Source organism: Corapipo altera, unplaced genomic scaffold (assembly GCF_003945725.1).
Source record: "Corapipo altera isolate COAL_440 unplaced genomic scaffold, ASM394572v1 24b, whole genome shotgun sequence".
In the NCBI taxonomy this organism is placed as follows: domain Eukaryota; kingdom Metazoa; phylum Chordata; class Aves; order Passeriformes; family Pipridae; genus Corapipo; species Corapipo altera.
In genome coordinates, this window is record NW_020884888.1 from 2,018,733 (window position 1) to 2,090,821 (window position 72,089).

The following is a 72,089-nucleotide window of genomic DNA, read 5'->3' on the forward strand; positions in this document are numbered from 1 at the left end:
GCTAGCTGCAGAAGCAGTTTGTCTCTCCCATTCATTGCCCATTTCGCCAACAATGCCATTGTTCCAGTGGAATGCAGCTGTCATGAGCGGCCGTGACTGCAGAAGGTGCTCCCTCGGGCAGCCTGGGCCACCGCCATCAAGCATTGTAAAGTCTAAGACCAATACCAAAACCTTGAACTTGCCTTGGTACTCAGCAGGGTTACAGTGAAATGAGCAGAGCTTCAGGGAGATATGCTTTCAGCAGCCTGTATTAGGGAGGAGATGAATTGCTCCATTTTGCGTCAGCTTTGTAAATCTATACCATATGACTGGCTACTAAAAGTCAGTAGTCAACTGGAGCACAAGGATTTGTAGTTTCAAAAGTTATTGTGAAATTATGGGGGGAGGGAGTGGTTCAGTATTTATACAAGTGAGAGGCACAATCTGAATTCAGGAAATTGTTTAAATATAAATAAATCTGTACAATTATGCATCTATGACTCTACTGAATCCCACACACTGTTCATCCAAGAATTTACTTTAGCTTAGTGCTTAACTCCTTTCTTCAGTTCAAAAAAACAATTAGAACAGTTTTCAAAAGGAAAACATCTACTGTTCACGTGAAAGTATACATCCAAGCACAAATCTTTACATCTATACAATTATTATACCAGGATGTACAAACTGATTTTAGGAGGGCAAATCAAGCATCATTCAGAAGTAATGGTTAACCATCGGGTTTTGTAAAATTTCACAAAAAACAAGCTTTAAATCAAACAAAGTCTTTATTCACGTTGTAGAACTTCAGCATGATGTTTCCCATATTTTTCTCCTGATTCTTAGAAAAAAAATAATCTCTCAATGCACATACTCCAACCTTTACAACCTGTAAGAGATCTTACCCAATATTACCAAGAGATCTTACCTGCTACTCCTCGTTTTATCACTCCTACCAAGTTCTAACAACAATGATTTCCAAATAATTTCTCTTGTTCATCCACCCTTCCCCTACCCAACCATCTCCACCAATAATTGGCAGAATGTCTGAATGATCACAGCCAAGAACAATCACTTAAATCGTCAATCACCCATTTTCTAGCTTTCCCCCCACCGCTGACTGAAGAAATTCAAGTGAAATTAAAACATACTGCAGACAGCTCACTGGTTGTTTCTACCTTCCTTTATTTTTGTAGAACTTCTTCCATAACTAAGAGTAAGCAGCTAATTAAGCACATCATGCACTTTTGACATATCAAATTAACTGTAAGAGACCAACAAACTTACCCAAGAACATTTCTGTAAACAAATTACTGAGAATACATACAATATCAAAGCACTTTGACACACAGAAATAAAGAGGTCAGCATGATAGTAACCAGTGCCCCTCACACAAAGAAAGACCACATTGCTTCTCCTCACATAGAGCAGATTAGTCTTCCTCCAAATCATCTTGGGGGAATGGGAAATGGAATGCAGTCACCAGTCCTCCATGACTACTTGCTGCTCTATGGCTCTAACAATACTAAAGAGAAGAAACACAGAGATCACATCTCAGACTTGCATCTTCTTCCCAGTGCAAAAGTCTTTGCTTTGCTATGGAAGATTGAGCAAGTTGCAGACCAAATAAGTGGAGGAGAGAAGATCTAGTCAGTAGTAGGAAAGGCCATCATAAGTAAAGACACACACAAATCTCACCATATATAAGTAGCTCTGTCTCCATTACAAGCCAGATCCCAGAGCAGAACTCCTTTCTAGTTTTGATTCATGACTGAAGTCAGTTCTCAAGAACCAAGTCAGTAGAAGAGTATGTAATGAAAGTCGAATGTAAAAAAAAGGTTAGAAAAAGGCCAAATGTAGAAAATAAAAAGCCACACATGCTTTAGACATTAACAGGTTTCATTAGCATTTCTCCCACAAGGAGACCAGCTTAGAAAAAAAAGGTAAATATCAGTGTTATTAAACCCCTAGAAAGTTAACATGAAACCACTTCTTAATTTTAATACATAAATGAACAACATTAGTCAGTTAGGGATATGTGAGCAGGAAAGTCCAGAACTGGTCTACTGTGGAAGGAAGGAGACCCAAAAAAGAGACTGGAAACTCTAGAGGTAGAAGGCAGAAGAGAGATTAGACTGAAAAGAAGAACAGAAAGCAGAGAAACTGAGAAGGGCATTTTAAAGTGTGACCACAGACGTAAGCTGAAGGCTGACATTAACAAACCACATCATCTTGTGCTCGTCTGCTTACAACATCCCACTCTATCCCACTTTTACTTCTCATTAAATGAAAAACAAGGGAACAAGGAAAACAATGTCAGTTAAAGCTTTTTTAGAACACGGAACCCTTGCACACCGTATTGTTACAATCATACTCAAGAACCGTACCAAGCCACACTTTTTAGTAATTCAAACACTAAACTGGATTTTAACACAATCATGTGCATTGTTCTATTCCATACAAACATGTTTTTCTAACTTAATTTTCTTCATTTCATCAAATGAAACATTTCTGGAAAGGAAGCAACAAGCACTTGCTCAAGATAAAAGTCAGCAAATCTGCTCCTAGACATATATCACAGAAGGAATAAAATGCTTTTCTTTTTCATTTAAAAAAATGTATCTGACACATTGAATTCTGTAAAACAGACTGGAGTGACTTCACTGACAGAAGTATCCCAGTCTACCTGAACTTAGAGAGCAAACCTTTGGAAAGAACAGATATTTAAAAAGAAAACAACAAACCATATTTCTTTTGAAGAACTCAAAGAATGCACAATGTTGTCACACTAATATCCATTTTTCTTGTGACCAAGTGTTGCCGCAAATATATTTTTACTCTTTACCATTTGCAATGACAGAAACACTATCAATTAGTCTGATCACAGACAGCATCACTGTAGAGGACGTTTACCCCCAGCACTGAAAATTAAGACGAATACAAGCCAGAGGAGACAGCTATAGAGGAGACTAGCTTTTTTGCTTTATTACCATACTCTACAAAGCCATTATAACTTTGTGTCACACTCATCTTTCTCTGCTTTCATCCAAGCTCTGCCTTTGTTCTGGTTTAATTTGTCTTCTATTCAAACAAGTCACCACACTGGTAGAATTACTGTCTATGAACGTGAACTGAAAGAGTTGCTTTTATGGTTTGGGTTGAGGCCCATCAAGATCACCTCTAACTTCCCACCTCTTTCACACTCCTTAATTCAAGGCCTGGGACCCAGCATTGAGAAATGGCATGGTTTTAGAGTCAGCTTTTCTTGGCCCAATGTCAAGTGTTCCAGCTCTAGACTTTCTGCAGGAAGAGAGTTCACTGCACACTGAAGTGCTTTTGCTACCAAGAACCTTAAAAATGGCCAACTGGTAAAACACTTGAACCTCGCAGGAGACCTTTAAGCATCAAATGGCCCAAAGCCCCTTAACAAAAAGCTTAAGATGAGTTTAATGGAAGCTTGCTAACTGTTTTTGGTCAAATACGTCTAAAAATCTCATTTCACCCACCAGTGGCACTGTACGATAGTTTTCACCAAAGTTTTCTTTGAAATATCCCAGAGCAGAGATACCAAATCAGCTTCTCCTGGAAAGGCAGTGCTGCGAATCAACTCCACCATTTTCAGAAAGGTAGGTTAGTTTGTGGGCTTGTTCATAACTAGATCCTTTCATCCTTTTCACTTGCCTCTAGACAGCTGCCAATGGCTTGGAATTTATACTCTGGGGATGAGTAGGTACAGGGAAAGACACCATCTATCCCACTGATGATGTCACAGGGGACATCTATTGCAACACCAGAGGAAATCTGTCACAGATAACTGAGCTGTTCCTACTTCCAGCTAACCTGCGCAGCCACGTGTCCAGTCTAGGAAAATTCTCCTCCTAACAAATAAAGCAACTGCAGAATCACCAAGTTTCTCTCCATGAATGCAATTACTGAAGTAAACCATTTTCCTTGAGAACTGAAGCTGACATTACCATCAAAGATGATGGCAGAAGGCTGACATAGTCTCTGCACAATGTTCCAACAGCCCATGTGCCTCAGGGAAGGGTATACATCTAAAAAAAGTGAGATTTGAAAATGTTCCAACTTCTCCAAGACATGACTATGTCCAATATGCCCTAGAAAGCTGACTAGCAATTAGAAATTACAAGTATCATTATTCAACACACTGCTAGTTGTAAAATTTTGACTTTATCTACAGACAAAAATTAATTTGTTTACTCTATCAGGGCTAGAAAACACATACAAAACTCCCCAGGTGAACAGAACTCAGTGGCTGAAGTGGTTAATCACTGAAGTGGCTAATTCTCCTAGTAGAAGTTGCTTTTCTAAACTCCATTGATATAAAAGCACAAGACGAAAAATGTAACATCAAGTACTTTGTAACATATAATTTCAGCAAACCAATCAAGTTTTAGATGGTGACCTACAAAATGAAGAACAAAAAGACTGTGCACTAGGAAACTATTAAAATGGCTTGATTTCCTGAAGCCCCAAGCACCAGAAGAGTAATATTAAGTAAATCTACTATTTACATTTCCTTTGTTAGCACTTTGCAAAGACTCTCTGGAAGAAACGCACACTGTGGTGCAATCAATAAGGGGCATGAGATAATCACTGTGACGCCTGATACCCAGAAAACTTACAGTGAAAACTAGGTAATGATTTAATTATCATGCTATTTAGTAACAGTTTGAGTATTAGAATTGGATTTTTTTTCCAGAATTGTTTTTCAATAAGTTGATCAGCCATGCTTGTCTTTGAACCTAGCCCTACAGACTTAGGATGCAAGTGAGATGCCCTGACAGGAAAGCCAAACATGCTGCCCACGCCCACACTCTCCCCCAGAGAGGTTCCCCGCCATATAGCCGTGCTGTGAACAGACACAGAGGTGCTACCAACCAAACCGACCTCAGGATTTGTCTGCCCACCCTGAATCCCAGGCATCCTACATACTCACAGGTAAGTTGTCCCAATGCCTAAAGCAACAGGCAGGTATCTTCTTTCAGATATCACTGCAATAGGTGAATGTATCATTGCCATATAACACTGCCACGACAGACAGCCATAGACAACCAAGTCCAAACCTCTGTCAGCAAAAGAAAGTGCAGAAATCCTCCCTAGGGTGCCTCATGCAATATTAGTACAGTTCATCCAGCTGCTTGCTTATCCAACATCAGCTCAAGAGCTGTGGGGGCGGTAACTCTGGCAAAGGAAAGGCAGCAAATCGCTGAGGAAAAGTTGCATCTTCAGCCAACACAGCTGCTTGCAAAATGAGCTATCTTGCTACACTCCTAGCCCCGAGGGGCCCAGTGCATGATGACACACAGAGACCAGCCACCACAGCCATTTCTATACAGCAGACCACCAGCTAGAGCACTTGCCTAGGCTGTGGGAAGACAACATCCAGTTCCCTCCTCAACCAAAAGGGATCCAAAAAAACCCATTGCCCGCCTCCTGGGAGACAGCCAGAGCTAAGCCTATGAGACACCCATTGTATGGCAGGGAATATATTATGTACTTTTATAACAACTAGCTAAAATATACATGGATTCCTTGTAACCCTACCTGGGATCTGAGACTAGAGGGAGTGCAGCAACATCATCGAAGTTACCTCTTCTGCTACATGCTCCCACCTCTGCTGCACGTGGACTTGGGCGGACTGCAGAGCAACTGCTGAATTCCTAACTCACAGCCAACACTTGGAACGCACAATGATTTGTGTGTCTACAAACACATGCTGAGAAAATTGGGGCTGTTCAGCCTGGAGAAGATAATATTGCACGGAGATCTCATAGTGGCCTTCCAGTATCCAAAAGGGGCCTACAGAGAAGCCTGAGAGGAACTCATTGAGAGCTGTAGCAATAAGACAAGGAGTAATGAGTACAAACTGGAAAAGAGGAAATCTAGGTCAGATATTGGAAAGAAATTCTTTACTGTGAGAGTGGTGAGGCACTGGAGCAGGTTGCCCAGTGAAGCTGTGGATGCCCCATCCCTGGCAGTGTTCAAAGCCGGGTCGGATGGGGCTTTGAGCATCCTGGTCTGGTGGGAGGTGTCCCTTCCCATGGCAGGCGTTTTGGGACTAGCAGATCTTTAAGGTCTCGTTAACATTCCATGATTCTGTGAATCAGAACACATGGCTGCAAGCTGCCGCCGCTCAGGACCCGCTGTGCCACCAGGCAAAGGCAGGGACAGCATCACCTGCTGCCCGAAAGCAGATGGCCCCTCCTAAGAGGGGTAAACTGCCTGCGGGGGGGAGCTGCTCTGCACCGAGCCCGAAGCGCCCTGAGGGAGCGAGGTCGCCAGCACCGATTATTCCCGGTGGAAGAGACCCCACCATCAGTAGCGTCCACGCGCACCCGCGGCTGGCACAGGCCTCCGGAAGGTTATTTATAGCTTGGCCCGGATACGCGCTGACGTCACGGAGCGCACCGCCCCCGTGCGTCAGCGTAAGGCGTACGTAATGGGAACGTGACACACGCACGGCGCGCGGGAGCTATTTATAGCCGGGAGAAGGCGGAGAGGGGAAAGGAAAAAAAACTTTAAAAAAAGAGAAAAAAAAAAACTTAAAAAAAAAAAAAAAAGGAAAAGGAAAGGGCCGTTTGTTCGCCATCCGCACGCGCTGAGGGAGGCGGGAGGGCGCGGGGGGAGCCGCGAGTGACGGGGGCGGGGAGGCGGCGGTCGCTAGCTGGCGGCGCGCGCGGGGGGATTCCCCCTCCTCCCTCTACCCCGACCCCCCGGGAAACCCCCACCCCACCCTCCGCGGAAAATAAACGGCGTAAAAGAGCCGGTCCCCGGGTTTCCGGGAAGCGGAGCTTCTCCCGCCCGGCTCTGGCGGGGCCGCTCAGCCGCCGGAGCCGCCGCTGCTCCCGCCGCCTGCGTGGGACGAGCGGCGGGACCCGGCAGTCCCACAGCAGCTCCAGAACGCCTCCCACCGCCACATCCCGGCGCGGGGGGAGCGGGACTCCGCCGCGGGGCCGGTGAGCCCCGCGTGGGAACGGTGCCGAGGAGGTGCCGTGCTGGGGGCGCGCCGCGCCCCGGAGCGGGGGCTTCTTCATCCCCCTTTCCTTCCCAGCTTCCCAAATTTGCAAAGAGGCTTCTCGGAGCTTTTCCCCGCTCCAAGAAAAGACACGAGGGCTCTGGAATATCTCTCTTACGAGGAGAAATTGAGGGAGCTGGGCCTGTTTAGTCTGGAGAAGGGCAGACTTAGAGGGGATCTCAATGCATTTAAGCATCTCCGAGGCGGGTGCCAAGAGGACGGTGCCAGGCTTTTTCCGGTGGTGCCCTGCAACAGGACGAGGAGCAATGGCCATAAACTAAAACACAGAAAGTTCCACCTCAACATGAGGAAGAACTTCTTTATGCTGAGGGTGGTAGAGTAGAGCAGTCGAACAGGCTGCCCACGGAGGTCATGGAGTCTCCGAGCTCCCTGCAGATATTCCAAGCCCACCTGGACCCGTCCCTGTGCGACCTCCCCTAGGTGACCCTGCCTTGGCAGGGATCTCCAGCGGTCCCTTCCAAGCCGGGAGGGCCCCGGGTGTCCCGGGAAGCGGCGCGGGGACACCTGTTGGCGCCGCCGCCGCCGCCGTCACGCGGCGCTCAGCCGGGCGCGCGCGTCACGGGACCGGGCGCGCGTGCCGCCGCCGCCACCGCCGTCACCTGCCCGCGGCCCGCGGGGGACGCGGCGGGGGCAAGGGGGAGAGCCCCTGAGAAAGTGGGAAATGTTCCTCCCCGAGGCGGCCCCCGGCGAACGGTGGGGAAAAGGGGTGAAAGCAAACAGTCCCAGCTGGCGCGCCCTGAGGCTGCTCTGCCCGGGAACCACTGCTTGACTTAGTCCTGAGGGGGCTTCGCCCGCGCTCGCCACGCACGGCACGGCAAAGGGGAGCGTGTGGATTTCGCCGGGTAGGTGGGGGAAGCGGCGGCGGCTCCGCCGGTGAAGTTTAAAAACAGAAAAAAATAAATCCGAAAGCAGCGCGTGAGCAGAAATGAGAGATAAACGGAGCTTAATGGAGTGTGCTGGGGCGACACTGACCCTGCAGGTAACGTGGAGCCCTGGGGAAAAGTTTGTGCCACGGCGAAGCGATTAAAGAGCCAACCGGACAGCTAAAAAGGAATGGATCGTGAAATGTCACAATTTTTAATAAAAGCCTATTTGTGATAGTGTTTCAGGTTCTTGGCATTATTAAATACCGTGCTAGGAACAGGTATAATGAATGATAAGAAGGAGAAGCTCAGTGGTGTTACCTGTCTGTTGAAAACACAATAGTACAGCTTAATTTAAGAGCAGCAGCATGGAAAATAAAGGGAATTACCTAAACTCTTAAGAGTAGAAATACTGAAAATTTAGCTTTTACTACTTCATCAGCAAGAAAAAAAAAACAATAAAGCAGGGAAATATAATAAGGAAATATATTTAATTTAGAACAGATGGCAGGAAGCTTTTTTTCCCCCTTGCATGGAACCACAACTGTGCAGAATGATCAGTGGGGAATTTTGGTAGGGTGAAAACACCAGAGTTATTCTAGGACTCAGCACATGAAAGATTTGGTGAAGGAAAGAGAAAATTGGAATGAAAATTGCTTTTTAAATTGCCCAGAACTTTTAAATAGTTTCTCTTGCCAATTTTAACTGCAATGTGACAAAGCTTTTGCCTCATCATCCCCAACAAATTTATTACAAAAATACAAAACATATCCTAGTAAAAAACTGTTCAAACATTAATTCTCTTGCTGTGTGACGTTCCATTCCCTTCATGTAAGGCACAGAATTGAGACTGGCCAAAACTATACAGGATGATGCTGACTTTAAGTAGTCTTTGCAAAGACCTTTGCTGGTGTTCTCTGTCAGAATCACAGGAATTAAAGAGAATCTATTACAACTTTGTTCCTCTGAAAACAGGGAGGTCCTTTTACTAGAGAAACACATAGAATCGTAAAACCATAGATTGGTTTGGGTTGAAAGGGACCTTAAAGATTATCCAGTTCCAACCCCCTTGCCATGGGCAGGGAGAGCTTCCACTAGACCAGGTTGCTCAGAGCCCCTCCAAGCTGGCCTTGGACACTGCCAGAGTTGGGGCATCTGTGCAGTGGTGAGCAACTCCAATGATTTTCAGTTCCACTGTAGTGCTTCCTGTTTGCCTTTGCGATACTCAAGCACTCAGAGGGTAACTTAAGCAAGCAGAAGAGGAGGCATGGAATCTCTCTTCTCTGCCATTCTCCCCCTTATGTCCATCATTGAGACACATATCCTTTCAGTAATTTTGGATCTCTGCTCAAAGTGCCCCAGAAGCAGTGATGGTTGTTTTCTAAAACTGTATTTAGATGGGTTTGACTTTCACTGCTTGGTATTTCAAACTTTTTGCTATTCAAACCACATCACTGTCTCATACAGTACTCCACCTGTAAGTTTTTGCGTAGCATGCAATTATAATGTGAGACTGTCAAGTTCCTTGCCCCCTTGAAATGGGAGGGAACGGTCAATTTTCAAGATTGACTTTCCAAGACATTTCCAAGCTCAAATGCTTTCCTGAAGAGTCTGAGGCAATAGCATCCCCTTATGCCTTCCTCACAGCTTTTTCTGCAGAAATGGCAGCAGGCTCCTGCTCTTTGGTAGAAGAGTTAAGCTTCCCTAATGACCTGGTTTTGGCTGGGAAGAAGTTAATTTTCTTCCCAGTATCTGTAATAGTGCTGTGTTTTGGATTTAGGATGAGAATAATGTTGATAACACACTGATGTTTTGGTTGTTGCTGAGCAGTGCATACACTAAGTTAAGGACTTTTCAGTTTCTCGTACAAACCCACCGGTGCACAAGAGGGTGCACAAGAAGTTGGGAGGGGACACAGCCTGTACAGCTGACCAAAGAGACATTCCATACCATATGGCATCATGCTCAGCATATAGAGCTGGGGGAAAGCTGGCTGGGGTGCGCTGCTTGGGAACGGGCTGAGCATCGGTCAGCAGGTGGTGAGCAATTGCACCGTGCATTGCTTGTTTTGTATATTCTAATTAGTGATGGTGGTAGTAGTAGTAGTAGTAGTAGTACTTTCCCTTCCATTTCTCTCGTATTAAACTGTCTTTATCTCAACACATTAATTTTACTTTTTTCCCCCCAGTTCTCTCCCCCATCCTGCTGGGGGAGGGGAGGGCGATGGGAAGTGTGAGCCAGCGGCTGTGTGGTGTTTAGCTACCTGCCAGGTTAAACCACAACACCTAAGCAGCACACCTGTGCTCAGTGCACTTTGCTCCTTTTGTTTGTAAGTTTGTTTTGGCACTCCTCACTCCCACCATCTCCAGAGGGCTGCACAGAGCAGCATGTGTAACACAGCTCCAGGGATGACATTTCCAGCCCGCAGTGGGCTGCGGCAGCCATGACTTGCCAGTTTCATTCAAGTTTGGATTTCAAGATGATTTTCACAACCCCAAATACTAGACTCTGAGCTCATCACCCTATTCCTGGAGCCAGGGCTGTAAGTTCAGGCCTAGAGTGCATACAACACGATTTGTTCTTTGGTATAAGGGCAGGGGGGAGGAAAAGGAACTGATTTCATCAGCTCACTCTAACAGCGTATCTCAGCTGATTCAGAGACGCCAGAAGGTTTATACATGATTGAAGAAAGCTGATGCTTAAACTCTCTTAACCTGTGACGTGATACTAGTGTCCACTTCTGATCTTTAAGATATGATAAGCCTGAAAGAAATAGTCCAGATCCTCTCAGGTAAATGATTCATTTCTTTATATAAGAGGAAAAAAAAGGAATCATTGCTATTGAGAGGTCTGAGGCCTGTGCATTAGTAAGACATAAACAATAATAATAATTAGCTTTCATTTATGTGCCTTTATTTCCTAAACTCCCTGTTGTAATTTTACAGATGGGGAAACAGAGCAGAGGTAAATGGAGTTCTACAAAGGCACAAGCCAGGACAGAGACGAAGCAAAAACCAAACCCAGACAGTCAGTTGCTTTGGCAGCTGAGATTTCCCACTCCTCTCCTCAAACCCCTTATCCTACGGCAGCTGAAGAAGTGCTACCCCTTGGTTCTCGGAAATGGGCAGTTCGGATAGCACAGGAGTGAGAAGGCAAAGAGACAAGCAGGGAAATAGTAGGAAAGAGAGCAAATGTATTCCAAGCAGAGGTGAGAGAGACAGTAAATGAAATGCATTGCTTGGTGACATAGGTAAATGATTTGGAGATCATTAGGAGCAAAACAAACAGGGTAACCAGAAAGACAAAGTAATAAAAAGCAGATGAAATTGAAAAGGTTCTGCTCACAGAAAGATATTAGGAAAAGTAAATAAATAACAAGTTGATGTTTTTGAGGAGCTATCCTTTGTCAGCACAAACAGAAGGTCTGCCAAAAAGGCAATGCCTGCAGAACAAGCCTAAATTATTATCTGATCTAAATTATTATTTTCTTTACAGTTGTGTTTGTGTAGTACTCCATGTGGTAAGTAAAGAGACTCCTTCTGAGGAATAAAGATTCTCAATCCAGTCAAGAATTAAATTTAGAAATTAAGGGCTCAAAAGGAAGCCATAAAAATAAATTACAAAATAATAATGATAATTGCTATTATTTTATTAATTGCCATTATTTTACTACTTAAAAGATGGAGGGGGAAATGTTAGTTTTTATTAAAAATATTAACTAATTATTAACTTATATAATTTTATGATATTTTTAAAATATTATAAACCATCCCATGGCCTTGATCCTTTTTTAAAATCCATCTCTCTGTAATAAACATTACAGTCTTTGAGATATTTGCCTAGGGTAAGATGAGCTTGAGCTTTTTTTATTTTCTTCCCCTCTCTAATTTTTCTTTAAGTGAGCACAATCAAGTAAGATTGTCCCTTTGAAAGTATCAAGGCCAATGCAAAATGCAGTTCTTTTGTATCCATTATAAATCCAGTTTAAAGCTGCTTCATTATTACATAATTAATGTACTTAATTTAAGATCCCTCTGAATGCTCCTTCATCTCCTTGTTTAAAAATCTGCTATGCTTGCATGTCTGAACCTTGTCTGGTCCTGGCTTCTCCCATTCCTAATCAGCTCTTACGTAGGCAGCAGGAATTATGCTCTCAACAGCCCCTCTGCTTAATATGATCACAGTTCAGTCTATGGGTTTGTCTAACAGGCAATTGTTCTATTTGTTCATATGTGACCTCCTTTACTTTTAATTTTGGATCTCGACAAGCAAGAAAGAATCGTCTATTGTCTTACAAGCCAGGCAAAGTGAACAGGCTGAGTCAGTCCAGGAATATTCAAGCCTCCCCATCTGTGGTATTGCAGAATTCCAGGGCAATTCCACCAGTTGGTGGAGCTTCTGTCTGGGAAAACAGAGCTATTGTGAACAAAGCATACTGTGCATATTTCTAACATTCATAAAAGACTGGGTTTGAATCATTTGAATCTTTCTCAAAATTTCTTCCTTTGAGGCAAAAATTTCCAATGCATGGCCTCAATCCAGTTATAGTCATTTGGAAAATCTGAGCGTAAACCACACGACCATTTCTTCAACTAGTTGTGAAAAGAAAAGATAAACTTTTTGACTGTAAAAGTGTGACAGCAGGCTAGATTAGATTGAGACTTAATTTAGTCAAGACTACGACTCAGTTTTGGCAAGGGGTGGGCTAAGATATACCTTCTCCTCTTCCCCATCATGACCTCTATTTGACAAGGACAACTTTCAAGCAAAGGAGGTGGAATAAGTTCCTCTTTCAGTTTGGAAACACAGCAGTGATAAACTGGGTGTCCTGACAACCTGTTGTAGCACGCTACCTCACATCTAGAAACTTGCTGGCCTAACCACGTAAGGCAGCTGAGGCAGAGCTGCTGTTCTGGGCTATCAAACTCAGCTAAGTGTCATTTTGACCAGGATCACGTCCTGTTTTCAAGACTTTAATCGCCCCGATCAGCGCCAGAAACTGTTACATTTATTTTCTGAATTTTCCTCTGAAGGGCAGGATTCTGACTCAGACCTAAATCCAATGATGTTTTAGGATGACCAGCTTAAAAACTGCAGTGTATTTTATAGTGTCCCATCCCCACAAATTCAGAAATCCAAATTAATCACCTAACTCTTCACATGCTTGCAGGGTGAGAAAAGGATACAAAACAGACTTACTGCAACAAGTTGGTACGGGCTATATCCCAAATCCCACCCTCTGGAGCAAGGATACATAGTTTAGGACTGCAGGAAATCTCAGAGTATTAGAACCCTACCTTGAAGATGCTCACCTGTGAGCTTTTTCAAAGACAGACCTGGGAGGAGGTGGGTACTATCTTCTGTTGGCTCTGTAGCTTTTTCAGTTACACCACTTCCTAGAAAACAGAAGAACTGTGATTCAGCTCCTTTCTCCCCTTTAGGAGACTCATATCCACGTTAACCTTTATGTGAGAGAATGGCCTCATCACCAAGTTATTGGTTGCCTAGGAAGGTATGGAGGGGAAAAGGAGCTTTTACATAGAAATTGTGCTCAGTCAGGCAAGAAAGTTCGCTTAAGGCCATGATAGTATTTTTATACTATAGGTGTGTAATATGAAACAACACAAGCCATACTTGGAGAAGGAATGGATAGGCAGATCTCCTCCATCCCAGCAGACAGCCTGAAGCACTAGACTACAGTGCTTGCACACAAACCTGAAAGTGGCTTCACCACTTCAAACAGGTGGGTGAGATACCACCCAGAATGATGCAGGGACTACAGCAATCTCCTGGGAGGTGGGGAATGTAGGTTGAGTTTCCCCATCCCCAACCCTCACCCCCTGCCCCAGACAAACTATGTGAATGGATGTTCTATTTTCTGTGCAAGTGCTCAAACTACTGAGCTATTGTGTAATTTGGATGCACCAACTGATTCCTCTTTTGGGTTTTTCCTAGAAGGTGGCATTTAGGCAGAGGAACGGTTGGTTTCTACATCCTGGAGGAAGATAGAAAATTTTATAAAGAAAACCCCCAGGGGATACTCTTTGCATAGGAGGTTAGACTAGGTGTTATTTTTGTGGCACTACTGAATCTATCACAGAATGATTTGGGTTGGAAGGGACCCTAAAGATCATCTAGTTCCAACCCCTGTGTCATAGGCAGGAAACCTTCCACTAGACCAGGTTGCTCAAAGCCCCATTCAGCCTAGTCTCAAATATCTTCAGGGATGGGGAGTTCACAATCTCTCTGGGCAACCTATTCCAGTGCCTTGGCATCTTCACAGTAAAGAATTTCTTCTAATCTCAACCTGCCCTTCTGCAGCTTAAGGCCATTCCCCCATGTCCTATCACTGTCCAATTTAGGGGCCTTCAGATAGACGGCAGCTGATCAGGATTTCTGGATTGCATTTTTTGACTTGGGTATCCTGTGGTAAAAGCCTAAAACCAGTGACATTTTCATTGCCTTGACCCCAGAAATTTGCAGCCTAAAGACTGGCCTGGACTGTACAAGTTCTGGTCTTGGGGAAGCCAGCTGCAAATTCTGATAAGGAGTTGTCATCAAGTTAGTTGGCCATAAATGCAAATGCATGGGTGGGCACTGAAACCCCTCAGCCTCTCCACACTGTCTGCTCCCAGTGCCCCTGTGTAACCATCAGTCTCCCCAGCTCTGGCAGCACCCACCAAATGTCACTTGACAATCTTCCCCACTTCCCGGAGCTTTATTTCTCCAAAGGCCTCCTTCACATTGCAGCAGGCTTCCCCCCCTTGTTGCAGTGCTTTGTTTTATTATCCTGAGTTATCCAGTAAGCCCCGGGAGCGACATCCGCTGGCCCTCACTCCTGCACCATCGCCTCCAGCGAATCAGCGAATCAAGCTGTGTACGCATCAGTTAGACAATTTGCCCTGTGTTGTTCCTGGCCCCTTATCTCTCCCTCCGCCTCGGTGTTTATGCTTAATAATTGGGAGTTCCTTGCATGAAGAACTTCCTCTTCGCCGCTTGGGAAGCGCACGGCATATAGTGAGTGACCTCTTGCGTCACAAACAACTGCAGGACAGCAGACCGTGCTCTCCCCAGAGGGAACTGCTGCCTGGCTGAGCGCCGCTGCCGCTGAGCACCCGGCTCCCTGCGCAACACTCGCATCTCCCCGAAGCGCGTAGCGCTCTCAACGCCACTTTCTAATCATTTTCTCCAAATATCCCGTTTCCTGTGTAGCAGTTCTTTAAATAGCGCCTCGAAGATTATTTTAAAGGCTTTCAAAACACTCTTGCCACCGGTTTTGGGTTTGGAGTGGGTTTTGTTGGCTGGGGTTTTTTTTTAGCCTTCTCGCATGACGATATTTTCACGTCGTGGGAGACAGGAACAGCTCGAGGAAGCTGCGAAGTTGAACGGAGTGCTCGGGGGAGGAAAAGCAGGAGGGGGGAGGCAATACTGTTTCTAGGACCGTCGACCTGGCACCGACGTTTTGTTCTCGCACGCGCTCTCAGTGAGGAGCTGCGAGTTTCAGGATGACGGTGGGGCTTTAATCCTCCTGGGGGTAGCCCGCTTGGAGGGGGGTGAGTGGCCCCGGAGGGCAGAGGCGCTCCGCGGAGTCCCTTTCCCAGCAGAGAGGCTGAGATGCAAAGGAGAAATGACAGCATGGAAAGCGGAGTATTTTTATCAGGGCCGGTGCCCGGGGTGAGCGGTGGGCGGAAAGTGCCACCCTCTCTCTCTCTCCCTTCCCTTGCCCTCAGCCGCCCACGCCGGCAGCGGCATCAAAGGGAATCTCCCTTGTCGCGGCATGTCAGCACCGAGGATGAGCGCACCGGCCCGTCATGGCATTTTCGCTTCTCCCGGCGCTTACTCAACAAGAGGGAGGGGAGGGAGGGCTGGTTTGGAGGGGGGGCGGGGGGAGGACTCCCAACCAGCGCCGCTCCTGCCATGAGGTCACCGCGGCGCTATGCGCCGTGCCCGCCGCCGCCCCTGCTCCGCTCCGTTGCGTCAGGCAGGGGGTATCCCCGCCACGGCCGGCCGAGCGGGGCATCCCCGCCGCGGAAACACCGCCGGCGGGGGGGTGCTCCTGCCTCCAGCTCCTCCGCCACCCTCCACCCCTCACCCTCCAGCCCCCCGCTGCTCCAGCGCAGCGGGCGCTTGGCCGCGGCTCGGGAATGTCGACAGTGGTTGGCCGGGTGGGGCAGGCAGGGATGGGATGGGGATGGGATGCGATGGGATGGGATAACAGCACGCTGCACCGAGGTAATCGTCCCGAGCAGGCCATGCGGAGGGGAAGCCCAGCCGCCAAACGCGGCCCGACACGCCTTTTTTAGGGGGGAGAGTCGGGTGAGACGGCCTCCGACAGCGTCCTACAGCGGCTTTTCCTCTCCGGAGGAGCTGCCAGAGGGGTGTTCGGGTGCTTGTCGGGATCCCCCCCGTGCTCTTCCCCGCACTCCACCCCCTGCGCAGAGGAAGCCGGGCGGGGGCGTGGCCCCACGACAATGGGACTCGCCGGCGCTATAAATACCCGCCCGCATCTATATTTGGTTTGGCCGGATCACAACCCGGGAAGGAGGGGGAGAGTTGGGGGGGGTTGTGTGTGCCAAAAATAGCCCCGTGCACCCGCCCGCCGCCGCCGCCGCCGCCACTCAATGGGCCGTGGCCCCGCCCCCTCCCCCGCGCGCGATCCCGAGCGCCCCGCGCGGGGCCCGGCGGCGCTAAATTTAGCAGCGCCGCTTGCGTCAATGACGCGGCCGCCGTGCGTCAGCCCCGCCGCGCCCCGCCCCGCCGTGCGGGGCCCGCCGCGTCCTGTGCGTGGATTGGCCGCGGCGGCGGCACGAGGGTGGTGACGTGGGCGCGCGGGCCGGGCCCCGCCGGGGGCCGGCGGCGGCTGCAGGGGGAGCGCGGCCGCGCGGGGAGCCCGGCGGGATCCCCCGCGGGGGGAGCGGGGCCTGGCAGCGCCGCCGGCATCGCCGGCAGGCAGGGAGGGAGGGGGGGACGCCCCGGCGCCCGCGAGGGGACGGCGAGCACCGCCTCGGGAAGAGGATCCCGGTCTCGGACGCGACCGCGGGTCCGCGGCGTCCGCCGAGTGCTGTGCGAGCCCCAGCTTCGCCTCCCGGGCTCCGCGGCTGTGCCGGTGGCGGGCCGGTGCATGGAGAGGCAAAGCGAAAGTGCCGCCGCCGGTCGCTCCTCCTCGGGGCGGCGGGCGCCTCGCCCGCCCCCGGCCCCCGTCCGTCGAGACAGCTCGCCTGGCGGAGCCCCTCCGTGCGAGGCACCGCCGCGGCACTGGCCGGCTGCCGGCACTGGCCGGTGACAGCCGCGGCCATCCCGGCTGCCGGCAGCGGATGTAAACACGGCACCGGGCAAGGCGGCGGGCGGCCCATCCGCCCCAAGCCCGGTGCCCCGGACAGGCACACGGACACAGGTACACAGACTGACAGACACAGGTACACAGACTGACAGACACAGGTACACAGACTGACAGACACAGGCACACACGGGGGGGAGCCCGGACGCTCTCAGGGCCGCTCGCACGAGTGACCGCTCTGTGAGCGGCACCTCCCCGCAACCTGCTCCTTGCTCCTGCGCACTGGAAAGTTTCGAAAGAAAAGAAAAGAAGGGGGGCGAAAAGGAAAAAAAAATGGTAGAAGTGGGAAAAATAGGCGGAAAGAAAGTAAGAAAAAAAAAGTAAAAAAGTAAAAAAAAAACGCAAAAAGGTAAAAAGTGAAAAAAAAGTGAAAGAAACCTTTAATAATTCATACTGAAACAGCAACTAAGTAACCAAGCAAAGCTCTTCTCATTTGAGCCACTTCAGTAAAGATATATTAACGTTGTTATTGTCATTATCATAATAATAACAACAACAATAATAATAATTATTATTATTATTAATATTTGACTTCGGAGCGACTCGCCAGGCTGTGGCAGGCTGCCGGCCCCGAGGCGGCCGGCCGGCCGGCCGGCTAACCCCGTCCCGCTGCCGGCAGCTCTGCCGGCGGCTCCGCACCTCGGCGCGGCTGTGCGCGGCTGTGCAGGGCTCGGCGCGGTGCGGCGGGAGCGCGGCGCACACACTGGGGCGGGGGGGGGTCAGTAGCGTCAGGCTCCCATGGCGTCACTATTGACGTTTCGCATTCCAGCCGCTCTATGGAGAGGCCGCTAGGGCTCCTCTCACATAAATGACGTTCAGAGAGAGGGAGCGGGAGAGCAGCGCAGAGAGGCGCCTCCGTCCCCTCTCTCCGGCGCAGGCACACGCGCACCTCGGGGCACTCGCACCGGGACACGGGCACAGGTCCCGGCCCGGCTCCCGCCGCACACACACACAAAGGCACATCGCGGCGGCGGCGGCGGCGGCCGCTCGGCATCCCTCGCCCGCCCGCCTGTTCACTCCCTCCCTCCGCCCGGGGACGGGCTCCTGGCTCCTCAGGCTTTTGCAATCCTTTTCCATGCCTCGGGATAACGCACCCTCCGGACCTGCAGCTACCGGGAGTCTGAGGGATTTTGTGTCTCGGGTCCTGCCGCTGGACAGCGCCTACACGCGCCTTTAAGGAAGCGGGCACCTACAAACTAGATGTAAAGACGGAACCTCCACAGCAACCGAGTACGTATGCGAGTGAGCGGGAGCGGCTACGGGAGAGGGACAACGCGGCGTGTCCCCACTCCGTGAAAGTTGTGCCGCCGGGGTAGATAGATGCTGGGGAGATGCCGGCGGCGGGCGATGCGGCTCAAGCCGACGCGCTGCCGTGCCGGGCTCTCGCTGAAACTTTTCCCTCACCTTCCCCCCCCACGTCCCCCATCCTCCCCGTGGATGCTCATTTGTCGCTCGACTTCCGAGACTCCCTGCCGGCTCGGCAACTCCCGTCGTGCCCGGGGCACCGCTGCCCCTCGGAAACGGGAGGGCTGTGGTTGAGAGGAGCGGGAGCCGGAGCCGGTGGTACTAGGGTATTTCTGCTAGTTGTTGTCATGGAAATGATGCTGCCGGCGGCGGCGGGGAGTTTACAGCGCCGGTGATGAATGGCAGCAATTTGTCTCTTTCCTTTAGCCGCGCTTGGGAAATAGGTGGTTCTGTTTGCACAAGTTCAGCTGTCTAATGGGGACGGCGGGGCAGGTTGAGCATATCGCACTTTGGGAGTCAGCAGCCCCCCTCGGCAGCCCGAAGAGCTCGCCCAAGAGGTAATTGCTGGAATGTGACATATTTTATTGAAATGAGTTGGGATGTTTGCTCGGCACGTCTGCCGGGCATCTGCTCCTAGGAAATGTACATTTTTCCCTTCGGAGGTCAGGAGCGGTAACGAGGGACCGCGGTGCCCCAGCACGGGCGGCACCGTGCGGGGAGGCTGGGCTCCGCCGCCGCTGCCCCGCTCCCTGCCCCAGCGGCGCTTCTCGCCTTTGCCTTCTCGCCTTAATAGCTGCGAAAGAAGTTTCAGTCTTGGAAAGAGGCGACAAAGCGCGGGCGCTGGGTTGTGATATTATGTCGGGGGACGGTTATCAGGGCAGCATTATCGCGATACTCTGTCCCGGGCGGAGATGCGGCTCACCTTAGCGCGGCTACTTAAAAACGCTGTTACTTAACTCGCAGTTTTTGGATACGATGGATTCCGTGCGAGGATATTTCCCAGGGAAAGGGCGGAAAACGCTGTTTTATGTGGGGAGTCTGGTGTGTTTGGATAGGATTTTTTTCTCCAAGAAAAAAAAAGTTTGAGAATGAATCGCTAACTTTTATCCAAGCCGCTTCACTCGATTACATTCTTCGTCCTATTTTTCTCTCCTCCGTGGAGACCGTTGTACGCTGGAGTCAAGCCCCAATAAAAAACAATGGACTAAACCAGACCAGACGGTTTCTTCGGAGGTGAATCTCACCCGATCTCGTGGATATTTGCTGGAGTGACCGTGCGGCTCGGGGCGATCCCTCCCCCATGAAAAAAAAAAAAAAAAAAAAAATCGCCAGCTAACCGGCGGTGGAAATCGAGCTCGAAACTTTTTAATTGAATGGAGCTTCCCCCTCCGCAGTCCCTCCCGGGTAAATGAAGGTTTCGAAACTCGCCTGAAGAAGTCACAATCACAATGGAGTATTTCACGGTTTCCTCCTCGTATTACAGGGTGGGGAGGGGTGTCACTCGGGGCTGAATGTAAAGTGCATGGAGGAAGAAAAGAGCTTTGACAAGGGTAGTTATTTCCTCGTAATTTACAGCCCTTACGGCCCTGCGCTCCTGGCTCGAGCGGCGGCAGCCCGGAGGGGTGCTGCGTGGTTAAAAGCGCAGCGAGTGTCTCTAGGTAACCGGCGGCTCAGGGGGGGCAGAGGAGCCCTAGGGCGCTCCGCGCCGAGCGGGAAGCCGCCTCGCAGGAGCTCGGGAGGGAACAAAACCCTCGGGAGAAAAAGGGATGAGCTGACAGGCACTTAACATCCCGGGAGCTGGCGGGGGTTCAAAGGCGAGGGGCGCGGGGAAGGCAAGAGAAAGACTAGGAGAGAGAGAGAGTCGCCGGGGAGCGGCTCCCGTAGGCAGGGGCCGGCGCGGCCGCGCATCTCTCGTGCTGCCGCGGAGCCCCGGCCGAGCTCGCAGGATCCAGAGGGTCGGGAGTAGGCGGCGGGGCTGCGCTCCCGCCCCCGCGCCCGCGATGGAGGAGCGGAGCCCGGAGACACCGTGGATAGCCGGGATGTCAGGGTAACCACGTCTGGCCGGTACCTTGAATAGAAACTTCCAGCCTGCTTCCACACCCGGTCCCTGCCCCCCAACAAGAGAAAGTTCTCGCGGGAAAGTGGACGCTCGGGGATGATGCCCCGCTTGTTGTAGTCACTCCGCCCCGGGTTGTCCTCTTGCCTTCCCCAGGCTCCTCGCTCGGAGAACAAACTGCCGACTCCGTTGTCCCAGCCCGGTGCTCTCTGCCTTTTGTGTGATGAGGGAGCGGGAGCCGGCAGGAACGCGCTCACGGTCCAGCTCCCCCTTCCCACCCGCGGGGCGAGGTGGGGGGTTGCCGTGCGAGCGCGGGGGAAGTTCCCCCGTGTCCCCCCGGGGCGCCTCGCCGGGGGGGAGGCGGGGGGGCGCCCCTCTAACCCCCTGGGCTCCGCCACCCCCTGACTGTGCCTTGTCTCCCCGCCGCCGGCGGACAGAGCCCGGGTCGGAAGAGCGCCCCCCGCCCAGGCCAGGCCCCGGGCCCGCCCCCGCAGAGAGGTCCCAGCCGGCACCCACCCCGCCGCCGCCGCCGTCCGCCGCCGCCTCCGTCCGCACCTCCAGCCCCACCATTCAGCGCGCAAGATACCCGCCAGGTAAGCTGCCGACCCGGGGAAGGAGAGGGAGGATGGAGAGAAGGGAGGGGTTGCGAGAGCTCCTGCCGAGGCCCCTACCCTTCCCAAGTCTCTCTGGCATCATAGGACCCCGACGTCGCGGGGCGTTTAAATCCCAAAAGGATGAAGGAAGAGCCTGCCTTTCGGCACAGCGCTTTTGGCGATGCCGTGCCTGGGCACGCGGGGGTTGCAAGCCCCCCGCCAAAGACATGCCAGATTTAAGGGGAAGATGGGTGGGAGTGCTAGTGTCCTTTTGAGGAGCCCAGCTTGCCTGGCGTTAAACTGGGCACCCCTTACCTCAAGTTCTCGAAAAGATAGCAGAATAGTGTGTTAATAGCTCCCAGTGTCCCTATCCCGATTCTTTTACCCATTCATTTGGGCTTTGATGACAGGTTGCTGTTCAGTGCACCTCTCGTGGGGCTTTTTCTCTCTTTTTTTAGTATTGTTGGATAAAGAAGATAAAAAACCCAGGTTATTTGCTGCTGCCCTAAGTGGAAAAGTAGGGGTTAGAATTAGTCAAGTGCGCTGGCAAAGAGTGAGGTAGGAGGAGTCCCACAGAGCCAGGAGAGACCAGACCTTTAGGTTAGGAATATTTTTTTCAGTCCTCAGACCAGACTTGTGTTAGACTTCTGTTTTTTCACTCCACTTTGCACAGAATTCAGTGACATAACCCTGTTATGCTCAGAAAAATACAGGGAAAAAAGGCATAATGATCTGTTTCCCTGAACTCCTGCTCACTTTGTGAGCTAGCAAAAAAGCCTTATTCCTTCATAAAGCCGTGAATCCACATGTCCACTTGTCACATTGTCTGTCCACTCACTCAGTTGTGTTCCTCAGTCAGTTTTTAGTGGAGGGGTGTGGAAAGAATTTCTTTCCCTTTTTATTTGATTAAGCACTAATCACTATGTTTTAACAGACGGTCCTTAAACTAACAAATGATAGTGATAGGACTTGCCAGGAAATGTGTGTGCGTGGAATGGCATGGACAGAAATTGATAGGGAAAAAAAGAGAACAGTAGAATAATATATAAATAACGTTGGGAGGCAAGGCTTGGGAAGGGGTCGTCTGGCTTTTTTCTTCAAGCTTTTGGATTTATGAGCAGGAAGGTCTTAATTCAGGAAACAGCAACATTTTTTTCTCATTTTTTAATGTTTTCTTGAGAAGAAGAAAGATCTAGATGGTTTGTGACAGCATGATAATTGAAATCTGGTACTTAGTTTAAATATGTTTATCTGCAAAATGGGCAGGAAAGAATTAAGAGTTGATTTAACACAAATTATTTGGATTCCTGCATGCCAGACTCAAGTGAATATTTTAAAATTGTAAGTGAAAGGAGTTCTTAAAATAATGAGGAAAACCTCATTATTTTCAAGGCAGGTTTGTTGTTTTTTTTAGCATGAATTACTTCTCAAGTACTTTTGGAATATAAATTACCATGATTAAGAAGAGATGAACTGCACTTAATTTTGATATACATTTTATCCATATTTACTTTTCTCTTTGTGAGAAAATTTATACTAATTGACGCATTTTATTCCTCTGCTTTGGAACCAAAATACACAACACACTTTTAATTTGGGTTGAAATTATTGAATCTCACAGTGTTTAGTCAGGCAAACCTCAATGAATTGCAGAACTGGGTCCATTATTTCCTGTGACCAGCAAATGAAATAGCAGACCAGTAGGAAATGTAAAAGAAAAAAACAATCAGATCTTTATAGCCAGGCACTGTGCTGCTTCAACCATCCCAGCTATCAGTGAACCGCATTAACTTTTATGACTAATGGATAAAAACAACTCTATTAGTGGCCTCAATCTTGCTTTCCCATAAAAACAGCAATACCACATACATTTTATCTTACATTTTTGCAAATTTAAGGATACGTTGTACTTCCCGCTTTTTTAAGGAGAACATTCTACTATGGATAAGCCTTAAAACTACTAATTAGACAGCAACCTTCAATTATTAACTGACCAGAAATATTCTTCAAAGGCCCAGAGTTGAGTAAGCAAAATTGATCCTTGCAAGTTGGGAGTAGCAAACCCTGTGATTTGAGTAATTCCTCTGATATGCGCTACAGATGCTTCTTCTTTTAAAATAAATATAATTTTTAATATTATGCATTTGATAATCTCATTTACCCTTCACGAAAATTTTACAGCATGATTGCACACATACTGAGATAGATTTAGAGTCATAAACTCTTCATTTTGCTTATCTAATTCTCATTGACACCTATGTGTATTAAGCAGCAGATGTAGGGCAGCTTGAGATGGATTCTTCTCTCACTGACACTGGTATAAAATTGAGTTTCTCCTGTGACCGGATGAGAGCAGGCTCCCTAATACCTAATGCTTAGTCGATCCCTGATGCATATTTCTTGTTGAAATGCAAAGGCTCGAGGCTAATTTACATGCCCTCTGTCCAGGTGAGAATGGGAGCTGGATATCTTAACTGAGCTCGGAATTGTGGGAGAACTTCTAGGAAACAAGTTGGTGAGGGCCCAGGCCATGGCTTTGGTGCTCTGGGCTTGTTGTTAACGTCCCCCTTTGCCCTTGCAGATATGCCCTGTGTGCAAGCGCAGTATAGTCCTTCACCACCCGGTTCAAATTATGCATCTCAGACCTACGCGTATGGCTCGGAGTACAGCTCAGACATCATGAACCCTGACTATGCCAAGCTGACCATGGACCTGAGCAGTACTGAAATCACTGCCACTGCCACCACCTCCCTTCCCAGCTTCAGCACCTTTATGGAGGGTTATTCTGGCAGCTATGAGCTCAAGCCTTCCTGCCTCTACCAAATGCAATCTGCCTCCTCTGGCCAGAGGCCCCTCATAAAGATGGAAGACACCCGGCTGTCCCCATACCAGCCCTCACTGCCCCCATCCACAGATGAGGGGATGCCCAGCACTTCCATGTACTTCAAGCAATCTCCACCCTCCACTCCCACCACACCCGGCTTCCCCGCTCACCAGAGCCTGTGGGACGAACCTCCGCTGCAGCCCACGCAGACCTGCCTGCCTCCTGGCCACCTGATGGACGCCACTCCCATGAAGACCGTGCCTCCACGCTTCCCTCTGTTCCACTTCAAGCACTCGCCTCCGCACACTCCGTCTGCGGCCGCCCACATGTGCTATGACCCTGCCTCCCTGAGCCTGCCCCTGGGCTCTGACAGACCCACTGCCAGCCAGGCTCCCATGGAGGGCCATTCCTACGGGCTCCACCTGGCCAAAAGACCAGCCTCCTTAGCCTTCTCACCGCTCGGCCTCAACGCAGCCACCTCCAGCCTGATGGGTGAGAGCAGCGGAAGTGGCAGCAGTGGCCTCCCGTCTCCACCCAGCAGGAGCTCTTCGTCTGGGGAAGGCACCTGCGCTGTCTGTGGAGATAATGCCGCCTGCCAGCACTACGGGGTGCGGACATGCGAGGGCTGCAAGGGCTTTTTCAAGGTGAGAGTTCCGCCGTTCACTCCCCTCCCACTTCCCCCCAACTCACTTCCCTCCCCACCTGCCCCTGCATGCTCCTGGTCCTGACCTGGTGGTTCAGGGGCACTGTGTGTTAAAACTCAGGCCCCCCAGCAGGGTGGAATGGTCACCCCCCCAAAGTTTTTGAAAAAGGCCAAAGCAAGCTCTCTGTAGGATAAAAGGATTAGCCAGTTTTAGCCGAGAAAAGGACATGGCAGTGAGCTGGGCAAACCATATCTCTGGCCTGGCAGCATCCTTCAACAGAGCACGGGTCGCCCCTGTCTGAGCTATAAACCGCTTTTATTCTGTAATGAAACTACCTGAAGTACATTCAACCTGGGTTTTACTCACTCACCCAGTCCAATTAAACGTTGTTTTTCAGTGAGAAAAGAAACCCTGAAAGCGTAGAGTCCACCGGATGTTTTAGGTGATGGCAGCAGTGCCCTTTGTTGCCCTGGGGCAGTTGGGGTGAGGAGGGCTGCAGGGTGGGTCAGCACCAGGAAGAAACTGGTTTTACACATGGGACAAACCCAAGCACTTCTAGTTGCATTTGGTTGCTGCCTCGTTGTTACCCTTCAGTTCAGGAGCCCAGTGAGCCCTCACCAGTGGAAAGCTGATTGCAGAGCAGTGACTAAGCACCACACAGAGTCCTGGTGCCTGCTCTGCAACGAAGGCAGCTTTGCAGCTGAATAGCAACACAAATAACTTAAAGCAGTTTCTCAGTAGAAACTTTGTGCTTACATTTTTAGGAGTTGAATGCACTCTTTTGCTCCTAGATTTGGGTGCTTTGTAATTTCCATTCAGCAATCTGAGCTCAGATTCCACCAGTATTTTCAAAAATGGCTTAAGTGAAGGGCTTGGGATAGACTTTTGGTAGAATGGTTCTGGGCAGCAGGTTTAAGATTTGATACATTTGGGTTTGATTTGGTACATTCCTTCCTGCTAAGATATCAGTCATGCCCCTCTTGTGGTAAAAGATACAACAGGGGAAAAAAACCAGTCCCAAAATATTTGTGGGGAGGGTTTACAATATTTGTTTTATTATTGTAGGTGGAGCTGGCCATGTTACTTAATAATAATCCTTTGACAAGTGGTAACATACACATCTCCTATAAAACTGATTTGTTATTTAAATATAACTAGAAGAGAGAACACAAATAACCTGGAAATAGCAGCTCTTATGAGCCCAAACCTGCCACTGTGGAAATTAATAGCATATCCTTGATTTGTAACAGTATCTAGAGCTTATTCTGCAAAATTAAACTGTTTTCAGCTCCAAATCACAATGAACAATATTTGCTGTGTCTCTTATATTTAGTACATTGGGGCTGTTATTTGATAATGAACACAAATTATGAAATTTATGTATTTTGCATTAATTTAATATTGAATGAAAATTTAATACTGAATGTTGAGTTGATAAATTTGTTCCTGTTGTCTTTCTTGTTAATGTCTTTTTTGATGTTATTTATTGATTATTGTTATTTATTATATCTGATTTTAAGTGTGGAAACACAATACATTTTTGCATCAACATTTGTTATATTCTTCCAAAGCTTACCAGGTTTTTACATATTTTGAATTTATTCTATATTTTTCAAGATCATTTTAGAGTTAATTAAATGTACATAACTACACAATAATTCTGTCTGTTTTTTTTCCCCCAGGTCAGGCTAGCTTTCCCAGAATATTTAGCTAAACATATTTTGTAGGGGTTTCTGGTATTTTTATTTTTCTCCCTGATGATTTTAATGGCTAACCAAACCAGTTATTGTGGTATTTGACTAACAATAGTGATAGCAAGAGAAGTACATTGCAGATCATTTTGATTTTATTTTAATAAGGTCAGCAATAATCAAGGGAATGAACCAAGTAGAAAATTGTTCCCAAAGGGATATTAAAAGCGGAGATAATCTAATCCCCAAAGGTAGATGTGATGACCTGGTAATTTCAGATATGATTTTATCATTCAAAGTTGCCTGTCTCCAGAGACTTGCTTCAGAACAATCCTAGATGATTTTCATTGTCAGCAGCTAACACTAATAAAATTGTTTTTCCTGCAGGCTAGTGTGTTAGGAAATTAATTTTATCTAATTATATGAATTGCACTGTCACTTTTCATGTTGTAATTAAAACACATTTTGTCAGTTTCTAAGTTGCTCAAGAAACAATCAGTTTACTATACTTGTGTTGCATTTTCACAGAGAACAGTTCAGAAAAATGCAAAATATGTTTGTCTGGCAAATAAAAACTGTCCAGTGGACAAGAGACGTCGTAACAGATGCCAATACTGCCGATTTCAGAAGTGTCTCAGTGTCGGCATGGTTAAAGAAGGTAAGGACTATGGCTAGTATCATCCCAGAAACTGAAATATTATGTTTAATGAATCGGGGGGGGTGTGTGTGTGTCTGCGTGCACATGTCAACATGGATGTCTTTACAATGAATTCAGCAGTACTGGGATTCATAACTTACCCCAAATATGCCTATATGTAATATTATATTGATTTTCTGCTTTTCACCCTTATTATCATATTTAGACTATAGACCTCAGAGTTCAAGAACAGCAAGGTCACAAGAGGATAATTTGACACTGGCCAAAATGTCTCCTTTATTAACTTTGGATGCTGCTCGATAATGCTATTGGCTTCCCCCTGTTATCTCACTGGGGGCTGCACTGGATTGTGTGTATTTTGACATAGGATCTTGTTTCATTCCCATAAGCTGATTGTAAATTTGCAATTAATTTAAATGGAAACAGGATCAACTCATTAGTCCAAATTCTGCAAATATTTAAGTATGTGAGTAATATTGTGTGAGCAGTCCCATTGCAAATACTGACATGGATAATGTAAGCTGTATAGCGTGACTGTATTCAAATGCTTCAAGAAAACTAAAATTACTTTGAATGAACGACTCTGCCATTTAAAAAGGACACTTGTAGTGGGAACACTAAAATTTATGTTTAACATTCAGGTTTCTTTCAGCAGTGGAATGTCATGGGCACACATATACGGGCACACAGACGTGCTGCAAGCAAAGCACGGACACCAGGAACACAGCTGGGCTTTCAGTAAGCAGCTACATTGCTGCTTATGGTCATAGGTCTGACACAGTTTTGGTGTCATTTGTGTTCCTTTGCAATTGAAGGCATCAAGAGCATGTGCTAAAACTGGAGAACACCCTTATTTTTGCTGTGCTGGCTACCATAAAAAAAGCAGGGTGTTCATTCTGATCCATTGTTTGCTGGTATTTTCACAACTGATTCTCTTGGGTTTTTCTCCCCCTAGTTGTCCGTACTGACAGCCTGAAAGGGAGAAGAGGTCGGCTGCCTTCCAAACCAAAGAGCCCCTTACAGCAAGAACCCTCCCAGCCCTCCCCACCTTCTCCTCCCATCAGCATGATGAATGCCCTCGTACGAGCTTTAACCGACTCCACGCCCAGGGAGCTTGACTATTCAAGAGTATGTCTCACTTTTCCTTCACTGTTTGCTTTCCGCTTAGAAATTATTTGTGAACTGCATTTCTACTTGCCGGCTGTTTTTTGCTAAAATTAACTTAAGTGTGAAATTTGGACAAGGGTAGATATTGGTCCAGCCAGTCATTGTCTTTTTGTGACAGGTGGACAATGAGAGGAAAGGAAGTGCAGTAGAAATTAGTGTTAGTAACTGTTCACTGTGAGGATCTCAATCACAAAATCATATGCAGTATATTTGATGGGTGAGTGAAAGCAAAAATACGTGGATAAATAGAGCATTCTTGTTGCAAAAAGCCTGTGCCAAAACACTAGCGATGAGATTGATTAACCTACCAAACTCAGGAGAAGTACTCATATGTCCAATATCCGAACTTCCAGGTTCTGAAGCCTAAAATTTAGTAGTATTTCCCTAATATGCAGATATAAGTGCTGCGCAATGGATTGGACCTGGATGAATAAGACCATTTCTACTGAAATCAATATGAATTTTGCTATTATTTAAATGGGACCAGGATTGGCTTTGGATATCCCAGCATGAATATTTCTTCAGTTAAATTCACATTTTTAAAAAAATACCTTTTAAAATCAAAATTCTGAAAAAGTATCTCAGCAAAACTTTACCAGAGTCTGTATATTTATTTACCCTTGTTTTTTAATGTATCATAGTCACCATTTAAATATTCATGGAATATTCTGAAAGCTGATAAAAATGTTCTATGGTTATTAAAATACAGGACATTGAAATGGCTTGTTAAATACTTTTTTTAGGCACATCGATATAAGAAAAGAAAAAAACAGTGCTAAGGAAAAATAAGATCAAATTCTTTCCCCTTAATGAAATATGATTACATCTGAGACTGTAAAAAATAGCAGCTATACTCAGGCAATATATACATTGACCATTTATCACTTGTTGCTAAGTAATATTTAATCCTAAAACATATTTGATTGCAATATATAAAAATTGCATTATTCTATTTTAGACTATACTTAAATATATAATTTAGTAATTTTAAGCATGCTGTAATATATCTCCTTCAAGCTAATATGTAGGTATTAAATCATATAATTTTTTAAGTTATTATTAAGAATCTAACTGTTCAACATCTGACAGCCTTCTAGGGGTAGAATGCATTAGCCAAATTTCCATGTACCTTAACTGACCCAGAATGTCTCGGGGGTCATTCTGCTAATACTAAGATGTGTGACAAGCTGTGCTCTTTGACAGAAATCTACTGGGTTCCACAGAATTGCAGACATATATTAACCCAAGCCATGAAAGCAGTATCTAACCTTAGGTTTTTATTTAGTTATTGATATAAGGTTCTTTTACATTTACAAAAAACTGAAAAGAAAACTATGTATTTCTGTGTGACTTTTTTCTTTATCCTGCAGTAATTATTCCTCTTTTAATGAAAACAGCCCATAGATTCAATTGCTGAACAATTCTGTTGGACATTACAGGAAGCATATGATTGACAGTATATTAATTTAGTCTTGGTATCTAAAAGATTAAGTATGATTGTCTGTTAGAACATATTAATATCTAAGTTTTTCTTTACAATAAAATATATAATAGTCTGTTATGCCCAGTGATACTGAAAACACCAAAATATTCTACAAGAAATTAATAGATTCTTACATTTTTCATAAACCCTTATGCTTATTTTGAAAAGTTAGGAGAAATCTTAACAAGTGCTGTGTAAAAAAACAAGATTAATTAAATAAGACATGCCATAAACACATTGCAATGCTAAAAAAATCCTTTGAAGAGTAATTGTGTACCTGTGAAGACTAACTTATGGCATGTTCAGTTAGGCTGTGACCTTGCTGAGCGCCACAAATAGGCAGATCTGGAAACCTGGCTTTGGAATCAGTCCTGACACTTCTGCAGATATGACCTTAATGTTTAGCATGGTCTTCATGTTTACAAGCTGTAGTGTGTTGACTGTCTTAAAAATATTGATAAATGTTTTGGAGGGAAATGTCTATCCCTTCCCTCCCAGAAAACCCACACACACATACACACACGAAAAACCAAAAAAAAACCCAACCCAAAACCTAAATTACATAAGCTACAAAATTTCACCAAAACATATTGGAAGCAATTCTGTTCAGAACATGGCTGCTTTTCATCTCAGCACTGGTTTTAACTTACCAGTCCAGAGCAGTAGTATATTTAGGTACTTGATTTCAAAAGGCAATTGCCAAGGGCCGTAGTCCAGTCTCACGCCTGTTTACTAGTACAATTCCCTGAGTTCACACTTTTAAGTAAGTGAGATGAGAAACTGACCCTATATTTTGCTGTCCTTATTCATGGAGAATAGACACCAGATTAAGTAGAAATGTTGCCTTTTCAGAGGGGGGGTGAAGCATTCCGGCAATAATCCCCCATTCCCCAGCCACAAAATTAAACACGTATCTTGGCTTTTGGAAAAATGAGCAGAGCTTCTCCTCTGTGCAGAGGAGTTATTGTTAGGCTTTTGCAGCTGTAGCCATCGATGAAGGACTGATGAAAGCAGGCAACGGGTAGAGCTAGGTTGTGCTACTGGGCTTCCCAACATTGGGCTTTTCAAATTTCTTTAGATACAACATACAAGTTAATCTTGCTTGCTACACATGCGACCCCCTCCTTAAGAAACAGTCGGATTTCATTTAATTCCCAGAGGAGCTCTGAGGAAGGGAGTGAGGCAGAGCTTTGTCTTCTGGCTTTCTCCCCGTTTGCCTCCAATTTGCACAGGGCAGGTTTAGAAATGCAGATAGTACCCCTTCCGTACTTTTGCCTCCTGACCAAGGGCAGGCTTACCAGCTGTCTTGGTCACAAGTTAGGTCAAATATCACCTCTTCTCAGTGAAATAATCATGAAAAAAGCCCACAGATTTTGGTGCATAAAACTGAACCATACATATTGTTCATGGTTACTTATATCTTCATAAGCCTGTTACAAGTAAATAATATTTTATTTTAACTATTCTTTGTAAGTGCTAACTCTTTGTAGTGAGTGGTGACATATTGCAGCAGCTAAAAATTATGCAATTCCATATCATTTTTTACCTTTCTTCTAAAATAGCTCTCATGGCTAGACTATAATCACAAGTGCAGGTTATGATTTTTTTAGATGAATTTCATTTAATTCAGAGCCCTATGTGGGGCATACTATACTGTAGCATTCACAGTTAAGCGACATAATGCAGCATTCAGCTTCACTAGAAAATGTTAAAACTTTGCCTCACTTTTGCTAAAGGAATGTTTTATAACTATTAGGAACAAATTAACACCTGGCGTAATTGTGCTGAGTTGTGATGAGTTATATTTAGAATGAACCCATTCACAATGGGCAGTACTTTTTTTCTTTTCCTTTCCTTTTCCTTCCTCTTTACTGCTCAAAGGATCAAGAATGTGTGTTGCCTTAGCAGTACATGAGGTGTACTGCTAAGGTGAGGCGGGAGTTTCCATCAGCCTGTTTGGTTTCCCTGTGTAGAAAGAAGGAGTCGTAGGTCAGTCCTGCACAGCAAAATGTATCTCTCAGAGTCAAAATGAACGCTGTCGAGGCTTGCTCTGCAGCTTCACTTTAAGAGGGCCCAGAACATGCATAGTCTCTGAAAAATCAAACTATCTTTTTCTACCCACTAATTATCTCAGTGCATCTTGCTGCGGTCCAGGCCAGGAGTAGTTGGTTCATGCTGCTTGAGCACCCACAAATGCTCCAATCAGGTGGGGCACTGAACATATAAAAGATGCAGCATACAGATTTTTCTACCACTGCTCCCTATATTCTCTGTATTGTGCCCTTTACCTGCCTCACTGTCACAGAATCCTTTGGAGTAGCTGGGGCAGAATTTATCTCCACATGTACTTTAGAAGAAGGATTGCACGTGTTTCACTAGCTGACTAGGCATGTGAGCTGGAGCTTACCCTGAGAAACTCGTGCTGTTAGTGCTGGGTAAGCAAAACAGAGTCATTAAGGACTTGTACTGGTGCCCCAGATACGGTGAGAGGTCTCTAGGATTGCTGTGGTTCTCCCATCAGTCAGCAACTCTGACACTGTGTCCTTCATCCCTCACCTGCCAACAACAACCAGCTCCAGCTTGGAGAGGCAGAGAACAGGACAGCTACCCAAGACGTTGTGCTTGCTGCCCCCCACTCTCTGTCCTGCACAGAGGTGACTTTTGGGTTGCAGTTAGCAACTTGGGTGATATCTGCAGCCCAAGTGGCATGGCTATAATAATGTCCTCCCAGGCTGCCAGCCCACTGTTACTGATTGGGAAAGGACTGTGCATCTTTCTGCTTCTACTCTGGCTTGGGGAGTTGCTAGAGTGACCTTAAGGCTGATAGATTCAAGACCTAACTGCATTGTTTCCAAAGGGTGTGCACACTTTTAGCCATGGAGACTACCCTAACCTTTCTTTGGCTGAGTCCCTGTGAGAGAGTGGGTATGAAGTCTCTCCCAGAAATAACCCACCAGATGTCTTATGGTGAGGATGTTGTTAGAATAAATGCCACACTATTCAGTACCTGCTCAGAAAACCAGCAGTGCTTTCCAAGCACAGAATCAGACTAAGCCACGGAAGCTCTAGTATTTTCTGCCAAGAGAGAGGAGAGCAGTGTCACAGGGGTGACAGGGATCCACTGATGACTAAGTAGGAGATAGTGGGGAGGGAACTGTCAGAGTGTCACAGGGAAGTTGAACAAGCTGAGGCTGTCAAATGGTAGCCTGGAAGAGTTATGGCCACATAAGCAGGATAACAGGTTCTGCTGAACCTCAAATGCTTCAATTTGAAGGAAAAGAGGTGATATGGAGCAGCTGGTTTACTTTGAACCAATTCTGTATTCAAATGAAGCAATGCTGCATGTGTCAGATAAAACATGATTTATCCTATGTGTCTCTATCACTGTCAGATAAAATGCACTTTGAGAGGTTTTGGAAGAAATCTGCATTTTTGACATACTGAGACAAATTCATCAATGGGAAAACTGTTTAAATTGTAGTAAGCCAAATAGTGTTCCTCTTCTACTGTGACGCAAATTATCCTACCCACCAGGTTTTTATTTCTGTTTACTAATAGCATGTAGGTACTTTTAAAACGTGATGCTATATTTTAGTTAGAAATTTGAAAATACTTCTATACACATGGAAATATTTTTCAATATATATTTGAATAGCAAAATGCCTGAAGGTAGCCAAATAAGTAGATAGATGTAGACCTACTTTTTATGTCTTTGTTAATAATACCAGCTTTGCCACAGAAGGAAATGTTGTCGGGCAAATAATGCTGTATGTTTCACAGAATGCCCTTAAATGCATATAACGTTGCTTTCTGTGGCTTTCATTTTAGTACTGTTCCACTGATCAGGCTGCTGCAGGCACAGATGCAGAACATGTACAACAATTCTATAATCTTCTGACTGCCTCCATTGACATAACTAGAGGCTGGGCAGAAAAAATCCCAGGATTTACTGACCTCCCAAAAGAAGATCAGACATTACTCATAGAATCAGCTTTTTTGGAGCTGTTTGTACTAAGACTCTCCATCAGGTAACTATTTATTTCATTTCCTCTTAAGATGATGTGAAAAATCATCCATTTAAATATTTTTAAGGAATAAATATGGCACTATCTTTGAACAGGGTCAATTGTACCAAAAAAGCACAAAAAAATCAGCATGTTGCCTCCAAAGTGTGTTTAAATTGTTTTACACTGCAGAAAAACCCAATAAGGTGATTTAAGAAGAAAGCATAGGTCTCGCTAATGTGCCTCATTTTATTTGACCTCCCCCATATTCTTTTTACATAGTAGTCAAAATTGATCCTCAGATACTATTTGAGCAAGTCTGCTTCATACTCATAAGCATGGACTATAGAAAAGCACCTTCAGTGTGAAAGCTTTTTTCTTTTCCCCATTCTTTTACACATGCACATCTTTGTCCCTTTTGAAAGAGTTGAAGATGATTTAAAATCTTGTTCAGATTGTTTTAATTCTTAATGCCAAGTCATTTAGTAGAGCGAGAAGCTATTTGTCACTGTAGCACTAGTTAAGACACTTTGCCCGAAAACACTCTCGGGGACTGGCAAAATTGCAAACTGGTGATTTGAATTATGCCCTTGTTTCTTTAGGTTGAAAATGACCTTTGCATGTGTTCTTTAACGGGGATATTGGCAATGGGGAGGGGAAGGAGAGGAGAACTTGGCTGTAATTTCTCTCTTACACACGGGTTTTCATATAAAACAGTTTAAGCTGTTATGTGTATTGTGGTGCATTGTTGCATGCATTTTCCATTGTTTTTTCCTTATCAATTTTTACAATCTGAAAAATGCAGATGATACTACATAAATGCCGAGAGTTGCAGAATCTCTCTTTTTATTAGTTTTGTATTTCAAAATGCACTCAGTATTCCTTTGGTTCAAACATACAGTATTTAATGTAAAATGTCTTCTCTGTTTATGCCTTTGGGCAGGACCAAAATCTTAACTAATTAGACAGTCTACACCACATGCTACAGCTAACCTCAGGCTTATAACTCTACGAAGTAAGCAATCATAGAAGCTTGTTTGTTGTACTTTGGCCCCAAGGGAGAAGCACATTGTCAAACGTGAATGCCCACATATGTCTCAGGATAATATGCCTTGGATTTTAAATGACAGACGCTTCAATACTGGTTATGCACTTTGCTGTAAAGTAGAAGACGCATTTATAATTTTTTCAATTGTTTTTATTTGAGGTCTGATACTGCTGAGGATAAGTTTGTATTCTGCAATGGACTTGTGCTTCATAGACTTCAGTGCCTTCGTGGATTTGGGGAGTGGCTCGACTCTATTAAAGACTTTTCCTTAAACTTAAAGAGCCTTAACCTTGATATCCCAGCCTTAGCAAGTCTATCAGCTCTAACTATGATTACAGGTAAGTGCTCCTTTGTTAATAGAAAGCTTCAGACTCCAGTGCTTTGCTTTAATGGAGATTCAAGCAATTTCAGTTAATTTAGCTATATTCAGGGTAAAGTGAGTATGATTTTTAAGTATTGGAATGACCACACTGAAAATATGGATTAACATTAGGCTATCAGACACCTGTATTAAAATGCAATCTAACTATTTCTTTTCATTGTTTTCTGGGAATAGCCTCTAAAAAACAAACTGCTTCCAAGCAAATTGTGTAGCTTGTACAAAAATATTCAGAATACTTGCTGAATTCCCAGAAAAACCTAATGAAATGCCCAGAGCTAGGTCTTCTGTGTAGGAATACTAATATCAAGGCAGCTTGAGAGCTAGAAGCCATACAGCTAGTATAGCTCATCCCTCAGCAAGGTAGCTAAACCAGAAAACCTGCTTCATGTGGCAGGCAGGCTCCTTTTGGTAGCCAGGATACCCTAGATATTCCACACACTGCTTTTCTGAGAGAGAAAGATCAGAGAATAGTGAGAAAAAAGTCACATTCTGCAACTGTACTAAAGATTTTGGGTGTGCATGTGACCATATCGCCCCTTCTGCCTCCTGGGATGAACAGCAGGAAGCTAATGTCAGAATCTGCCAAATCTGACCAGTAACTACAAAACAGGGGAGCATAACCTTTTCAAGTGTAATTTTCTCATTCCTGAAACAACAAAGCCTCTTGAAGTACATACTGCATACCTTGGGCTTCTTGCAGTAGAAGAGGCATAGTGATGGCAGCGGGAGTAGCTGGGAGTAAGGGTGTCTGACAACCACACAGTGAAAGTTGGAGCAGCAGTTGTCTCTACACAGAGCCTCACACTCATTTCAGAAAAACTGGTAGTATAACGGTGCAACTGTGTCATCACTGTGAGACAGGGCTTCAGTGTGCCCTGAGCTGGATCTTCCCAGGGATACTATAAGCTCCACTGGGATAGATATTGATTTCCTTCTGCATTTCAGGCATCCACGACTTTTCAGGCAGTGGGCTCAACAATACCACATGCAGTCTTCATTTTATCCGGGACGAGATAATGTTGGGGAAACACTGAGATAAAATGCTCAGTGACAAATATAAAACCTAAAATTGACCAATTCCTGATGACGTTTGTGGGGCCAAGATTTTGGCTTCAGAGTTTGCACAGTATGCTTCCTTCCTGCATTTTCGTGAAGGGTTAGTGTATGTGTGTAACTCTTTGTTTCTTAAGAAAAGCATTTTCAATTTTTTGATTAATTTCTGTTCATTTCTTCTGCAATTGGAAAGGGTACTTTAAGGTCCAGATTCTAGTTTCTTTGATAACACATATAAGACCAGGATAGCTCTTTGGAGTTGGCTTTACTCTGTATAAAAAGTTTCCGAAATGAGTAGTACGTTAAAGTGAGAAAGAACATTCCCAATTAATATTTTTACTCCTGTATATAAACATCCACTGACATATGTTCACACCTATTTATGTATATGTATTATAAATACATACATATATGTGTATACATACTTATATACATACATAATGTATTTATGTATGTGTATGTATTTAGGTATCTCTAAATCAAGGACAGGTTATGTCTCTCTCCATATATACTTACATAAATGCATATGTTCATACGGGTACATATATATAGCACATATCAATGAGTTAGATCATTTACTATATATTAGATATGTCTTTTTTAGATAGACATAGGTAGTGCGTTCTTGGTTATCTTCTTGGAGACAGAGAATATGCAGGTCGATGAACAGAATTCCTAGCAAGCCAAGTGAATGAAGAAAAAACAAATGTGTTGGACAAAAACTTAACTTTCCTTACAAAATCATGCCCTGTTTTAACATGGTAATTTGTTCAGTTAGACACTGCTTGCTTGCCAAAAGTTGTCCAGTTGTTGGCTCAGGTCACCCTAAGATAATTAGAAATAGGTTTTAATTGGTAACAGCCCACATTTCTTCCTTTCTTTGATCGTAAGCCTTCCAGGAGTTTGCTATATTTTGCTGGTCTTCCCGAAGTTTCTAAACAAATGCAAGCAACTGTTGCCTTTAAAAGGAGACTGTTTCTGTACATAAAAGTTTTAGAATTTTCTATGTTTGTCAATCTTCTCTTGATTGTCTCACCTGTATGAGACGGTGTTTAAAATGAATATACTTTTCTGCTTATTCTTTTATTTCATGAGGCTGGTATATCTCTACTGATTTGCTCTTAAGGACAGCATATACTTTCATGTGATCTAAATTAGACCAAAGCTCTAGTGACATATTCAGTGGTTTCAGATGTCCAAGGGCAGTTAGCTAACTTACGGACTCAGCCAGAAATTTGGTCACCTGAAAACGGATGGTATTGTATACTGATGAACGATATTAAAAAAAAAACCTGTAAGAAGAAACCAGGTGATTATGGCTAAGAGAACACTACACCACAAAGTGCTGGTGGACAGGGTTCTTTTGAGACTTTCTCATTAACAGTGTATTGAAATTTCTTATTCAGGAAAGTCTTGAGGTTTGCCTCTGGTGTGGCATCCCAGAATGAGAAATGGCTTCTTGCCTCCTCCCTACAGTTTGAATATGACAAACCATGTACTGGTTTTCAGCTAGTCCTACCAAAAGAGAAAAAATAATAAAGAGAAAATTTGGAAATCTGAAACCTGAAAAATTCTAAAATGTTTAACGTTTTTAAGCATCGTTTTGAGGTTTGGCTTAGATTTACATGGGTGTTCAGATGCCATTCTTTAGCTCTGGGGAAGGTACTCTTTTCTCCTGTAGTGAACTGTTGAAGGCAGTGGGTAGTTAGCAAACCCTAGTTCAAGTCCTTTTTGTGAGTCAGACCAAGAGAGTGACCTTTTCAAGGAACATGGGATATCTGACTATTGACTATCACTATCTTTTGTCTTAAGACAACTTGGTATGTTCCATGGGCTGCAGAATGGCTGTTGTGCCTGATGATTTGGGGACAAGCTGGTGCTCAGAGGGACACCCAAGGTCCAATCTCTGGTCTGATTCCAACAGGAAGAGAATCTGACCATGGATCTTCCATGTTCCACATGGATATCCATGTAATTAGGCTGCAAGATAGGAAGGAGCAGGAAGGATCTGTTTTGTGAATCTAGCTGTTTGCCTTTAGTAGCAACATGGCAAAACAAAAATCCTGGCTTGAGCAAAATTTTCTTGATTATTACATAGACTGCTCCAGTTCTTATTTTGCATTAGACAACTGTTCATGACTTGATGGTTTAACCAAAAAAAGAAACAGACAATAACCCTGTGATCTATAATAGTTATAGCCTATTTTAATACTGTATGGTATCTTAGATGGCATCAAATTCAAAAATTGTCTCTCTATATAAAGAGAAATTGCTTCTGGGAATAATGACCTGTTTGTTCTTCTTGATTTCATGAATGCTGTCCATAGCCCAAACAAAGAAAACAAACCCTCTTGTATACTAGCCATTGGCAGTTTCGCTGAGGGAGAAAAGTGAGAGGAGTCACCACTCTCTTTGGCATATTCTCTCTCTATTCTGCAAGAGTGACAGGGAGGACTAACATCTGTTTCCCAGTGAAGGAAGAGAGAATAAATCTGAAATTCAATTTTGGAGACTAAAAGACATTCCACTGTTCTCAGTGTCCCAAGATATACTGAAGGCTGTTCTCTCATTTTGGGATGTCAAATCGTCTCCGCAGTAACAGCTCCAGTAGTTCCAGGGACCTTTAATTAACCCTGCTGACTTGTTTGGAGCTGCAAAGTTCCATGTCCTGTCTCAACCACAGCTGAAGATGACAGCATTGGATGCATGGTTATAGGCATATATGGTAATTTGATCTCTTTAGTGATTTTGAAGAGAACGACAAGAGACTTAGTGAGTATCACAGGACTCACTAGTTCACCACACTGCTTGCTTTGAGTAAAACTAAAGGAATGCATATTATTTTGCATTATATAATCCATTAGAGAGTCCGTATATTTGTGCTTTTTCTATTTATTTTTTGGTTTTTGGAAATTTGTAGTATGTTGCCTAAAAGGAAAAGTGTTATGGCAGATTGCTGCTGAATTTTCGAGTCCTTTCAGATAAGACCAGCTTGAAAGAGCACCCAGAATGAAAGAAGCGACATCCAGTTTATTGTGTCTTGTAAACAGTTAACTTAAAACACTGTAGTGCCAAAACACATCTTTTTACTTTAAGGTACTCCTCTAGTATCTTCCTCTCTCTGTCTCTCTTCTCTTTTTTTACTTCCTTCAGCTGGTTAAGAAAGGCTGGACACAACTTCCTCCAGAGCACCTCAGTGTCACTCTTAAGTATCACCCAGAAGAATGTAGTTAGGAAACAACACATGACGCTCACCCACACATCCCCATGAAAGCAAAAAAATTAGTTCTGTCATGTTCTTTTTCTTTGGATCACTTATTCTGTTGGTAGGTAGGATCTAATGAGCTAAAGAAGAGTGCCAACATGAAAAGGAAGTGCTGGTCATCTTGGGGTGAGTTCTGTCATTAGTTCCACATGGACGTTTTCTATCAGTTTAGCATGTTTATGGATCACAAGTGTTCCTGCACAACCACTCCATGCTGGACTGGTTAGTGTTGATGACCAGATATTAGCTCAGCCTGAACTTGAAAATGCTTCCTTAACTTTCCAAATCACCATTTATAATGCTGTTTTACAGGTTTTTTCTAACATTGTAAAAATATAGACTGAGAGTCCAGAGCAGATCATCTCAAGGCCACACTCTAATTTCTGCCTTCTCTAGAACTTCTAGTGGTTTTTTTTTCTCAGTGTCTCTCTCTCGTCGATTCGCTTTTCCTCTCTGCCCCTTCCTTTCTCTATCCACATCAAACTATTATTGTTTTGCCCACTTGATGCTCTCAGTGGGATGCTGCCGAGTACAGAGCATTCTAACCCTCATTCAGCCAAGCTCTTTCAGCATATGTTTTATTTTAAGTGTGTTACAGACCAGCCCAGAACCACTGTATATATTGGGCTTATTCACACTCTTAATGCTTTGTTAGACTGGCACCAGACCATTGAAGAATATTGTGAGGTTTCAATTAATTATGAGTTTGTGTTTGTCTTCCTGCTGTTGGGCTTTCTGTTCCAGTTTACAAACACAATTTTTAGCACCATCAGTCATACCAAGAAATAGTAATGAGTCCAGTCTGGCTAAAAAGAGTCTGGCTGCTGCAGTTCCTTCTGAACATGAATTTGTCCAACCTGTCTCTGGAAGAGGGGCTTACCTATTCTTCAGCAGCAAATATCCTTCAGTCCTCTTGCCAGGATATCCTCTGCTGTGGGTGCTTCATGTGCTGGGTCTACATAGCAGGTGGCAGACTGGAGGAGTGTAGGAGAGCTAGTTATAAAAAAACCCCTCCAGATTGCATTGTCTGCCTTCCCCCTGCCACTTAGCTGAGGGAAATACTGTCAGCGTCAAAGTAAAGTACTCACTCCTCCTTTTTCACTCCCACCTTTTGCTGAGGCAAGAACTCTTTCTTTCTACATCAACCAGCAGTCTGTGTGTTACGCTGGGGTTTTCTCAAAGGAGGGAGCAAACTGTGGTGTTCTGTGTGGTCACTCTGACTTGAGGTACCTTGCAGACCTGACGCAGAATACAGGGTGCCTCAAGAAGATGATTCATCCACCGAAAATTGTAATAATCTAAAAATGCCTATCTTTCCACTGATGTTAGGGGGAGCTTTGAGAAGTCTGTGTGTCTAGGTTGGGGATCCTTGCAAAGTGCCTGAGAATTAGGCAGGATAAATATGGACCAGATTGCTACAGGAAAGGAGACTCTTGTATGTTCCGAGTTGCAATCCTCTGTAACAGTGTGTACACGAGACAGCCAGAAAGCTGCAGGCAACTGAGCCTTTTTATTTGAGTTATAGAAGGGGAAGAGGATTGTGAAGGGGGAAGAGAAAATCATGTAACTACATTGAAACTGAGACAATCAAGAGGCCTATTTTAAGTCTGCAGAGTTAATCAGTTGCGTTTCTGATCAGACTGACACCTCAGAATAAATTAGGGCTAAAAGTGACCCACCCTGACACAGAGCGCAAAGCCCAGGGGTCTTTGAGGTACTCAAGCTCTTTGAGGTACTTGCACTCTTTGAGAGGCACTTTCTATAAAGGTAGTGCTCAGTTTGCCTAACCCTGCCATGGTCTATGTGGTGTCAGAAGTTAGGGAAAGAGGGATTAGCACAGCTGGTGATAAATTTTCCTGCTTTTTTGCTTTCTTCCTATCGAGTTTTTGCTGATCAGCATAATGATAGCAAAGAATCGCATTGAGCTTCCCGGGAAAAGGAGAAAGTGTAAAAAACTTGCTGTGTTCAGTTTGCCGGGATGAGCTAAGTTTGGAGAGCTTTAGAGGCAAAACTTTTGATGAGTCATTTTGACAGCATTTTTGCCATAAATCAGCATTTTTCTTGCAAAAATCAATGGTATCCTAAAACACAAGGCTGAGAAATCCTATGTTCACTTTACATGTGCCTTTTTAATTGTCATTATAAGAAAGTCTGAATACGATAATATTTACACACCTCCTCAGTTAGTTAGAGAAAATCTATCCATTTTGACCAGCTGTCCTTCTGGGGATAAATCTTGGCCTTATCATTCCCATGTGGATAAAAACATCCTGTGGATGATGGCAAATGATTAGAGGCCATCGGCTTCAGTGCCACTGCACACATTTAAAACAGGTGCCTGCTGCTGCTCCCTCTAGGTTGTGTAAGAAAGACTGTGGGTCTTTCTTTGGGCAAACAGGACAAGGTGGAAAAGGCAAGCAAGTGTGATATTTGAGCCCTATTAAATTTAAATCTTTGAGTAAATTAGGACCAAGACTCCTCAAGTCTACCAAGGAGAGGAGCTATTTCTTAGATAAGTATGTTCTTCAGAAGCTAGTTTGATGCTAACCCCAGAGACAGCAATGGCAGCAGAAAGGCTTCCACATAGATGGCTTTGGCTTTCTGAAGGTCCACAAGGGATGCCTTAGGGACTGAAAACTGAAAACCCCTGAGGCAGTTCCAGTCATGAGAAATTAACCTTTGTAGAGATTTGCAAGTAGCAAAAGCCATTGTATGGCAACTCATGCAGGAGAGAGGACAGTTTGGTTTGTTGGTGGCTGCTTTAGTATTATGGCAGTGGAGAGCAGCTCAATGACAGAGTATCTGTTAATTCTGAATTTCCATGATTTTTTTATGCAAGGTAAGGCTACTAACACAATAATCTTTGCATGCATAGTGTTTTGCATCAGTCTATTTCATGGCTATTCACCAAAGACATGATTTGTTATGAAACTTTCTGAACTTGTCAGTGGAAGACAGGCCGTTTAGTTCTGGCTGTAAACATTAATAAAGTTGCTGCATGCTCCAAAACCAGAGATAATTTTCCATACTCAGTAGCAACGTACACACCTACTGAGGCAGTGGTTTAAAAATGTGCTCTGCTAATTCATAGTCAGGTTCGGGATCCATTCTAGTATTTCTGCTCCCTAGATCTATAAAAATATCTTCACTTACACAGCTAGGGCACAAAACAGATTAAAAGATGGGAACTCTTCAAAGACTGCAAGATTAATTTAATGTCCTGCAGATTCTCTCAGTAGGCTAGTGGTAAAAAAAAAAAAAAAAAAAAAACCCTACAGCTTTTCCAACCTGTATAAAATATTTATCTGCCAAGATTTTTAATGGCAGAATCTGCCTAAGTATTTACTCTCAGTGACCTGTATAGTTAAGGCTTACATAATTACACTATACACCATTTACTGGAAAGGCTTTAAATATTCATTGACTTCTCATGTTTTAATGTAAACAAGGCACTTAGAATACCTAGAGTTTTTAATTCCTGCAAGGTGAAAAAGATGTCTGAAGCAGATGCCACTGTTTGGACAAGTGTTGCTCTGAAACAGCAGGGCAGATTGATGGTACTTAAATGATAGAGCACAGTAGCTTCTGGGCAGAGACATACATGTCTGCACATCTCTGATTCTGATCCCAGACCAGTATTTTTCAGAAGCCAACTCTGCCTAAGTAAGTACAGTTGAAAAAAAGTGTAAAATGGGTGAATATCAGTGGAAAACCAGACCTTTACATATTATGACTGCCTTCATTGAATCCTGTCTGTTTTATTGGTTTGTAAAGAGCACCTAGCCAAAACAGGTGGTGAGGGGAGGCAGCGAGGAGTTTATATACACAGGCCTGGGCAAGGCACCACTACCTCTGGTGCAGGCATTACTCCTGCTTCTAGAAGCAAAGAAAACTGTACTCTTTTCACTGTTCATTAGGGGACAGGCAGAGAACATACCTATAGCTTGCTCCTCCTGGCATAGAGGAACAAGACTTGGGGACAATGGGCACAATGTGGCTGGTGGCTGCCAGGGGTGCGAGAGAGGTCCAGGGAAGGAGACGACTTCAAATGCATCAAACATGAGAACTGCCACAATTACTCCTCATCCACTGCTGCCATTGTTTTATATGTCTGATTGATTTACAATTAATATAACTTGCATTTTCTTAGATTACCGTATCTGGTACAGTTCTATTTCGTGTGTGAATTGTTATGACTTTGCTGTGAAGCCAGTTCTTACCTGAGAATTTCAAAGTCAAAGGCAAATCAAAACATCACAAATTTGAGATTTTTGTTCTGAATATTTTTGTTCTGTTATTTCAGTATGTCCACTACACCTTGATAGCAAACAACACAGAATTCTTTCCCCAGTAAAGAGCCTGCTTTTAATGAATCACAAATCTGATTCATTATGCTTATGCTTAAAGAACTGGGAATGCATTTAACATCATTGAATTATTTTAAAAAGGTATTTGAAGGGGGACAAACCCCAGCTCCCCTTCATTTTAGGAGTGATGAGTTTTTTGCAATGGATGACATAGTAGCCATTCACTTTTGCTCACTCAAAGCAAAATAGTTAACTTCCAGGCTTCTTTTATCTTAGAGCTTTTAAAGATGAATAAACTAAAAAGCAGCAGCTGATCAAAATAACAAAGGGTAGTAAGGTGCCTTTAGTTTCTTATAAGAGTGTCTGCAAATTCCTGGTGGAATTCTAGGCTGGGCACTGATGGAGCTGGCTAAGGATATCGATCGCCACTTGAATTCACTGAATAAATAATGGTTGCCATAGTTATTGAGCATTCACAACTGGTGGGGAAGCACGGAAATCTCCAAAACACCTCCTGTGATAGTTTTGCTGGAAAATCACCCAATTAATTCTGTCTCATATCATAAAAATTATGTCAGATATGCAGCATGCTTGAATTCCTTGTACTAGTATTGCAGTCATAACTGAGCATCTCTGTTGCCTATTTTAGCAGCTAAAGAGAAAAGGGAACTTGCTGTCTCTTATTTTGCATGGCAGAAAGGTTCACTGACATTGTATAGGCCCATCTGTTCTGAAAAATCTTACACTTTCAAAGCACTTTTTGCTTTGAGTTTCAGAGTATGGCTCTGGGTTATGCTGAAGAAAGTGAGTTGTCTCCATTTGTGCTAAGGATGCTGATGTGGTTTTTTTCTCTCACTTTGCAGAACGACATGGATTAAAAGAACCAAAGAAAGTGGAAGAGCTATGCAACAAGATCACAAGCAGTTTGAAAGATCACTTAACTTTCAGTTGCCAAAACAAAGGACAACCACTTGAGTCTGCAGAGAAGGTACTGGGTGTTCTGGCTGACTTGCGTTCTCTCTGCACACTGGGACTGCAGCGCATCTTTTACCTGAAACTGGAAGATTTGGTGCCAGCCCCTTCCATTGTCGACAGGCTGTTTCTGGACACCTTACCCTTCTGAGTCAAACCACCCTCCTGAAAGGCAAACGCCCACCAGAGCAGGCAAATGGATCGTGACTTACAGCTAACATTTCTGCCCTCACTTAACAGAAAAGCAGCTCCGAGTCTAAAATGAGGTCTTTTCTGGCGCTTTGTCCTTACAACCTGAGGCCTGAAACTTACTGGCTTACTGGTTTGGGGTTGTGTTCTTTGTTTTCTTTTGTGTGATTTGGGTTTTTTAAATAGCTGATAAGGCACTTTTGGACAATGCTATCCCAGCAGCAGTAAAAGGTTAACATGACTGTTTTAAATCTGTTGTTTAACACCTCATGATCTATGAGGAATAAAATTGTAGAAGTTGTGTTTGAAAACAAGAACAGCAAATAGTTGTTTGCCAGGGTAGTATGTGTTTTGTGAGGATACCTTTAGCATACTTCCTGCATCAAGGGCACATACATCAGCACAATCTAAACAAAAATTCACTTTTTTAGCAAAGTACATTCAATTAAACATTTCATACAAATCAAATATAGCAAAATGACAATGGCTGTTAGCTCCCATGTTCAAGTGCAATTTTTTAAAGTGCTGTCTTACTAAGTCTCGTTTATTAACTAATTTATTTTACTAGGAAAACAAATGGAAGAAATCAAGTGAGAAAATTACATGCACTAACTTACCTGACAGAGTTTTCCAAACTTGATTCCATGTAGCGTGACTTATTGACAAATGTAAGTGGAAGACACGGGAGCAATTGTGGCTCAGTTGTTCCTTAGCTAAGGAAATCCGAGTAAGTAGTGATTGGAGCATACAGGGTCAGCATCAGGGATAGTTCCGTTTTAGACTTCTAACATAAGTGACTAGTTAGTAAACAGACAGAAGATCGTTTTCAAGAACAAGCAAGTCTTGTAAAATAGTATGAATGTAAGTGCTAGGAAGGATATAGTGGGCTGCGTTTAAACATTCCGTGTTCGTACTCCTTTTTGTATGTTTATACTGTTGATGCCATATTAATATGAGATAATTTGTTGCATAGTGTCTTTATTTGTATAAATGTTTGTATGCATGGTATATTGTAATGGCTTTGCCTGTATTTATTGCAATGACTGCCAGCTCATGGGAGCCCTGTTACACATGATAACTAAATGGGGTGTTCACACTGACTCAGATACACCAGTTGGAAAACTATATACATATATATAATGTGTATATATATATATGTATATAACTATATTTGTGTGCGTGTGTGTGTGCGTGTGTCTTTTTATTAACCATTTGTATATAAAATATCTGTCAAATCACAAGCAGAGTTATTTTACAGTTTATTTGCAGTGACTTCTAAGGCAGTACTGTTTAGCACTTTGATATTAAAATCTTGCTCATGTTTTGCTAAATTCAAATAATATTTAAAAATTTAGTTCTAAAAAACTTTATATGCACTGTATTGAGTCAAAATTTTGTTGGTCATTTTGCTAAGGAAAATTTTGAATGTCAACCTGATGTCACTGTATCTTTTGTTAGCTTTAAACATTCTAGCTTTTGTCTTTTTTTAAACTATGCTGTTTATATGGAAATTAAATTATACAATCAAACAGATGCCAAATGAATTGCCTAATTGCTGCAAAGGATAACCCAGATATCGAGTCACTGTATGGTTTTCAAATAGTAATCTGGTATTTTATCACTTACTATGTTTGGATGTGCTTTTATGAAAAAATTATTCTTATATCAAGATTTATAGTAGTGTCAATAGGGAAACAGACTTCTAATCACTATAGTTAATATTTCTGGTTTACCTGCAGATAATATTTGGAAAAGTATTGCTTTTTGTATTGACTTTTAAGCTTATGTGCAAACATAATAGCATAATTAAATATCAGAGAAGCTAATGTTTCTTGTAGGTTGCTGTAACAAGCCTGACCAGCAAGATAAATATATTTTGACTGAATTTGCTTTTGTATATACTTAATATATATATATACATATATATATATATACACACTCACACACATGTGCGCATACAAAAACATACAGACACAAAATCCGAAGAAAGTATGTTTGCTTTTGTCTCCTTGTGTAAGACACAAGGTCCCTTGAGAAACTACTTTTATCTAGGGACAAATCCTGCCAGGTGCTGAGCACCAGCCAGATGAGGGCTTGCAGGAGCTGTTTGCGAGTGGGCCCTTACCAAGGATTTTCAGGCAAATCAGCATAGTACAGTGAAATTCCTTTTTTGTTGAGCAAGGTTTATTTATTAAGTGGAATGTTAGTGGGAGGTAGCAGGTTCGGAGCCCCATGTGAAATTTCACGTTGTCTATGTCCTCCAGTCTTCCATAGATAGTCTTAGCTGTGATACTCTCCCAAATCCCATCATCTGTGGAATTGTCCTTCATGTCAACGTCGATACACTGATTCATCCTAGAGTGCAACCAGTGACAGGTCACAGTGGTAAAAGAAAGAGTTAATGCAGAATAAATCTACTACTATTCTTAGAGCTCTCTCAGTGTGAACATGCCTTTGTCTAGGCAGAATTCAGGAATATATCAGGTGTTAAGGGAGAGTGCCTTGCTTTTATTTCAGACAACAGTGTCTCAAGAGTTTCTTCACTCCGCTAACCAGAGTACTTTTTTTTCTTTCTTCTTTCTTTTTCTTTTCCTTTTTTTTTTTGTGGTGTTAACCTGTGGGTTGAAAGAAATGCTCATGTACATATACAATGTAAATTAAAATTATTAAATTGAATAACATTTTTTCAGAGGCCCCATGTGTGTTGAATAAGTATGCTTAATTCTGTTAAAATCTGATGTGAATTTTTTATCATTTATAAAACATTAAAAAATTGTCTACTTGAGTCTTAAAAGTGGAAAAATTGGTGAAGCATGCTTAAGAACACTGGCAATTTAATGGCTAGTCTTTTGATTAAAATAGCTTTTATATAAATACATGCCTGCAGTATCTGGTTATGCAATCTGAATTAGATATTGAGAGTTGGACCATGGTTGTCCCAGAGGTTGAACTACATACGGACCAGAACAGAGACACTATTCTCCCCTCACTGTATTTCTCCTCCATGACATAAAGGGATTGTAATTAACTCCCAGCTGATGAGGCCACAAGGAAGAGAGGGGATGGCTATAGGGCTCATAGCACCTGTGTCTGGCTAGAAAGAGGACAGAGCTCCAATCCCGTCTTCTGCCCCTTTGTGTCAGTAAATCCTGGGAAGACGTCACTCCGGCAGGCACCTCTATCCTTTTCTTTAAGTGTGCATCCAGTTCCTTTCCTTACTGTGCCTTGGCTTTGCAGGAGGGCTCGCTTATTCCCTGCCAGACAAAACTGTTTGGCTACAAATGCATTTTCAACAAATGCAGTTTTGGGAGGCATCTGCCACTATTCTGGCTATCGCCATAAGTACTGATGGCTCTGGCACACCTCTGTGAGGGGGTTACATCAAGTGATGTGCTGTGGTGGGCTGCAGGATTGGCAGCTGCAGGATTGGCAGCTTCTTCCTTGGAAACTTGATAAAACAAGACACTGGGCAAACTCTTGCAAATTATTTTCTGGGGGTTTTTTTCTATGACTTGTTTTTAAAATTAAACTACCGAGTTTATCCTTACTAAACTCACAATTATCTCAATTCATAAATATTTTAGGGCCTTAAGTTGTGTCCTTACACATGAGAAAACTCTATGTTCTGATCTAATTCACCTGCACTTGTGTCTTTATGTGTGCCTTGTGTGCTTATACTCCTAAACCACATCAGTGGCAGAGCCCTTGCAAAGGGATGTGATGCCCAGTGGTGACTCTGGCAGTGGAAGGTTGGGCTGAGTAAGGAATATAATAGCAGGTTCCTCTGGTAGACACCATCCTTGGATAAGAGACTGGCACCAAGGCACCCAAAAATGAGAAACTGTGACTAGAGGTGAGTCAAAGCTCTTTCTACAGCTTCCCTACTTTTACTTTTCACATTCAAGTTCATTTTTCCAATATTCAAAGCTAAAATTTCAATTATGCTGAGGAGAGGGAGAGAGGGGTTTAACTGTATTAAAAAAAAAAAGCATGGTTCTGGGAAAAATTGGCAACTCTATGAAACGTCTTTTGATTAATTATTTGTATTACAGCAACACCTAGAGGCCACAGCAGAGATCAGGACCCCCATTTTGCTAGCTACCCTGATTAGCACCTCCAGTACCCAACCGGGAGAAACTCCAGTCCAAATAGACAAAATAAAAAGAAAGAGGAGAATGCCATGCCCAAGGACATACAGCATCTCAGTCAAAGAGCTGGGAATAAAAACTTCTGTTTGCTGAGCTGGTGTCCAGTGAATGCTCTTATTTTTTTTCCTTTTCTTTCCTTTATGCTGCCACTGTATTGAGTTATATGTAAACATGATAAAAGCATTGAAAAATTCAAAATAACTTGGGTATTCAAACCGACCTCGTTTACCCTGCTTATAAAAGTCATTCATGAGACTATTCAAAATCATGGTTAATCACATGTTTTGTGATACAAACTAGATAGTATTTAGAAAATAAATATTTGGCTGTTCTTTATTAAATTAATGAAACCAACCATTAGGCATATTGCAAGATATGGATTAAATAATAATTACTAATGGACAAAAAAGATTAACTTTCAAAAATGCCAAACTACTGCTGTAGTAATTGAATAAATGGGGTATCAATCAAATTCTTAGCAGCAAATTACGTATTTGAGAATTGTATTCCAGACCAATGTTTGTGAGAATTATTAATGCAGTAATTTGTCAAATAAAAGTAAAAGAATCTAGTTTACCATATGGAAACATTTATAGCAAATTTTATTCTGTTTTCTTTTTTAATCAGACACTCTTATGTTTATATTTATAATATGGAATGTTCTAGCTGCATTTGATTACAGAAGAAGTTTGAATACTTGAAACTGTGACATGACTGTGAATGTCAAATGACGTCAAGATTCTGACCTAAACCCACAAACTCAAGAATTTTCTTTAAAGAAAAAGCTGGAATTCTAGCTTGTGCTGCTTTTGGCTCTGGTAGAGTTCATTTTCTTCACAGTAGCTAGTACAGGATTGTGTTTTGGATTTGTGCTGGAAACAGTGTTGGTAGTACAGGAATGTTTTCATTACTGCTGAGCAGTGCTTACAATAAGCCAAGGCGTTTTCTGCTCCTCACCCCACCCTGCCAGTGAGGAAGCTGGGGATGCACAGGAAGTTGGGAGGGGACGCAGCCAAGGCACTTGACTATAAATGACCCAAGGGATTTGCCATGCCATACGAAATCGTGCTCAGCAATAAAAGCTGGGGGAAGAAGAAGAAAGGTGGGGACATTCAGATGATGGCCTTTGTCTTCCCAAGTTATCCTTAGGTGTGATAGAGCCCTGCTTTCCTGGGGATGGCTGAACACCTGCCTGCCCATGGGAAGTGGTGAATGAATTCATGCTTTTGCTTTGCTTCTGTGCATGGCTTTTGCTTTCCCTGTTAACCTTCCTTTATCTCAACTTACAAGTTTTCTCCCTTTTACTCTTCTGATTCTCTCTCCCATCACAACAGCAGGAAGTGAGCACATAGCTGTGTGGCGCTGAGTTGCCAGCTGGGGTTATGACACAGCTGTAAATAGATGCTCTGTATATGGCAAGATACTTATGTGTGTGTAATGAAACTACTCAAGTAGTGCAAGGTTCTGAAGTCATGTAAGAAGCAAGACCATGGGGGGAAAAAAAGGCATTTTTTTCACATTGCTTAATATTTTCAAAGAATCATTGAATCATTTAGGTTGTAAAAGACCTTTAAGATCAATCAGTCTGACTGTTAATCCAACACTGCCAAGTCCACGACTAAACCATGTCCCCAGGTGCCACATCTACACATCTTTTAAACACCCCCCAAAGATGGTGACTCCAGCACTACTCTGGGCAGCCTGTTCCAGTGTTTGACAACCTTTTCAGCGAATAAATTTTTCCTAAACTGGCGCAACTTGAGGCCATTTCCTCCTGTCCTATTGTTTGTTAACTGAAAGAAGAGACCAACACCACCCCTGTCTACAACCTTCTTTCAGGTAGTTGAAGAGAGCAATAAGTTCCCCCCTGAGCCTCCTTTTCTCTAGGCTAAACAATCCCAGCTCCCTCAGCCGCTCTTCATAGGATTTTCACTCTAAACCATTTGCCAGCTCCATTGTCCTTCTCTGGACATGCTTCAGCACCTCAGTGTCTTTCCTGTCATGAGAGGCCCAAAACTGAACACAGGATTTGAGGTGTGACCTCACCAGTGCTGAGTAAGGGAGACATTCACTGCCCTGATCCTGCTGGACACACTATTGCTGATACAGGCCAGGATGCCATTGGCCTTCTTGGCCACCTGGGCACACTACTGGATCATGTTCAGCCAGTTGTCAAACAGCACCTCCAGGTCCTTTTCCACTGGGCAGCTCTCCAGCCACTCTGTTCTGAGCCTGTAGCACTGCGTGGGGTTGTTGTGACCCAAGTGCAGGACCTGGCACTTCAACTTCTTGAACCTCATACAGTTGGACTTGGCCCATCGATCCAGCCTGTCCAGATCCCTCTGCAGAGCCTTCCTGCCCTCCAGCAGATCAACACACCCATACAATTTGGTGGGAGTCTCTGAACTCGATGAGGATGCACTCGGTCCTCTTGGGCAGGTTGTTGATGAAGATATTAAAGAGGACCAGTCCTACACTGAGCCCTGGGGAACACCCCTTGTGACCGGCTGCCAACTGGATGTAACTCCATTCACCGCTGCTCTCTGGGCCCGGCCATCCAGCCAGCTTTTTATCCAGCAAAGAGTACACCCATCCAAGTCATGGGAAGCCAGTTTCTCCAGAAGAGTGCTATGGCTGTCAAAGGTTAGGGAGACAACATACACGTTAGCCTTTCTCTCATCCACTGAGTGAGTAACCTTGCCAGAGAAGGCGATCAGATTGGTCAAGCAGGACCTGCCTTTCATAAATTCATGCTGGCTGTGCCTGATCCCCTGGCTGTCCTGAACATGTTGCGTGATTGCACTCAAGTTGATTTGCTCCAATTTAGATTATCAATTCTTCTTAAAAGAACAGAGAACTTTGGGCTTGGTTAGGTGCAATTTTATCTCAAATAAATAAATTAACAAGCTAAGTGACATTTAAAGAAAGAAATGTGTTTAGGTAGCTGAAACAGCTCAAATAACCCACAGTCTTTAACCTGCTAAGTAATGCATTAAAAAACTCTCTCCACGATAAATTCCACTGTGGTCTGTGATAAAACATTACTGTAGAATGAGAGTGAATTACAGACATGCTTGATACTGGGGAAACTTTCAAATATAGCAGACAGAAAACAGAAATTATTTTACCTTTCATGGGGTCTTATTATTTATCTTGCTGTGTTTCCTAATTAATTGACGATATTGATGTTTACACAGGGATTTGCTCCTTTCCAACTTTGCTTGATCCTGTGAAGAAGTAGGAATGCTGCATTTGTAGTATCACATTTATTGCCATGGCAACAGTCAGGGATTTCACAAACACTAATTAGGGTTGGCAGCTTGGAATGTTTTCAGTACGGTCCCATATAATTTTCCCTCTTTTATCCATTTCTCATTATACCTTACTTCAACAATTGACTTCTTCAGTATGTATACAGGTTTTTTCCCCTGTGACCTCAGGATTCAGTTAATACCTTCTCTGATTTACAGCCACCTTTCTTACACCTCCACACACACACGGTTAAGAAGTAACTTCAGTCCTACCTGCATTTGTGTTAAGCTCCATTTCTTACACTTTAAATTAATCCAAGTTTCAGTACAACCAGCTGGCTTCTACGCCAGCATGTGCAAAAGTAGCAAGGAAAGGTATGGAGACTTAGCTGCATCTTCCAAGCTACTTTTAAAGGTAGATGCTAAATCTTGCTCAAGGCGGAGTACAAGCCTACTGTTCACAGAAGCTTAAGTTCTGTGAATGTCCAAATATCCTATTAAATATTTTAATTCAAGCATATCAAAAGCATTTATAGACATTTAATTTACTATGTAATAATATGAAGAGTTGGGTCAGTGTGAGCCTCATGAAGTTCAACAGGGCCAAGTGCAAAGTCTTGCATCTGGGTCAATCCCAAACAGGGATACAGGCTGGGCGATAAGTTGATTGGAAGCAGCCCTGTGGAGAAGGACCTAGCAGTACTGGTGGATGAAAAACTGCATATGAGCCTACAGTGTGTGCTTACAGCCCAGAAAGACAACTGTATCCTGGGATGAATCAAAAGAAGTGTGGCCAGGAGGTTAAGGGGGATGATCTTTCCACTCCACTCTCGTGAGACCCCACCTGAAGTATTGTGCTCAGGTAAGGGCCCCCAGCATAAGAAGGACGTTGAACTGCTTGGGTGGGTCCAGAAGAGGCCCAGAAAGATGACCAGGGGCTGGAGCAGCTGTCCTATGAGTGCAGGCTGAGATAGCTGGGGTTGCTCAGCCTGGAGGAGAGAAGGCCTTGGGGAGACCTTGTTGTGGCCTTCCAGTACTTTAAGGAGGTCTAAGAAGAAAAGATGGAGAGGGATTCTTTATCAGGGAGTGTAGTGATAGGACAAGAGATAATGGTTTTATATTGATAAAGAGTAAATTTATATTAGATACTAGGAAGAAATTCCTTACTCTGAGGGTGATGAGACACTGGAACAGGTTGCCCAGAGAAGCTGTGGATGCCGCATCCCTGGAAGTACTCAAGGGCAGGTTGGATGGGGCTTTGAGCAATTTGGTCTAGTGGAAGGTGTCCTTGCTTATGGCAAGGGTGTTGGAACTAGATGATCTTTAAAGTCCCTTCCAACTCAAACCATTCTGTGATTCTATGACTAATCATGTATTACAGTTATCCAACTGAGTTAGTGTCCTCATTTACTCAAAAGTCTTATCAAACCCTGTGATGGTAGTGAACTTTTGATCATTTCAAAAACCAAAATGTATTCACTTGTTAATAAAGAGAGAAGGCAAATTTATGATGACATCACCAGCAAGAGGAGAGGTTTTACTTCATCGTGCATGGTCAGGGTAAGAAAGAGATGTGTCTACCGTGCAAAGTAAGATTCCCAGTCTGCAGCTGATTTTAGAACAAGTCCAAGATTGTTGTCAAACTGGCTTCCCAATTACAATGATATCCAAACAAATGCAAAAAAAAAGGAGAGAAAATACGCCAGTATTGCCCTAATTTGGAAAGGAATATGATAAATCACATTGGTTATTTATAACGCAAGCCACTGAAAATTACTAGAAAGCAAGAGAAAAATAATGGAACTACCTGAACCATCTTCATTAGGTTACAGATGAAATCATATAATTTGTTTCTAATACAAATTAGATTTTGTACATCATTAACAGAAAATGAGTATTCAAAGAATAGGTTCTGAGTCTGATCATCATCTTCTTTCCCTATGTGATGAGAAGGTAAAAAATTTTAAATGATGGAAAAATATCTCATAAGGTATAAAGGAACTGAGAATTGGTCTTGATGGTAAATTACTGAATCTTTTTAAATTATAATTGAAAACCAGAGAAGAATTACTATACTGGATAAGGAGTTCTTAATGAAATAAATGTTAAAAACCAAAATACTTAGCTTGGGCATTCAAGTCAAAAGTGAACCATTGGAAGAAGCCCTGTATTCCAACAGACACTGAAACAAACTAACAATAACATCTAAAAAAAACCTTTAACTGAAAAAAAAGCCTGTTGCCTCAGAAGTTTATGTTTTGCCTCCCTGTTTTTGAGGAAAGACTGGACTGTGCCAGCTTGCCCAGTTGTCGATGACACCTCCTGCTGCAGTCCACTGCAAGGATTGGTTTTAAAACCTAGTCCTAATGCTTTTGAGAAACTTGAACCCAGAGCCCTCCAGCCTTTGGGACTTTATTTTCATGACTTAATTTTGTTCCCCCTACCCTTAATTTCAAAGGGCATGATCAAACTCATGGCAGGGCTCTTTGTAAGCTTTGTGAACTGGGCCACAGTCAAGAATTTCCACCCTGAGTAATTTTATTACATGAAGTTTCCCGCCTGCTGTACAGAGCTGTGCAATATTCAGCATGGACATCTGCTTTTCATCTGATTGCTAAAGCTAACCCTGGTGGACCACTGCCCCTTTGAAATTAAGGAGTTGAGGAAAAAATTTTAGTCGTGAAAATAAAATACCAAAGCTGGAGGGCTCTGGGTTCAAATTTTACAGAAGTACTGGTCTCTGTTTTAAACTGATCTCTTGAGGGAAGCACAGTGGAAAGTATTTCCATCAACTGGGCAAGCTAACACAGTTCAGTCTTTTGGAAAGAGAATTAGGATCTATTGCACGTTCAGATGCAGAACTACACCCACTTTAGACCTAAGTGGTAGCTTTCAGTGAAAGACTGCTCAAGATAAGTTATCAAGGATGGCTAAACCTGAGAAACTAAAAATATAGACATCATGAAGTTAACTGAAATCTTCAAATTCTCTTTCAAAACATGAGATTTTTTTAAAAAAAGCTGTTTTACTCCATGCCTCCAAATAAGCCTCTCTTCCCACGAGATGGAGTTGTTAACGCAACACAGAAAGGCTTCACAATTGTGCTACCAGCCCCTCAGGAGCAGAAAAAAAATCTCAGAAATCTAATAAGTTTGGTGGAAAATGCTATTTGGTGCTGGCATTTTCCACTTTCCCACACTGAGTTATTCTCACAGCTATTCTCATGGCAGCCTGGTTCAGCCTGGGCTGCCATGTCGTTTGGGCGGCAGCTTCGCAGATGAATAGCTGGCACATGGCAGAACTTCCGTCAGCAGCAGACACACTGTGCCCGCCCACTTCTTCCTCTGTGGTGCCTTCCCTTCCTTGGGTCAGTGGCAAGGATTGTGTTAACGGGAGGAGAAACAGAAAGAAACTCATCTGAAATAAAACTACCATGGTTTTCCAGGTGGGAGTCTTGTCTGTGCCCCTGTGAGACCTCACCATCTACGGGGTCCTTGGTATAAGAAGGACATGGACCTGTTGGAGAGGGTTTAGAGGAAAGCCGTGAAAATGATCAGAGGGATGGAGCACCTCTCCTGTGAGGACAGGTTGAAAGAGCTGAGGTTGTTCAGCCTGCAGAAGAGAAGGCTCTGGGGAGACCTGATTGCAGTCTTTCAATAAAGAAAGAAGGCTTAGAAGAAAGACAAAGAGGAACTTTTTACTAAGGCCTGTGGTGACAGGACAAGGGGCAATGCTTTTAAACTGAAAGAGGGTAAGTTTAGATCGGACTCTTTATAATGAGCATGGTGAGACACTGGAACAGGTTGCCCAGAGAAAGTGTGCATGCTCCATCCCTGAAAGTGTTCAAGGCCAGGCTGGATGGGACTTTGAGCAATCTGGTCTAGTGGAAGGTATTCCTGCCCATGGCAGGGGGATTGGACTAGATGATCTTTAAAGGTCCCATTCAACTCCAAATCATTCTGTGGTTCTGTGATTCCTACCCTTTCCTTACAGGTCTGCAATGATATTTATAGACACCTATTTAACCATCTGCTGTCAGGATACTTTGGCCTAATTTTTAGATCTACTAGATACCCACAGTGTCAAATAGAAGCAAGAATATCCAATATTTTTTTGAATCTTACTGCCATATATTATTTGCATGGGAGTAGCCTGCAGAACTCCCAGTTGAAAAAAGGGGCCCATTGTGTGGAAACATTCACAGACACCTGCTCCAAAGCCATTTATAATAAATGAAACAAGACAGAAGAAAAAATATTATAGTTGCTATATGGGTAGAACTTTTATGGACAGAGGCATTTAGAAACTTGTTCTGTAATATGGCAGCTTTGGAAAAGTTAAGAAGTTAATCCAGATCCTACCATACTAGCTTATTGCTTTAAAAAATAAATCCTTCCTCTCTCATGCCATAAGTCAGCATGCTTTTCCAAAAGAGTGCTTTCAGACCAACAATTGTCAAATTGCTTGGGAAGACTCTAACTTGACATATTTAGTACGTACTTCCCACATCCCTCATAGAAGCCCACAGATGTCAGCTTTGATCAGAATCATGCAGGACTGCAAAACCCATCAGGTTTGCAGGGTTAGGAGACATGGTCTAAACAGTAAATCCTCCAAATAAGTGATTCTGCACTTAAAAGAGAGACACTTGAAGCTGAAAAGGACAGCATTTCTAACAGGATGCCCTAAAATAACAGCCTAGTTATTGGTCCAATATTGGTTTTAAAACTAGACATTTCTAGACCACGGGAGCTCTTTTGGAAGATGACTACTGATTTGAATCTCAAATTGTAGACCAAACCCCCACTGTGAAGAGCTGTCGCCATCAAGTCAGTGGAGTCCAAATCAGTCATGTAAACTTGCATGGCATAACATATAAAGCAAAGGATGTTACTGTAACTGTCTCTGTATTTATTACAGTCAGAGTAGGTGGTTAACAAAAGAAAATATCGTGTAAGAGATTTGTTTTCAACACTATAAGAAGAATGATTTATGACACTGGACATCTAAAAGATGGTAATTTAGTAGGGAGAGAAGAGGGAGAAAAAAAGTTTAAATCAAAACCTATATATTGTTAGAAAGCTGAAGACCATCAGCAATTGCAGAAGATTTTAATTTTGTGGATTACAAGCTCGTGTGATAGTTTTAAGTGAAGGTCCATCTAGCCCAGGATCCTGACAACGGCCAGGACAAACCAGAAACTGGTTGTGCAGGCTGACCATGACTTTAGGATAACAGAGGCCTAAAGTGGTCTCCAAACTTTTTTCTTTGTGAGCCCCTATCACTAAAAAATTTTTGAGCATGCACCCACAGTATACATATATTTATTTATTTATAAACAACATACCTGTACTAGTAAAGTTCTGTATTTTTTTCATGCATCCCAATGGACTGTTGCCTTTACAGGCATTTTGCAGCCAAAACAGACACATTAGATACTGGAGCTTGTTCAGATGGTAAAGATCTGCCTATTTGACTACCTGTAATCACAACCCTCTTACATTTACTTCATGCACATTGGATGTGATACCAGTTAGAAACATACAGGGACAATTTGTCCAAGCTTAAGAAACCCTGTTGCTTTAACATGCTAGGAACATCAATTTAACGTGGGAAATGTTAATAGGAACTGGAAATTGTTCAAGAACAATCTACTGGGATATAAAAAAAAAGCCACAATTTTGGAAGCAGAAAAGAATTCACACTGGGGAAGAAAGAATCCGTGAAATATAGAAGATGCAGAAATCCTCATCAAACATTAGCACAGAGAATGCAAAAAAAGGATAACAGCGGCAAACTGCAAACTTAAAAACATTTAGACTGCCGAAAACAGCTATATCAGAAAAGATCAATGGGCAACATAGTTAGAAGGAACATACGAGAAACAGTAAAAAAATTCTGCCCCAAATATTAGTCCATTGCTAGAAACAGGTATTATAACTTTTAACAAAGGCTCAGAAAAAAATAGATATGTTCATCACTATTTCCTTCTGATTTCAGAAGGAATCAAGAGAATAAATCTGCCCAATAAAACATTGTAGAAGGACCAGGAAACCTGGCATCTAGAATGAAGAAAAATATGATGCAGTCAGCTGCAATTACAGATGTACAACTCAAGCAACCTAGAGGGAAACACACAGCATGGAAAAGAGGAAAAATCTCAAAGATCTTTCATTCGCCAACGTATTCCAAATATTTTAAAAGAGCAGAGAGGTGACCAATGAAAATATATATGTGTTATTCAGATGCTGAACCTGGACATGCAATGAGAAGTTTCATTTAGAAGACCACAACACAGAATTGAACATTTAAGGTGCAATTAACAATAATCAATACGATTTCATAGAATGAAGGTCTTGTCAAACAAACCTTCTTTATATTCTACAACTTTATTTTGGTTCACAGCTATTTCTCTGGTTGACAATGATAGCTATGCTGATAGAGTATATTCACAGGCCTGTGCCTTCAAATGATTTGACCATGGAGTTTGAACATCACATTACATGGAAATAAAATGATGTAACTAGGGAATTGGTTCCTATCAGTCTATTAGTGAATTATTTTGTCATTGCCACAGTTTCCACTCATTGAATTTGCACAGGATACGAAAACAAGTGGGATGGTAAGCAAAGAGAAAGGACAATTTGCAGAGAGTGACCAAAACTGCCTGATTAAAAAAATCATATTAAAAAATTCCAGGGAGGACATGTATTCCAGAGTAAGAAATACAATCTCATGACACTGAAAACTCATTTCAGAGTAGGGACTCAGAGAAGCACATCGTTAAGAAGACCATCATAAATTAATCTGAAACTTGTGTAGCTCATTACTTCCCAATGATAGAAGGGATGCAGGCCTTGGTGGAACCAAACAACCGAATGCTCCAGTGTGTCTAAAGTTGTAGGGCTCAGTTTAGGGATAAGCTTTCATGATCTTCATGCATAAGGTCAGACTAAGTTACCTGATGGGGTTTTTTTTCTGCTTCTGAATGAGAGGAAGTAATATTTTCCTGACAACTTCTTTTAGAACTCGACAAGTGGTGTAAAAAAGTTTATGAAATTGTATTCAAATTCTGAATGTAACTTTCCTTTCCAACTTCATTCTCCTAATTTATTCCTTATTTCTGATTTTTATTGGCATAAACATGCGGGGAATGTCTGCTTTCAGCTGAATTCTCAGATACAAACATGACTATTCCTTCATAATTAAGAGTATGCCCTGTTCACTAATCATTAGTAATCATGCATTCACATGTCCAAACTCCAATAATTCATCACAGAGCAGAAAAACTGCAATGCAATTGAAGTGACTAACGCATCACAAGCAGCAAATAGGCAAAGTTAAAAACTCGTAGGCATAGACAATATTTTCCTTCTAAATCTCCAGGTCAGGTCTTTGAAAAATGAATCTATTATAAGGAATCAAAATCAGTTCATGAATGATTTTTGAACAACAGCAAAAAGGCTAAATGGTTCATCAAGTCCTAGTAACATCCATGCTAATACTGCATTGCTGATCCAGCCAGGTACTCTATTTTTAAGTAGCAGCAGAGGTATCTCTTCACACACCACCCTGACAGATGTTCTGTGCCAACAGACAAGACCCAATTCTCCTGCTGGTGCAAACTGCTGTCTCCATTAGTTTTGGCAGACCTATTCCAATTTCATCAGCTCAGATCTAGAGTTGAGCAATAATGTTGATAGCCACAGTAATAATAAAATATCATGGATTGCTCCTTTTCTGAAGGACACAGGTACTTCTGCTACTCCGTCTTTCCAGCCGTCCCCTGTCTAGTTGAGCACTCAGTGTTTTGCTCTATTTAGTTGCCAATGGTCTGCATCAGTTTGTACACACTGACATTTCTCTTTCCTAGGGTTATGCCTGGTGTCATGACAAGTTTCTCTTCATGTCTGACACCTGCATCTCATTCAAATGTAACTTTTTAACTCGTTGATGTTTCTAATCTATCCTGTTTCCAACTGTGAGTAATCAATCTAGTTTTCCTTCATATTCTGGTGGAGGTCCATGGACCAGCTATGGCTTCTGTGAGGACCAGTACCTCTGTGCTTCAGAAGCACTTGGTAAAAACTGCATTATCTACACTCCATTTTGAGCCCATGAAGACCCAGCTGTCCAGTCTCCACGTAAGCCCTGCTATTTTTAGTTTGGTGCCTCCTACATTTTACCTCTTGTAGATTTTCTGACATTTTATTTCATTTCCTTAGTGAAAACATATGGCAAACAGATGCCTAAGCAGGGCCCCAGGCACCCATCTCTTTTTCCAGACTTTTCAGAATATCTGGGAAAATTCTGAGGTTTATCCTGATATGCATCACACTTGCAATTTATTTCAAGTGCTACCTTTTCAGTGACAGGCAACCTAAACACCACCAATTTTGGAGGTATGTAATTTCAAAATCAAATTTCTGTCCCTTTTTTTTTTCCATAGGCAACCTTGGAAACATAAATAAACTAATCACCAGGTTTCAAAGTGGTAGCAGCTGGGTATCAGTCAGAGGAGGCAAGGAGGACCTAAAGATCTTCTTTCTCCTTCTCACATGCACGTCTCAAAATTTTAAAATAATTCATCTACAAACATCAGTCTACCAGTCCCTCCCTAAACTTAATGTTTTCCACACAATGGCATGACCACAGCTCTGTCCAAGATAAAAGGGAAATGATCTGAAGACTTGAAAATGCTAAATCTAGCTCTGCTTAGAAATTGCTAGTATCCTCTGTGACTGGGATTTAGCTATTTTGCATACATTATGAGTGTGTTGAGCTTGGGCAGCAGCCCCTAAATTGCTGTGGCCAAGGTAACTATTTCATGAGAGAGAGTGTCTTCCAAACCAATAGGAAAATGGGAAAGTCTTCAGTAGAACAATCCATTTCTGTCATATACTTTTTCCCCTGGCACTTCCCTTCCCTTTCCCATGCCTCACCCTTTGTGGTACTATCCTAGGGCAATGGATTTAAAATTAATATTTCAATATGTTGAAATTATTTCTGAATTTCAATAGTGTATGTGCATTCTGGAGAAAGTTTATTTTTGTAAGGGGATTATATGTGGCTATTGGCATTCTTTCTTAAGGCTGCTTTGTAATTAATAGCTCACATGGGACCTGAAAGCCAAGAAATAGCATATCTGTTTTCCCTCTGCTCTGTCTCCTTCCCAGGATTCATTCATTCCAGAAACATGAAATATTGAGCACAAAATTTAAGATGCAATCATGTGTTGAGAAGAGAACACTGAGAGCCGAATGTGTGGAAGGTGGCAGATTTACCCTTATAACTGGATCTATCTCCCAAGCATGAAGATATCCAAGGTATGTCATGATTTGCTCCAGATATCAGACATTGGGATGTAGATTTATTCACATTTATTTCCTTTAGAAGCTATCTAAATTAACAGGCTCTTGAGTTTATTGTCATATTTTCTTTTTCCTTTCTCATTAAAAATATTGCCTTTTTTTGCCCAAAGGATGAGAATGTTGCAATGCACTGTTTTCTGTACCGATATGCAGCAATCAAATAAGGCTGAATTAGATGATTTTACCATTTCTAGGACATTCAGTGGAAGCCGATGTACAGGCTGAATGAAACTGCTCTGAAGCGCAGAGCATGTGGCCAGAAAAGACTACCAGCTCAGAGGCCACAGAGTCTTTCAGAAGTGGTTTACTGGAATCTTGTTTCATATTTTATATCAAAATTACCTGGGGGGGACAGGGGGGGAAGTAAAGCAACTAAATCAATGGCAAGCCAATTGTTGTATGTGAATTTCTTTTTCTCCCAGATAACCTATGTCAACACAAAATGTTCCTGATGAAAGAAGGATCCCTTTTTGTTGCTGAAGGAAGGAAGGTCTAGAGAAAATAATGACACAGCAGTCACCATGAGTAATTCCCAAGGGATGCTTACTTTTTTTATATCAACACATAATGTTCCTTAAAGACAAAGGAACAGTTTTTACTATTTTTATCAAGGAAGTGCTAGAAAACACAGAAAATTTTGTCACACCAGGACATGATTATGACTGCTGGAAAGACGTAAAGCTCTGTAGTCCTCCTGAAAGTTGACTTTTTAATATCTATGGAGCACCTTCTTCCCCAAACTCCAGCTGGTTAGCTGCTTAGTTACAGTTGCTGATTAGCTGGGCAACAGGGACAGCAGCTGCCAGACCAACAGTGACAGACCTGATGGAGCTGCTACCTCCAGCTGAGACCTCCCAGGCACACTCCTGCCAGCAGGACTGACAGATGCTTTTGGACCAGCCATCTTTTTGCAGGGGAATGGGGCAGAAGACTCACTTCGCTCTCTTCTCTGTAACCTCAGATGTCTCTGCCGGTGTCCTTCCTTTCTGTGCCTGAGGCTCCCTGATGCAGGCTGTTGGATCATTTCCACAGTAGTCTCTTCATAATGCTCTTCCTAATTTGCCTCAGTGTTCCTAGTCATCACTTTACTATTAATTACCAAATGTGTGCGAGCAAAGCATTTGGTAGCTTGTCTTTAGTAACCACATGGGGCAGCTGCAGAGTAAAGGTGTCAGACTCCACTGGGTGCGGAAGAAATCGTGTGTCGCCCTGTTAGCGAGTGCCCGCTCTGCTGGCAGTCCTTTCAGGCTGTGCCAGTTTCTATTTCATCGCTGCCTACAGCACCACAGGGGCCATAGGAGAAATGTGACTGGAAAATAATGTGATTTCTGCTTTAATTAAATGAAACACTTGTATTCATTTTTAAACTGTACAGACATTTCCCCCCTCCCCCGAATCACAGTTTTTGAAGAAAACTGATTGCCATCACATGCATTAAAAATGGTATTTAACAATGACTTTATCAAATGCATTGAAATATCTATGTTACATGCATAAATGTAACATGTTATACCTTCTCTATCTAATCCAAAAGCTTCTTATTTTCCATCCACCCACTTGGGTACACAGTTATTCATTAGGTACAAAAATGAACTGCACACCTTAAATATATTCAGATTATTGTAAAACTGCTTCCACCTTGCTACCAGAATTGCCAAGGTAAAAATATCCATCTCTTTCTCAAAAGATAGATTGTGATAATATAGAAATGTTTCCACTTCCATAGTGCCTATATTAATACAGGGAGTCAATTCTATTTAAAAATAAATTCACACTTGAACAGTTGCTGTAGTCTATACATGTATTTCACACACACAGAAAAAGTTGTTTAAAAAGTTATGTAGCCGTAGTCAAGCATTTAGAAGTTAGGAAATATAAGAGTGAAGAAGAATCTTCTGTGCCTGAAGAAATTTTTTTTCCCCCTTCCTGTGTAAGTATTATGATATAGTCTGTAATTATGTCAAAATATGTTTGGGTTTTTTTTACCATAGGAGTACATCTTTTTTAATCCTTTGTGAAGAACACCTTTTTCTCTTCAAATTGTTCTACCTCAGCCACCTGTGCCACAGACATCTATAATATTAATTACTATTCCCTCTGGCCTAGTTTTTTAGGCAAACAAATCTTATGTTAAGCTATGACTTGTCCCCCAGACCCCACTGGAAAGTTCTGAACCCACTGGGTGGTTTCAGCCAAATACAATGGAAAAGTAGAGGTTTTAAGCACCTGTCCTGCTGCACCAGGGCCAGCCACATAGCTGCTGCAGCCCTCACTTGACCTCTCTTTTCTGACCATGTGCTTTTTTTTGAAAATCATTCCAACCCTAAAAATGCTCCGAGTGTGTTACCTTATAGCCTGGGATGATGGGAGATTACATTCTAAGACCTACATTCAAAAATGTAGTTTTGCTCTTTTCCTCATGGTACTCCCATTGCCCGCAGTCTCTTGCTTTTGTCTGGCTGATCTTGTTTGAACTCTATAGTTCTCCCTCACATTGCACACTCAATTTGTCATTCAAACTCCCCCTCTCAAGCTGAACATTTGGGCTGTGCTATTTAGGCTTGCAGCCCGGAAATCTGTGGTAAAAATTCTATACACAAGGCATGTCAGGGCAATTTCAGTATCAGGTGATAAATTTCCCCTTCCTTCTGCACACACAAGTCACCCCTCAGTCAATGTTTCCAACTGCCCAGTCTCTGATATCCTTCAGTGTAGCTAAGATGGAACTGGGTCACAGATCACAGCAATAACACCTATGTCAGGAAAAAAAAAGATATAAAAAAATCAGCATACTACCTGAAAGTTCATCAGCCCTTTCTGCCAAATATGGATCTTGGACAACATATTTTAATTTTGCTAAAGGCTGTCGATACAGATGTTTGCACATTGGCAGGAAATTTATTAAATCCCACTGTTCTTTTTATTCACTCTGCTTCCATTTTCTCTCATAAGACAGAAGTGTAACAGTAGATGGTGGATAACCCCTAGTGTATTCATAGTTGCCATGCAATACATATATACACATTATCACATTGATTTTCCTGTATGTGCCTTCACTGTCACTCCTTGTTGTTGCAAGTGATTAAATGAAGTAGCAGGCAATGAAAACCTATGAAATCTTTTTGTTTGGCTCTATTTGTAACACGCTGTAGCTGATCTGCTTGTGACCATGAATATCTAACCCATCTACTAAGAATTACTATGTCCCCGTTTTGTAAAGGTCCCAGTGTTAATCGTCTCATACAGAGCAATCATCTTTATTCTCTCTCTCTCTCTTGTTTTTTCAAGTCCTGATTTGATGACTTGTTTTGTATCCACATGCACTTGGTGACAACACTCTGCCTTAGCAGAAAATGACTAATGAAGGACTGCTGCAAGACTGGATGTCAATTCATAGAAACTGCAGTACCAATCTGAAGTGTACAGCAAAAAAACTCACCAACTTGAACTCTGAAGTATGACTCTATGCCTTATAATCATGCTAAGATATTTTTCTTGAGTTCCAATATGCCAACATTGAAATAGGACATTTTATCTTAAGTAAGTCGAATACTGGTGACACTGAAATCAATGGCAAAATTCTCACTTAATCTGATAAAATGTGAACATTATCTAAGACATTTACATTAGAAAGTATGAGTTTTTAAACCATTTAAACCATTTAAATCATAACATCTGCATTCTTCATACCTTATGCTAATGAAATGATATAATAAATTGTTAAAAATGCAAACAGCTTTATATAGTTTGTCATTCTATGACTTCAGATTTATTTTATAACATCAAAGCAATAAAATAATAAATAAAAAATATTTTCTATAATAACGTAAACATAAGGAAAATCTTACATTTGACAAAATTTTAACTTTTCAGACAATTTTTTTCTGAAATGTTATTATTTGTTGCAGCACAGAGTCTATTGCCTGGTCTTTGGAAGTTGCTTCAACAGCAACTGGGTGGATAGAACAAAACTGCTGAAGACTAAACCCTGCTAAGAGTGGCTGTGAAAGTGTATCTTTGACATCTCTTCCTCTCCTTACAGTACTGGCACCACTGCTACATATTGTTATGAATACTTCTAGCACTGTTATAGTGCTTCTAGGTCTGCAGTAGTGGGGGATAGTCCCAGGGCATTGGGACAGTGGAAAAGATAAAGAGCTTTTGGGATGAGTCATACATAGGGGAACAGACCTGGGGAAGGAATGACGAGGACATAGAGAAAAGACTAGTGGCAGAGTACTCTGAGGGTGGCAATGCAAAGAACAAGGCTATTAATAACAAGAAACACATGTAGAGCGTGGGCTGGAAGACGGCAGATCCCAGCATCCCAATCAGCAAGCTCATCCTACTGCTCCCTCAAAACCTCCTTCCTCATCCAAAGGGTGCAGCGCCAAACTACCATCCCACTTATGTTCTTTCTTTGCAGAACTACCTGTAAAGACAGACTTTCACAGGAAACACAAGACACTTTATTGCTTCTCCACTTGTATGTGCATGGAGCCTTTTTTTCCAGGACCCAGAAAAAGTTTCCACAGCTGGAAATGGGTGTTGCAGGAAGAGCATCAATTGGTGGGACAGCTCTTTGTGCTCAGTGCTTGCATTCCTGTCACCTGAAAGAGAAGTCATAAAGGACAGAGGGCTGCAGTGAGAAGTTCAGGAAGGACTAGCTTGCACTCCTGAAATATATTTTGAAGGTGTTTCTGAAATGGTAGAAATGTATGTGTTAACAGAAATTTTCCAGAGTAATTGGAGCCTAAAGTAGATAACAGGAATCTTGTTTATCACATTTGAACATCAAGTTCTACTGTGAGTCCATTAACCTGAACAGTTAGACTGAGGTTCAACTAGTCTCAGGAAATTTCTTCAGTCATCATCTCTGAAACAGTCCTGAGAAACACGAGGCACTTTTAAATTCCAGGCAAATTTTCATCTGATTCACTAAAGTGCTAAGAATCATCTTTAGGAGGGCCAAACTCTATTTTGACAAACCCCTGAGTCACATCCCCAAAACCAGAAGTTTAACCACACATCATTAGATTAAAAACACACCCATGTAAAATTTTAATGCTCACTCTGTCTTTCTGGTTTTTGAGGTTCTTTCCTCCCACATGTCTGCTAGATGTGCCAGACAAACAAATTGAATCTGGACTCAGTCCTACCTTCACTGTAGTCCTTTCTCCACACTGTTCAGGTGTATTCTGCTCTCATCCACACACCGCATCACTGCTGCCCTGCTTCTTGTCAGCCCCCACATCTAGACACCCTCTACACGAAGTTTGTCCTAGTCTTACCTCTAAATTTTCCAATACTAGAGGTGAAAGTATTGGCAGATTCCCCATTTGCTCCAAGGCCTGATGTTGAAGAGTGAAAGGGAGTAGTGAAAGGAACCTGATTATTTTTCACAAGAGAAATCAAGCAGAATAACAGTGGTGATCTCTTGAGGTGTTGGATTCTCTCTCCCTCCAAATTTTTGGTGTATTCCTTGGGAAAATAATGACAACTATTCCAGTTGAGCAACAGCTCTGTTCCAGACACAGCAAGAGACTGGTCAAGTCAGTAATAAGTAGAGTGGTTGAGCAGTAAAACTCATAATAAAACCCTAAGATAATCACAGCCACATTAAAAATTACAACTGAGAGGAACAACTAAGAAACCTAAGAAGCTACTTGCAAAAGAAAGATAAGTAGTAGACTTTGTGCTTTGCTCCACAGAAATGTTGTCTTGGTTTATTTTGAGGCCTGGGGCTCATAAAAGCTATTTTGTGTTCATCACCTCTGTCCTGTTCTCTTTAGGACTGCTGTCCAACTCAGAGATGACCCTCAGCACAAAGCAGTCAGACTGAAAATAAGACCCAATCATGTTACTCAAACTAAGCAATCAATGTGTAATACCGCCAACACAGTCACACAACAATTTGAGGTTTTTGTTTTCCCAGTGTTTTATCTGTCTGCAGTTGATGAAGAGAACCACTCATAAATGATTGAAATCCATCCTGTGGACAGTATTTGCCACCACATATAAAACTTCTAAAAATAATTCACTCTTTGTGCCACCCAAGAATTAAGCCAATGCCCCTCTTAAGTGTCTCTGAAACTCAGGGCTTTTGCACACAAAGAAAATTATGTACACTCACAGTGCCCACAGAACATTAATCCAATCTACTATTTCCGAGGTAAGAAATTAAGCCCTTTTAGTCACAATTTAGGGTATAATTCAAACTGTAATAATCTTATCTTTTAAATAGCATTAAATGTCTTTAACTAAAAGTGATCTTTATCACATGTTTACATTTTTCTTTTTTTGTATTACAGATGACTGTAACAGTGAGAAATCAGCAGTATCGAGGCTCATCTAAATACTAAACAAAGATGTAAATATTCAGTATGATGTGCATGGAATTAGTAATAGCATTAGCAGTAATGGACTTGCACAGCTATTTCTCCACAAAGCTAGCTGAACATGTATTCCAAAGTACTTATAAAGAAAATGAAACTTTCAACTACATTTTAAACTAAAATAAGCTTCAGAGGCTTTCTTTCTCTGAAACAAAATGCTGAAGAAGGTTTATTTCTACAAGACTGAACTTCAGGACTTCATAGTGTTACTGCCATACTAAAAGTAAATAAAATAAGACTCAACCATTATTTATAAAAACAAACCTTACTATGGAATAAAGTCTCTTGGATCATGTATATCTGTTTATGCAGCATCTCTACTGTTACTGAACTTGAGCACTTCACAGTTTTAGTGCATACGCAACATTAATGATGTAACGAAAAAGTCTACCTGACTTGACAACTGAGTTGACAAACCCTTCAGCTTTGCATCTTTGGTGCTAGACCATCAATTTTCAAGAAGTGCTGATGAAAGTCTCTGCAGTAAAATGGTCTAGCAGGGAAGAAAGAAACAAGTTTGAAATGTGAACTTAAGCCATTTGTCTTATACCAGCATCCCCCCTCATGGCTTAGATATATTTATGACCTACGAGGAAGAAGGAGATAGCAAAGGAGTCAATTCCAAGTGCCTATCTTCTCATTTCGCAACTCTCGGAGAAAAGGGTCTGACTTCTGCAAGAAGCGACTTACACTTTTCAAGATAATGCCAGCAAGCATCACTGTAAAGATCCAGGTCATGAGGGGCTCCCTAGCTACAAAGAAATTGATGGACACTGGAAAATGTGTAAGACAGAAAGAATCAAAGCAGCACAGGACAATAGAAGGTTCTGATTTGAGAAAGTACATTTTATGACTTGCTAAGATAATGTTTCAGTTACATTTAAAATTGTATACCACTTGCCACATATTAGAAATGACAGATACTTTCTAGCAACAGATGTTGAACTGTATTTCAGCTATTCCTCCTGTTCCTTTGTAACTCACCCTGATTTTCTTGTGAGTGAAAGTATTTCTCTGTACAACTGCCTTATTTATTATGTTGCTTTCAATCATTTTCAGTGCAACTGTATGGCCTATCCTAACCTAAGGAGCCAACCATTTTGTTGGCCATTACCACACAAAGCAAGATTTTGAGGTTAGAGCAAAAAAAACCACCAAATCAAAAAACCAAACCAACCAACCTAAAAAACCCCCCAAAAAATCAGAAACTGAAAAGGCAACAAGGCAATAAGTAACATGGGGAAGTTGGACAGCAATGAACTGTCAGAAGAGCCAGGCTCTTTATGCAGACAGCAGCACACCTGTGAAAATCATTGCCTAGGGACTTTCTGCTCAAAAGAGCCTTACTTTCTACAGGAGACTGGGTGAGCATTTGAAAGAGAGATCCACTGAGGTCACTGAGAAAACAAACCAAATCTGGTTCAGGAAACCCCCAGTATAAAACAAGGTAAAGGCTGAGAGAACATGAAGGAGGAACTAGCATATATGGCTACCCAATTCTTATTCTGACCTCATTATCTCTTGTGGCCACTGCTGGAGACAATCCAAAGCTACATGGTATGCAAGGCCTTTGAACCAGCGGTGTGATTAATAGGTCATTATACAGGCAGCTTATTCCTGATTAATGTGATGTTAGCATAATGGCCTTAAACTGAAAGAGGGTAGGTTTAGATTAGATATTAGGAAGAAATTGTTTACTATGAAGGTGGTGAGGCACTGGAACAGGTTGCCTAGAGAGGTTGCAGGTGCCTCATCCCTGAAAGTGTTCACGACCACCTTGGATGGAGCTCTGAGAAACCTGGTCTAGTGAAAGGTTCCCTGCCCATGGCAGCAGGGTCTGGAACTATATGATCTACATGATCTTTAAGTTCCCTTCCAGCCCAAACCATTCTATGATTCTATGATTCTATTATTCAACGATTATTCTATAATTCCATGTATGCCTTAGAGTATGACATGGATTTTAAATCAGAAAGAGTCTTATAAACTTTTCATATCCAGAAAAACAATATCCAATAAATATTCCATAATCCAAACTAGGCAGGCTACAGGTGTTTTCTATTTAGGTCTCAGCATTAGGAACTTCTTTGGCAGAGCTGAACAATGTCTTTCTGGTTATCCCATAAGGGGAAAGAGAGAAAGCAGAGACAACTTAGAAATCTTAAAGGCAGAGATGTAACATCAAGTCAGTGGAAAGGACCTCAAATGAATGTGACTATTCTAAATTTCAATTTGTTTCTAAAGTTACCTGAAGGTTTTATTGAACAGGCAGTTGCTCATGATTTGCATGTGTTAGAGAAACAGCAGAATCAGAATCACCTTCCTAACTAAAGAAGAAAAATAAAAAAATAGTTTTAAAAACATCTTAATATAAACTGATTATGAATACAAGCTGATGATATTACACCTCTGGTCTGCAATTAAAAGACATTCTGAATCCTTCTTTAAAGGCTGAATGATTTTATAAAAGGAATGTTTACTGGTAAGTATGGTGGCTGAACTGGATGAATGAATGTTTGGTCAGTTGATTTGCCATAGTCTATTTTTGTTCCCCTGGAATACAGTTTGTCTTTTCTTGTCTCAGGAAGCATTGGAACCTGGACAAAAAAGGAAATCCTCACCCTGCTAATTTTAATGGAAATTTTATCATTGATTTGAATGGCACTACGATTTGATACAGAATTTCTAAGACCTTGTTTATATAAAAAAAAGAAAAACAAAAAAAATGGACCAACTTCCTTTGGTTGGTAAAACTGCCTTGTATGGAAACTCTTCTTTTTTTTCAGTTGGAGCAACTTGCCGAGACTTAGCTTAGGTGATGCCGATGCAAGTCAGTCTTAAAACACAAGACAAATGTGCACAAAAGGCAGTACCACTAAAATTTTTTCAACTGAGGTAGCTCAACTTTCTTCTGAAGTAAAACTGCTCAGGTGACCTTACACACCAAACTGAGAATATTGGATACACTGCTGCTATAACACATACTGATCAGTAGTTCTGAGCGGGAGAAATCCTCTTCAGCTCCAGTGGAAACAAAAAGACATTGGGAAAAAACCCCCATGGATCTTGATGAAATTCTAGTCATGGATAAGTTTCCAGGTAGGACTACAACCCAGGAAACACTTGTTTTTAAGTTTTACCTCCTTTGGTTATGCCAACAATGGACAGCTAAGGCTCCCTTGGCAAAGTGCCACAGGGGCACATTCCCTGAGCGCTGGCAACATGAGCTCCCACCAGCTAGTGATGCTTGTTCCGCCCTGCTCTAGTTATTAGGGAAATCCTACCGTGGTCCAGGTGCTGTAGACAGTTTCTGTACCTACCATCCTCTCTGTACAACCTTTCCTCTGTGACTGCTGCAGGGGTAGACCAATGGCAGGTACTGTAAACCATTCCTGCATCAAGGTCACAGTATGAGACTTGTAAATTTACTGGAAACGACCCAAATAACCAGTGCAACCAGTGAGGAAGCGTTTCTCTTAAAATAGAACCTGCTTTGCCCTAATTGCTTTCTCTTCTACTTTTACACCCTATTCAGTATTACTGCTACTGTGAATATGTTAATGTATAATAAGCCTCTTCTGTTTCATTTGCACTTGAGAGCTCTGCTTTCTGTAATACTATACAAATGATCCTTATCCAAATCTGAGCTGGTTTTGCCACAAATTACACTAAAAGGGCTTTGGATCAGAATTCTAGAAACTGCCAAAAACTACAGCACAACTTTTGCCAAGAGTAGCAAACAGTTTCCCCCAAAACCAACCCCCAGTATTTTGCTTATACCAAGAATACAGCTTCAGAAAATGCTGCCACATATTCCAGAGAACACCTTTTAGTCAGGAATTACCGAAAGAGTTTGATTTTTTTTTTTCAGGGATGTTTGTTAAAAGGGGATCTCATTTCAAACAACCTTGTGCTCCCGAAAGATTGTGAGAGAGAGCACTGCTCACTGCAACACAGTAATGGCTATTTTCCATGACACAGTGGAAACTTTATTACTTGTTCTTGCCAGCACAAGCCTTTTGACAGTGGAATCAGTGTATATGTAATAATAATGCATTGAAAAAGGCAACAGAATTTTGAAATGCTCTACTGGAAAAAGATCTGGAT

At 42.8% G+C, this 72,089-nt stretch overlaps 1 protein-coding gene and 1 long non-coding RNA gene across 2 annotated transcripts; one reads left to right on the forward strand and one right to left on the reverse strand.

Annotated features, from left to right (window-relative positions):
• Nucleotides 1-12,062: 12,062 nt before the first annotated feature.
• On the reverse strand, nucleotides 12,063-14,937 carry LOC113947454. The gene is made up of 3 exons (XR_003527729.1): nucleotides 14,580-14,937; nucleotides 13,212-13,295; nucleotides 12,063-12,301 (listed from the first exon to the last, which is right to left on the reverse strand). It is a non-coding gene; the product is annotated as an uncharacterized LOC113947454 (long non-coding RNA).
• Nucleotides 14,938-18,081: 3,144 nt separating this feature from the next.
• On the forward strand, nucleotides 18,082-47,691 carry NR4A3 (nuclear receptor subfamily 4 group A member 3). The gene is made up of 8 exons (XM_027643883.1): nucleotides 18,082-18,466; nucleotides 20,975-21,130; nucleotides 23,712-24,598; nucleotides 26,818-26,947; nucleotides 27,903-28,075; nucleotides 33,426-33,625; nucleotides 34,809-34,987; nucleotides 44,520-47,691. The coding sequence occupies exons 3-8, from the start codon at nucleotides 23,714-23,716 to the stop codon at nucleotides 44,777-44,779; spliced, it is 1,827 nt and encodes a 608-aa protein (XP_027499684.1). The 5' UTR covers nucleotides 18,082-18,466; nucleotides 20,975-21,130; nucleotides 23,712-23,713; the 3' UTR covers nucleotides 44,780-47,691.
• The last annotated feature ends 24,398 nt before the right edge of the window (nucleotides 47,692-72,089 follow it).

Coding starts and splice junctions, on each gene's coding strand:
- NR4A3 (XM_027643883.1), top strand. CDS start 23,714: ATGCCCTGTGTGCAAGCGCAGTATAGTCCTTCACCACCCGGTTCAAAT. Junction 24,599..26,817: donor GCTGCAAGGGCTTTTTCAAG/GTGAGAGTTCCG, acceptor GCATTTTCACAG/AGAACAGTTCAGAAAAATGC. Junction 26,948..27,902: donor TGTCGGCATGGTTAAAGAAG/GTAAGGACTATG, acceptor TTCTCCCCCTAG/TTGTCCGTACTGACAGCCTG.